At 46.0% G+C, this 72,089-nt stretch overlaps 1 protein-coding gene and 1 long non-coding RNA gene across 2 annotated transcripts in view; both read right to left on the reverse strand.

Moving 5' to 3' along the window:
• Positions 1-5,055: 5,055 nt before the first annotated feature.
• BARX2 (BARX homeobox 2) lies at positions 5,056-49,195 on the reverse strand. Its single transcript, XM_083479442.1, has 4 exons — positions 48,713-49,195; positions 18,020-18,317; positions 10,825-10,909; positions 5,056-9,950 (listed from the first exon to the last, which is right to left on the reverse strand). The coding sequence occupies exons 1-4, from the start codon at positions 48,900-48,902 to the stop codon at positions 9,702-9,704; spliced, it is 822 nt and encodes a 273-aa protein (XP_083335568.1). The 5' UTR covers positions 48,903-49,195; the 3' UTR covers positions 5,056-9,701.
• A 21,331-nt stretch (positions 49,196-70,526) lies between these two features.
• The window catches only part of LOC310695341, a 54,098-nt gene continuing 52,535 nt past the window's right edge, over positions 70,527-72,089 (reverse strand). The window contains exon 3 of the long non-coding RNA XR_014520018.1: positions 70,527-72,014. This is a non-coding gene — a long non-coding RNA (uncharacterized lncRNA). The remainder of the gene's footprint in view (positions 72,015-72,089) is intronic.

A 72,089-nucleotide genomic window follows, 5' to 3' on the forward strand; every position in this document is an offset into this window, starting at 1 on the left:
ATCTCCGCGGGGGCGCAGGCAGGCTGCGCGGGGTCTGCGCGGAAGAGCCCCTGCCCGCCCGGCCGCCGCCGCTGCGCTCATTCCATGGCCGGGAGAAGAGCACTTCAAACAAAACGCCCGGCCCGCCAGGCCACGCTGGGAAACGTAGTTTGCGCACCCCGCGCGGGCGCGGAGCCCAAGGGCAAGGGGACTACGGATCCCGGCAGCCCCCGCGCCGGGGACGGAGGGGGAGAGGCCGGGTGCAGGGATGGAGGGACGGGTGGGCGAGCGAGTGAGTGAGTGGCAGCTGCCAAGCCTTGGCCGAGAGCCAGGAAGGGCCTCCCTGGAGGAGGAGGAGGAGGAGGGAGGCGCAGAGCGGGAGGGAGGGAGGGAACCCCAGGGGTCATCTAGTGACGGCGCCCCAATCGAAAATTTGACTTAAAAAAAAAATCTTTCGAATTTTTTAATTTTTCCCGCGGCACACCAGGCAACATCTCACGGCACACTAGTGTGCCGCGGAACAGTGGTTGGGAAACACTGGACTAGCCTAAGGTCACCCAGCAGCTGCATGTGGAGGAGCGGGGAAGTGAACCCGGTTCCTCAGATTACAAGTCCACCACTCTGAACCACTGCACCACACTGGCTCTGTACTGGAAGACTCAGGACGAAGAAAAAGAAAGTGCTTACTCATGCAACACATAGTTAAACTGTGGAACTCACTCCCATAGGAGGGAGTGATGGTCACCAGCCTAGATGGCTTTGAAAGAGGATGAAATAAATTCATGGAGGAGAGGGCTATCGATGGCTGCGAGCCACAGTGGCTATGTTCTGCAGACATGATTGTTAGGTAGTTTGTTGTTGTTTAGTCATTTAGTCATGTCCGACTCTTCGTGACCCCGTGGACCAGAGCACGCCAGGCACTCCTGTCTTGCACTGCCTCCCGCAATTAGGTCAAATTCATGCTGGTAGCTTCGAGAACACTGTCCAACCATCTTGTCCTCTGTTGTCCCCTTCTTCTTGTGCCCTCAATCTTTCCCACCATCAGGGTCTTTTCCAGGGAGTCTTCTCTTCTCATGAGGTGGCCAAAGCCTCAGCTTCAGGATCTGTCCTTCCAGTGAGCACTCAGGGCTGATTTCCTTCAGAATGGATAGGTTGGATCTTCTTGCAGTCCATGGGACTCTCAAGAGTCTCCTCCAGCACCATAATTCAAAAGCATCAATTCTTCGGCGATCAGCCTTCTTTATGGTCCAGCTCTCACTTCCATACATCACTACTGAGAAAACCATAGCTTTAACTATATGGACCTTTGTCGGCAAGGTGATGCCTCTGCTTTTTAGGATGTTGTCTAGGTTTGTCATTCCTTTTCTCCCAAGAAGCAGGTGTCTTTTAATTTTGTGACTGCTGTCACCATCTTGTCCTCTGTTGTCCCCTTCTTCTTGTGCCCTCAAGGAGAGCCATAGTTAAAAGGAGAAGTCGGCAAATGTGTTAGGTAAGAATGCTTCTGAATACCAGTTGTTGGAAACCGCAGGAGGGGAGAGTTGTTCCTGTGCTTGAATCCTGCTTATGGGTTTACCATTCAGGCATATAGTTGGCAACTACAAAAACAGGATGCTGGACTAGATGGGTCGTCGGCCTGATCCAGCAGCGGGCTCTTCTTATGTTTGTATATTCTTAATGGACCAATGACTAGCAGGGAAAGCAAACCAGGGGCTGCAGCTGAGAAGGTGGGAAGCCAAGAAGCGCAACTGGAAGAAGGGAAGACTTGCGGAAGCCATTGGGTTGAGGCCAATAAATTCCTTCTTTTATTAACAATGTTTATATCCTACCTTTCTGCCTGGCAACAGGTCGCCATGGCAGCTGACAGTCAATGACAACTGAGATGTACAAAAATAAGATTATTTGAAAGGGGGTAATTTAAGGATGTGTGCTTGTGAAATATCACAATTCAGCAACCCAATTCAGACTATAATTACCAGCGGCATAAGAACTGTATCCTGAATCAGTCATTCCAAATCTCATGCGATGATGGGGCAATGGCGGTGGTAGGACTAGAATATCATTGGGGTCTCTTCCGATTCTACGATTCTGTGATTCTGTGAGAATGAGAGTGCCCACCATTGCAGGACCACCATGCTCCTTGAGTTGGAGGGCTAATCTCTGAAATGGGGAGTCTGTTCTACTTGTGTGAATGAGCGACTAAGCAAGACGCTAGCCTTTTACGGTGGGGGCACCCACTAGGAGATCTCTCTGGGTTCCCTCCTTCATGGAGTCCAGATGGCAACAAGACAGGATCACCCCAGAGGGTGTGTGGGGCTGTCCTGTGGCATTCTTGCATTTCTGTCTGCTTCAGACTTTGTGGCATTTTGGTTTCCTGGGCTGTGTTTTGACATGACACAAAAAGCATGGCTTAGTTCAGGGGTGGATAACATTTTTCAGGGTTCAAGGGTCACATTCCCTTCTGGGGGCCACATGACAGAGGTAAGCAGGACCAGAGGCATTATGAAGCATTACATGGAGGGCACCACATTTGTTTTCTGAGGGTTGCCATATTTTGAAGAGCAAAAAAGAGGACACATTTGCCGACTTATACTTTTAACTATGGCTCTCTAAGATGACTCTCATTTTAAATACCCTCACTATATGTAGGATATCGAAGCTGTGATATATTGCTTGTAGCAATGTTCTTAACTTTCAACAACATAATAATAATAATAATTGTTGTTGAAAGTTAATAATGTTGCTCCCTCGCTTGCCACATGGAAGTATTTGGGCTCCTGTTCACATCTTTGTGAAATTAAGTGTGCACAGAACAACTTATTAAACTGTTTAACATGCACATATGGACACTCCTTAAGGGCAGGCGGATGTTAACTCTTGTCCTCCCAGACTCCTTCTCCAAGATCTTATAGCTGAGCCAGCATCCTTTTAGTTCAGCCACAAGAGAAGGGATTTCTACAGTATGTAACTAGTTTCAGGTGCTGTTCTGTTGGGATCCTCTGCTGCAGACTAGCTTAGCTGGGTGCCTTAGATCTGAGTCTAATGCACCAGAAAACAATTATTGGGTTACTGTAAACAAAAACGAACAATAAATGAAATAAATGAAAGATGCTCAGTGGGCATAGAATGCTGACTGTTGCGGGGTGGAGAAAGAGAGAAATGCAAATCAGGGTGGGGGTGGAATGGTGTTCCCCCCAAAAAGGGCATGACTGTGCGAGCTGGAGCCCTGAGCAGGAACACTCTGTGCTGTAACATTTTGTTGCAGATCCAACATATAGAGACACTTAATTGGAGTCTTGGGCTTCCAGGAGTTGATAAGGCAGTTGTCTACCTGCCTTTCTCCTGCCAGATCTCCAGTGCCTTTAACAACCGCACCACAGATAAGCAAACCATCTTATGAAGCCTTTCATGGCAGGCAACATTTCCAACCTTTTTGTTAGCAGAGCTGATAAGGGCAACAGGCGCGCTGCCAGGAATAAAAATTGGCAGCCCCAGAGGGTAAAGAATGATAAAGGGATGCATTGCTTTCCCACACTTCCACATTCATGCTTTCAAGTCAATGGGGGTGGGGGTTTATTGACCCATAGAACTGTAGAGTCAGAGGGCACCCAAAGAGTGATCCGGTTCAATCCTCTGCAATGCAGGGATTCCAATCCACATTTGGGATTGATAGTACAGGAGAAGGGCATGCCCACATCCACCTTCCTTGCCCACATGGCAGCACTCAGAGGGCGCATATTGCCACATCTCAAGCAGAGCTGCACTTACACACACATTCGGTGTTTAGGATAATATTTTTGTTTGCTGTTCATTATGTCCGATTGAATGTTAATTCTATTTAAATGTATACTTTATATTTGACTTTCTTCAATAAGGTTTTATTCTGCATTGTTTTATATGCTGTTTTAATGTAGGTTGCAAACTGCTTTGAGATCCCCCCAAAAAATATAAAGCAGTATAGAAATGGAAATAATAATAATAATAATAATAATAATAATAATGATGATGATGATGATGATTCATGGCACTGTGAAAAGTCACACATACAGGTCGCTTGTGGGCATCTGGCTAGGAAACCTCAAGATGGCCAGTAGCTTGCAGGAAAATATCTAGGCTCCTGTAGTTCACATGGATTAAGGAACTCTGCCACCTTCGTGAAACAAACTGGCTTTTTTAAAGAAAAAAAAAGAAACCAACTTCTTGAGGTTAGGAAAGTGAAGGACAAAAGCACTGAAAGGTGTGTATTGAAGGAATGATTACTGGGAAGCAAATCATTTCACACACAAAAAAAAAGCAGAAGGATTCAATATACAGTGGTACCTCGGGTTAAGAACTTAATTCGTTCTGGAGGTCTGTTCTTAACCTGAAACTGTTCTTAACCTGAAGCACCACTTTAGCTAATGGGGCCTCCTGCTGCTGCTGCACAATTTCTGTTCTCATCCTGAAGCAAAGTTCTTAACCCGATGTACTATTTCTGGGTTAGCGGAGTCTGTAACCTGAAGCGTATGTAACCTGAAGCGTATGTAACTTGAGGTACTACTGTAATCTAACCCCTGTGCAGGTTTTGCCCAAGGAAATCAGAATGCTCAGTAAATAAGTTGTCCAGAGTAACCCCTGGCCACTGTGAGAACTGGATCGTAGATTCATAGAACGGTAAAGTTAGAATGGTCCCCCAAAGGTCATGGTCATCGTCCAACCCCCTGTGATGCAGGAATCACAGCTAAAGAATTCCTGAGGGAGGATGGGCATCTAGCTTCTCTTTAAAAGCTCAATGAAAGAGAGTCCACCACCTTGTGAGGATCTTTCATTCTCATCCCACAGAGCTCTTCTCATGTTCCCATGACCGAGCCAGGTCCTAAACCAGCCTAAATGCAAATTTTCTGGTTGAGGGACACATCTAAGAGCTGGTGTGCTCTCTCAGGGCTTTGTTGTCCCTGGGAAGTACAGGGTCTTCGATTCCCCCACCCCCAGGCTTTTTGGCCCCGTGACAGCAAAATGCAGAGGAAGAAACCCAGTTCTCAGAACCTTGGACGAGAGAGAGAGAGAGAGAGAGAGAGAGAGAGAGGAGGGAGAGAGAGATTCCACTCAATTCCTTTATTTATATATTTTATTTTTAATTAAAAAATAAAGGTTATCTTGATACATCTCTTTGCAGCCTTTGGGCAAAAATGCACCCTCGAACAAGACTATAGGAAACACGATGCTTATCTAATCTTGGCACACGGGGCTGGAAAATAAATGCAACACTCATCCTGCAAAGTTTTCTTCTGAATTCCGTGGCTCGCTCTCCTCCCCACCACCCCCAGATATTTCAGTGCTCCTACAGTAAGTGCCATATAAATCTGGAGACCAATGTATCCAAATCTGCAAAAGCTCTAAAAACACTGGTGTTGCTGTAGACATCAAAAATCTCCTTGGGTTGATATAGGCTTCACAAAGGGCTCGAGCTAAGAATCAGTTCACACCTTATTTCTGGGAACTTTAGTTGGGGGAAAAAGACTGGTCTTTAAATACTGATGCTGCAACATTTAGGTCCACAAGGAGGGATGAAGGATAAATTTGGTTCAGTCCACATTTAAAGGCAGCCCTTATCAAATGCACGCTTCTCAAAATGATACACGGATAAAAAGGCACTCATCCTCTGAATTCGACACTTCTCCGAATTTTGCAATCCAGTTCTCTAAATGTACATGTGTACACTAAGGTAAAGGTAAAGGGGACCCCTGACCATTAGGTCCAGTCGTGACCGACTATGGGCTTGTGGCGCTCATCTCACTTTATTGGCCAAGGGAGCCGGCGTACAGCTTCTGGGTCATGTGGCCAGCATGACTAAGCCATTTCTGGCGAACCAGAGCAGCACACGGAAACGCCGTTTACCTTCCTGCCGGAGCAGTTCCTATTTATCTACTTGCACTTTGACGTGCTTTCAAACTGCTAGGTTGGCAGGAGCAGGGACTGAGCAATGGGAGCTCACCCCATCGCCAGGATTCAAACTGCTGACCTTCTGTTCAGCAAGTCCTAGGCTCTGTGGTTTAACCCACAGCGCTACCCGCGTCCACACTAAGGTAAAGTGTGCATAAAAATGCATATGTTGGTGAAAACAGCATGCAAAGGTGCTTTCTAATAGCGGAAACTGCTGGTGTGTATTAGGCAAAACTGCATGCAGAAGCATGCATATATTAGAGAAATCTATGCTAAGGTGCTGATGAATTTTCATAAGGACTTTTTAAAAAATAAGATAAAATTGCAAACTGATGTGAAAATGTCGAGAACTGAACGTCAGATTGGACAAGTGAAGAAGTGACGTTGATTGATTTGCCTGTCTCAAGTTGCAACCCTTTCTCATCAGCAAGTGAATCCCATTGAACTCAATGTAATTTGCTGCTGACTAAACATGTTTAGATTTTTGTGGGTGAGTCAATCAACTGGCTAAATTAGTTAAATTTGGGTTGTATTCCTATACCCACCTACTGAAGAGTAAGTACCATTTACCTCAGTGGGGTTCTACTTCTAATGCAAAATCTATAGGATTGCACTTTTAAATCCTTTCTGAGCATGTCTGACCTGCCTCATTCTGCCACAGAAATAGACTGCAGATAACTAAGGAAAATGTTCTTTGCAAATTTCAATGCAAACTGATGCGTGGATCGGAACCCAGGCCCCACCTAAACTACATGGCTTCCCCCCAAAAAATCTTGGGGATGGTAGTTTCTCAAAGGTGCTGAGAGTTGTTAGGAGATTCCCCCTATCCCCCTTACAGAACTACAATTCCCAGAGTTCCCTGAGGAAAAAGGAGCAAATTGTTAAAACCACTCTGGGGAAGGGGCAGATCTCACCCACCTCCCACATGTAAAATCTTAACAGCCATGGGTTCCCCCCAAAGAATCCTGGGATCTGTAGTTTCTTAAGGGTGCTGGGAATTATAGCTCCGTGGGTGGTGAACTACAGTTCCCAGGATTCTTTGGGCAGGGGGAAAGTACTTTAATAGTATGGTGTGCACATAGCTTGATTCTCCATTCCTGATGTAGACCAGGCTCAATGATCAAGCGTGAAATAGTGTGAATCAACCCTCAGTTATGGCAACTTAAACTCAACTTATTGCCCCACTGTCTTTAGGAAGATGCAACAGTTGCCCCTACACTGAGCCCAAGACCTGCTCCAGATTCTTCCCCCAAACTTCCTGTCATCATCCTTCCAGCATTCTATCAAAGAACAGGTGGCCAGCAGACAGCCCTCCTGTAGTTCCCTGGTCACTTTCCCCTCTTTTCACTGCAGTCATATGAGTCTCAATGCACAAACTCCCAGCTCCATGGCTCAGCGGTAAAGCAGCTGCCTTGCATTCAGAAGGTGCTGGGTTTGATCCTTGGTAGGTCTAGGAGAGGTCCAGGTAGATCTAGAAGAGTCCTCTACCTGAAACCTTGGAGAGCCACAGCTGGCCAGCGTAAACAATACTGAGATCGACTTGCTGGTCCCCTCTCTTCTGGCCCAAACCAAGCCACTGCCAAGTAGAGGAAACAGACCCTGCTTCCCTCCCTCACTGCTTTTAAACTCAGAAGGCAGATGAACAGGCAGTTGAGAGCAGAAGGAACAGGCTAGGGTTTGGTTGTGGGCCTCCAGAAGAGGTCCAGGCCTTGGCAGGTGCCCCGAATTGCTGGCCTTTGGTAGTGGCCCTGATCTTGGTGCATGCATGCTTCCAGGGCACAGAAAACACCTCTTCACGCAGCACATAGTTAAACCACTCCCTCTGCTAGGTCTGGCGGCTGCAGGCCCAAGACGGAGAAGAACGTTCCTCAAAGACAATACAGTGGACTGGATCAGCAATGTACAGTGGTACCTCGGGTTAAGTACTTAATTCGTTCCGGAGGTCCGTTCTTAACCTGAAACTGTTCTTAACCTGAAGCACCACTTTAGCTAATGGGGCCTCCTGCTGTCGCCGCTCCGCCGGAGGACGATTTCTGTTCTCATCCTGAAGCAAAGTTCTTAACCCGAGGTACTATTTCTGGGTTAGCAGTGTCTGTAACCTGAAGCGTATGTAACCTGAGGTACCACTGTAATACAGAAACGTATCTGTGTAGGTCTCCATTTCAAGGTATATTTGTATAAATTGGTGGTCCCTGTATTTTAATGGTGTATCTCTGCATATTCTGTATACAGTAGTAGGCACAGAATACTTTTATTTCCTTTTGGGGGATAAAACGACCAAGATGGTCACAACAACAATTAAACTTTGACTTGACTACTCACTCCCACAGGAGGCAGTGATGGCCACCAACTTGGATGGCTTTAGAAGAGGGTTAACAAATTCATGGAGGAGGAGAGGGCTATTGATGGCTACTAGCCATAATGGCTCTGCTGTTGAGAGAGTGTTATTATGGTCTGCCCCAGGTTGGCCACTGTGAGTACAGGGTGCTGGGCTAGATGGCCTACGGGCCTGATCCAGCAAGGACTCTTCTGAAGTCCTTAGATTAGGGTTGCCCTACTTCTGGAATTTCCCGGACATAGCCGGGATCCGTCTGTCACAAATGGCATGCAGGCGGAATTTTCGAAAAAATGTCCAGGGAAAATCTGGGACAGCCCATATCAAGAGTGTTGGTTTTTTGGCGACGTTCCTAAAAAGTAGCTCAACAACTTTGGGCAAAAAGGAAAAAAGAAAAGAAAAGCGCAACAACTTTTCTGTCTGGATTTTCACTTTTGGAAACATGGCAAGCCGACCTTAGATATGCCTTCTCTTCTGACATCAACAAGGAACTCTTCTACCGAGAGTTCGAATATTGCTTCATTGAGATCAGGATTTCCTACGCTAACTGGCTGTGGCACTCCAGAGCTTCATGCATGGAACTTCCCAGCTCCACCTGGAGATCCTGTCAGGAACCGAACCCGGGGCCTTTTGTCTTTAAAGCAGATGCTCTACCACTGAGCTACCACTTTCCCTTCCATGTGCGCCAGAAGTTTGTATTGCCCCCACTGAGCTCTGGGTGGCTACAGGCAGGCCTACCCGCTTGCCCCTGCTGCAGCCAATGGAACTTCCACATCCACCATGAACCAAACCAATACATCCCACAACTCTTGCCTCTGCCCCAGCCTCTTGCCCACCTCCTGCCACCACTTCAGTCTTGCCCCTATGGGCCACTGGTGCTGCCAAGCCCTCCAAGTCAGAGAGCGACTTGAGGAAGTCGGGCATCTGCTCCTGCATTTCCCTCAAAGCCCCCCCCCCCACTTTGTGGTGCTGGAACGTAAACATCCCAAACACCCCTGTTAAAAACACCTTTGCTTTGGCCCGTTCCCAATTAAGCACTGGTTGCAGAAGAATGCTATGTTGGAACGACAACAAAGGACCTCTTGTTTTGTTTGGCAGTCACTGCTCGGAACCCATTTCACAGATGAGGATAATAAGGGGGAAGGTGAAAAGGGACAGTTTTTTTTCTGGCAGCCATTCGCTAAGGAGCCTCTTCCTCCCAGCTCCCTGTGCATTTCCAAAGTCTCAGATTTGCAAGCATGCAGTCTCTTTGGGAGGAGAGCTCAGGCCCCACTATCTGTGGGGAGGGTGTACACACTGCATTGGAAAGAAGGAAACTGTCGCTGCTGCCTACATGGGGTCTCTTTGCTCCACAGCGACCCACCCATACTGTTCGATTTCATAAGGCACCAAGTGTGCACGCCTCCAGTTTGTACATTGTCCTTTTGGGAAGTGTGGGGAGTTTTTTTCCTCTCTCTCTCCCTCTCTCTTAACTTGATGCAGTTTCTCCCAGAGGGGTTTCAGCTGTGTTTTTAGGAGATTCCTCTGTCTCTGAAGGGGCCTCCAATGGCTCTCCGGTCAACCCACACTCTTCCGTGGCCTGGCTTTCCTCCAAAGCCGGCTGGTGAGCTTGGCTGTTCATCTTCTCCTCCGCTTCGATCTCTTCGGAGCTGGGAATGGAGTTTTTCTTGGGGCGGCCTTTGGGTTTTGTGGGGGCCTCCTGTCCACCTTTCAGGACCTGGAGCAAAAAAACAACAACACGCTGAGTGTCTAATTGCTGCTTTCATGGGGTTTTTAAAGTGTTAAGTTGGACCAGCAACAAAACCTTACAGCATGGAGAGTTCCTGTGCCCTGTCCAGCCTGCCATGCCCTCTCCCAGGATATTCCACCCCATCCCCTAGTTTTCCATTCCTCCTCCCAAAAGTCAGTCAGCATTCCAAGCCCACTGAGCATGCTCAGTCCTCAATAGGGTGTTTTTAGAGTTTCCCACCATGCTGATTTCTTTCCTGTTGTTTTTAGGGGTTTCCTCCAGGCCTGAAGATACCTCACTTTTGTTTCCCCATTTTGTCTAGGATTCTATCAGCACTCTGCAACTGAATTCACTGTTAGAGGAACTGATTCATCTTTTGCTCTGCAGCACTCAACTAGAACAAAAAGCATCAAGAGATTTTTTTTTCTTGCCACTTAGAACTTTTTATTTATTAAAGTTAATTTTTGAAAAGGGGGCTAGAAATGTTCTTAAGTAAATAAATCTTAAGGCACTGATAGTGGAGGCAATCCACTCTGATGCTGAAAGGCATTAATAAAAGATTATTTTATTATCCCAAGTGTCAGAGAAGCAGGAGGATTCTTGGATGAAAATCACATTTAGGGATGTCACCCAACTAAGGAAGTCTTACACTTCAATCCTATGCGGGTTAACTTTGAACTGAGTCTCACTGCCTAAAGAAAATGCAAATTAACTAATTTTTTTTAAAAAGTAACAACTAAGTTTTACGTTAAAAATGTGATTTTAAAAAAATGAGACACAAACCTTTTGCCCCTTTTCATTTCATTTCATTTTTGCCTTGGGCATACCCTGTACTCATGCCTCTGTTTACCACAGTACCTACCATTTTCTTCCACTTCATCCTGCGATTCTGGTACCAAGTCTTCACCTGAAGTTGAGTTAGGCCCAGGGACTGAGCCAGATCCAGCCTGGAAAACAAGAGATCCAAATCAACGACAGAAAGGAAGACGCACCATCCACGGCCAAGATCTGATTAGCTCACATCCTGCGGAAAGCGAACAAGTTGTACAGACACTGGAGGGGAAAACCAAGGAACACTAACAGCCAGGGGAAGATAGTCATCATCTACTGACAACGTGCCCTGTCCAAATAAATCAACTAAAGGAAGCTAAAGAGAAGTTGTAATTCCCCCTTTGGTGTAATTAACTGCGGGGAGGTTTCTCCCCCCACCGCCACAAATAAATAATTTGTTGCAAATGACAATGCAAACATTTGAGAGGTGCAGAAACGAGCAATGACTTGTTTGTCTGATATCATACAGTCCACGACTTAAGAAAGAAAATGATGCAGAGGGGAAAAGCAGAGAGATATGTTATGAACAGGGGCGTAGAAAGGGGGTGCAGGAGTGCGGTCCGCCCTGGGTGTCATCTCTGAGGGGGTGACAAAATGGCACACCGTGGGGGGCGGCACTTACCGTGGGGCCTGGCCTGCAGTGCGCCCGAGGCACGCGTCTCTCCTGGGAGTGACACGGTAGCTCGGGGCCCCACGCTGCCCGAAACGGCAGTGTGGGGCTTGCGTCCGCCAGGCGGACTCTGTGGGCAGCTCGCCACAGCGCCCCCCCTAGGCGGATCGCCGTGGCGCCCCCCCTGTGGGTGACTCACCCCGCCCCCACCACTCTGGGTACTGGAGCAGCTAGCTACACCCCTGTTTATGAATAATAAGATCATGGTGCCACAGAAGCACAACAGAGCCATCAGTAATAAGTCCTGGAATGCAAACTTAACTGATTGTTTCAGGTTGAACAACATCACCTGCACAGTAATTTCTGTGGGGTATAAATACAACAGATAGACCTTCTTGTGCAAAGGTGGATTTGCTACTCTGGTTTTCCACAAAGGCTGGAAAGCCAGATGGAACTTGGCTTCCTAAGGATTCAGAACTCAATGGCACTCAGATCAAACTGGGTTTCACCTGAGATTTCCTTGATAAGATATGGGAAGGTCCCCTCTGCGGGCACACACAAACACACAGCCAAGCACCACTGTGTTTACGTAAGGCCCGTTGGTTAAGGACCAAGTGAAAGACTAATCTCCTCGGATGAAACTTGCTGAACAAAGAAATCTGAAAGAGACCTGCTGGCATGACATCTTCGCTGTGCCTCTGCCATGATTAGCATCAGTGAACCAGAAACACAAAAGGTGCGAGGGCAGTCTAAGCCAAGCTTGGTGCATTCGGTCACGTCTCATACACACCACCAGCTGCACGGTAGATGACTCTGAATCACCCTGAAATTTGCCACGTCGTTTTCTCTGCGGTGGGGTTCCAATAGCTGTGTTCACATGGCAATCATTTTACCAGTTGGTTGCAGCCCCAAAAGGCCCAGAGGACTTGGCTTAAAGAGGGACAACAGGTGACCTACTTCTTCCACTCGTTACCTGTTTCTCAATGGGCTGGAAACATAGGAGCAAACCTTATAGCAAGTTGGAACATGGGGCCACCTGGTTTGGTTGTTTGGGCAACCTCGTACCCTCCAACATTTCAATAATAATAATAATAATAATAATAATAATAATAATAATAATAATAATACATTATTTATACCCCACCCATCTGGCTGGGTTTACCCAGCCACTCTGGGGGGCTTCCAACATCAAACAATAAAAACTTCCCTAAACAGGGCTGCCTTCAGATGTCTTCCAAAAGTCAGATAGTTGTTTATTTCCTTGACATCTGATGGGAGGGCATTCCACAGGGCAGGCACCACTACCGAGAAGGCCCTCTGCCTAGTTCCCTGTAACCTCACTTCTTGCAAGGAGGGAACCGCCAGAAGGCCCTCGGCACTGGACCTCAGTTTCCAGGCAGAATGATGGGAGTGGAGACGCTCCTTCAGGTATACTGGGCTGAGGCCATTTAGGGCTTTAAAGGTCAGCACCAACACTTTGAATTGTGCTTGGAAATGTACTGGGGGCCAATGTAGGTTTTTCAAGACTGGTGTTACATGATATTGGCGGCTGCTCCCAGTCTATCTGCCGCATTCTGGATTAGTTGTAGTTTCTGGGTCACCTTTAAAGGTAGCCCCACGTAGAACGCATTGCAGTAGTCCAAGTGGGAGATAACCAGAGCATGCACCATTCTTGTGAGACAGTCCTCAGGTAGGTAGGCGTACCAGATGAAGCTGGTGGACAGCTGCCCTGGACACAGAAAAACCACTCACTTTGATGCTCCCTCTACAATCAGCAGCAGCGACTCATTCTAATGCTTACCTGCATTACAGGGCTGTTGTAATCGCTGAGATCAACTCTTTACGGAGTGTTTTGAACACTCGGCTTTGCTATAGCAACACCAAGTGTTATTATCGGCAGGGCAGAGCCCATCAAGGCTGCTGCTTATCAGGCCCATCTGCCCTCTGTTGCCATTAGCGAGCCTCATCATTCAACGGTTCTCTTCAAGCTTTCTTTAAGACCCACATCAAAGGCAAGGGCAAGGGCAAAGCCGTTGGCAAGACTCCTGAACAGTGTGCTGCTGGGCACACTGGTGTGAGGAATAGGGTGACCACATGCTCCACTTCATAGTGGGCGGCCCTATGTTTGAAGGGCTTTCTGGCCAAAGTCCAGTTTTAAAATAAAGAGCCCTAAGGAGGGAGTGCAAGGAGTCATGAAGTTGAACGGCCACCCGAGCAAGAACACTGCTCTCCTTGCCATATGGTCTTTCCGACAGTGGTGAGGTACATTGCATCTCCATTTCCATTAAGATATATAAATTAACTTTTTTGCAAGTTTCATGCTAATCTGTGTCTGCTTTTGTCGCCTTTTCTGATGCTGAATGACGACTTCTCTTTTTTGGCAACACATAAGCAAAGTGCAAGTAGATAACTAGGTACCACTCTGGCGGGAAGTTAAACGGTGTTTCCGTGCGCTGCTCTAGTTTGCTAGAAGCGGCTTAGTCATGCTGGCCACATGACCTGAAAGCTGTACGCCGGCTCCCTTGGCCAATAAAGAGAGATGAGCGCCGCAACCCTAGAGTCGGCCACAACTGGACCTAATGGTCAGGGGTCCCTTTACCTTTAAGTAACCACTAGTAATAGTTCCAGCATTGCACAGGGTTGGACTAAAGAACTGTTGGTGTTCCTCTTCCAGATCTACCGTTCTATGATTCTAGTTTCACAAGTAGGCCATGAAAACATCTAGCATCAAACGGGATGCATTGGGGTTGCCCCAAGACCTGTTGCTACCCGAGGTGATGCTCACGATGGCATCCTTCCTTATTCCTCATCCAGAAGGAGCGACCAGCCAGGCCATCCACCAGTTTTCAAGGAGGAGGAGAGACTCTTGAGAAAAAACATGCATGCGTGGCCATTTTTTGAAGCGTCAAGGGAAGGGCGTCTTGAATTTTCAACCAGGAAAGGAAAATATAGCAACGTCTGCTGCATCTTTGGGAGGTGATGCTGGGAGCCTGGCGGAGGTTTTGCCATTACTGAATCTCAATCTTCACACGGGAAAGGCGCCTGGTTGGCAGCAGGGGCCACATCGCGGCGAGATTACCTGTAACCCTTTGCAAACTGGTTGCTGCGCCTGTTTAGAAACAACAGGCACTGCCTAGGAAACCAAAGCAACAAACAAGAGGGAGGGAGGGAAGGGGCAGGAGAGCTGCGCTGGCTCATCGTGCTCAGTCACGTAGGATGCCAAGGCTTATTAGTGCCAAGAGAGTCGTGTGTGTGATTGATGGTGTTGCCCAACCAGTCATGTGAGGTTCTGAGCTGGCACCACACTAGCCACCCAAACCCTTGAATGGAATCAGGACCCCTTACGAGAGAGACAAAGAAGCCCTTGGTGCTGAGCACTGTGGGTAAGAGCCATTGGCCTACGCAGGATGGCAGTGGATCTACAGGCAGCGGTGGCTGATGCCCATGGAAGTGTCCAAAACCTCCCATTGTTCTAGGCGCATTTTGCGACAGGGAATTTCATTTGCACAAGCAGTTTCTGAGTTCTGGGCGCAGTACTGCACCTAAGATTTCAGATTAAAACTGCAGAGTGAAAGGAAAGGAGGACCTTTTTCTGTCTCCCCACTTCTAGCTACTCTCTGAAGACTGGAGAAGAGACCCTCTTAAGAATATCAGGGAGGTGGGCAGGGGAAGGAATAGAATCATGTGGGAAATGAACATAATATTTTAGCTGCCGTTCATTCATTTCAGCTTTGCACAGTGGTACCTTGGGTTAAGAACTTAACTCGTTCTGGAGGTCTGTTCTTAACATGAAACTGTTCTTAATCTGAGGTACCACTTTAGCTAATGGGGCCTCCCGCTGCTGCCATGCCGCCGGAGCACGATTTCTGTTCTCAACCTGAAGCAAAGTTCTTAACCCGAGGTACTATTTCTGGGTTAGCAGGGTCTGTAACCTGAAGCGTCTGCAGCCTGAAGTGTCTGTAACCCAAGGTACCACCGTATTCTTGTTATAAAAAAGTGCACCTATACATTCTGTTGTTGTGCCTATAACATAGCTGTCAACTTTTCCCTTTTCTTGTGAGGAATCCTATTCAGAATAAGGGAATTTCTCTTTAAAAAAGGGAAGCGTTGACAGCTATGGCCTATAACTTAGGTTTAAGGTGCCATTTAGCTCCTAGCTTTTACATTTCAGTTTCTAACACTGGCCCATGGGGGACTGGTAGGGCAGAAGCCAGGGAACCTGACAGCAGGGGGTGCCAGAACTAAGTAATTCACAGGAGTGTCCTAGAGTGGACGCACTGGGCGGGCCTTGTCCTCCAACCGAGGTGGAGAGCTTAAAAGCACTTTCGACATGGGGAAACCCCAAATGGAGGAGGGAGCTATCAATGGCTACTACCCATGATGGCTACCTCCACAGCTAGAGGCAGCCATGCTTCTGAAAAGACAGGAGGCTAGAGTGCTCTTGTGCTCATGTTCTTCTTGGTGGTTTCCCAGAGGCTTCTGGTTGGCCAGTGTGAGAACAGGATGCTGGACTAGATGGCCCATTCCCTTGGTCCAGCAGGCTCCTCTAATGTTCTTAAATGGACCTGGCGTTTGAAGAGCTTTTAAGCTCCCCACATCACTCGGATTTAACGTGCGCAATTACAACCAGAATTTTTGCCTAGCATTTCTGATCAGCAATGCAATCATTGAATACTTTTGCCGTATTTTTATGTGTATAAGACGCCCCTGTGTATAAGACACCCCCCTATTTTTGGGGACTCCAAAATAAGAAAATAGGGGGAAATTGCCCCATGTATAAGATGAACCCCCTTTTCTTAACATAATTTTAAAAGAAAAAACCTTGTCTTATACACAGAAAAGTACGAGTAGTAGATAGGTAGCCGTGTTGGTCTGCCATAGTCAAAATAAAAAAATTCCTTCCAGTAGCACCTTAAAGACCAACTAAGTTAGTTCTTGGTATGAGCTTTCGTGTGCATGCGTATCTGAAGAAGTGTGCATGCACACGAAAGCTCATACCAAGAACTAACTTAGTTGGTCTTTAAGGTGCTACTGGAAGGAATTTTTTTATTTTGACAGAAAAGTACGGTAATTAAAGTCTTCTTTACCCCAAATCTTGAATAATGTGATGAATTGGTGCAGAGGCTCCGATATTAGACTTTTCCCTACTGGCCTACAAAAACCAGCAACTTTTCCTTTCCCTACTGATTGAACCAGCATCCCTTCTCTTTCAGTGGAAACATAGGAATCAGCCTTTCAAAGGGGTACCAGGAAGGAAGGAAGGAAGGAAGAAGCCTTTTCTCTCTTCTTCATAAGTATCACTGCACATCAATTCATGATGGCATGTGTGCGTTTGAAGCATTCCCACAGCCCTGGTATGCATTTTCCACTGATACAATCTACTCATGTCTCCTTTGATTTTATCTTCTTCTTTATTTAAGGCAAGGGTGCTTTGAAATCTGACCCGACCATGTGACCAAGCACTCCACTGGGAGCAAGCTCATCTCCACGTGCCCAGGCACCATGGCTGTGCTCTCAGCTCCTGAACAGCTGAGAGGAACATCACAAGCCAGTATCCTGGTGAGGCTGGGAGGAGGACTCGGCCGCCAACTCCAGCTCAAGAAACACGTTTGTCCAGAAACGGAAGGCTGCAGAGAGTTTGCTTCTGCAAATGATGCGGCGAGGCTAAAGTGTGGAGGTTTGAAGTGGGGATATTTGCAAGAATTTGAAATGGCAAGGATCTGCCTGTTGGTCCCAGTACGTTTCCAAGCACAATTCAAAGTGTTGGTGCTGACCTTTAAAGCCCTAAACGGCCTCGGTCCAGTATACCTGAAAGAGCGTCTCCACCCCATCGTTCAGCCCGGACACTGAGATCCAGCGCCGAGGGCCTTCTGGCGGTTCCCTCACTGCGAGAAGTGAGGTTACAGGGAACCAGACAGAGGGCCTTCTCAGTAGTGGCGCCCACTCTCTGGGACACCCTTCCTTCAGATGTGAAGGAAATAAGCAGCTGTCTTATCTTTAAAAGACATCTGAAGGCAGCCCTGTTTAGGGAAGTTTTTAATATTTAATGCTGTATTGTTTTTTAACACTCGATTGGGAGCCGCCCAGAGTGGCTGGGGAAACTCAGCCAGATGGGCAGGGTATATATAATAAATTATTATTATTATTATTATTATTATTATTATTATTATTATTACTCTCTCCAGTTTGTGCAGCAGCAAATGGGTTCTTGTTTATTCATGTGTAAGTAGGAAGATGTAATTGAAAGGAGTGGCACCTTACATACAAGTTAGGCAGATTAAACACAGAACGTGTTTTGTTTTCAGATGGCAGTGTAGAAGATTTTTTTTTAGGTTTTACAAATTATCAGCAGGACAAAAGGGCACCTCCTTTCCATTTAACTTGCTCGTTGCTAAATAAATATGGGAAAATATTTAAGATTTTCAAGTGGTCAGGCTTCCCAGATGTGTGAATGCTTTTATGTGTCTCGTCCATGTTCAACAGGTCTCCTCTGAGTAATGGAGACAACCCACTGTCGGTTGCAGTTTTTTAAAAAAAAATCAGTGTTAGCTTCTGGAAATCAGAATATTACAGCACAATGAGAAGCAGTCCTGAGTTCAAAGCCCCCTTGACCAACCTGTCTGGAGTGGAGAGGTACTTCTGCTTCTGGAACTTCTTCTCCAGCCCCATGAGCTGCAGCTCCGTGAAGATGGTGCGGCTGCGGCGAGGCTTCTTCAAGCGGGGCGCAGACTGCTCCGCCTCCGACTCGCTGCTCCCGTGGGTCTCGCTGGCCTGGGTCTCTGAGCAAGTGCTCCCTGGTGTCGGGTGTGGCGAGAGGACGCGGGAAGTGCCGGCGGCAGGGATGAAGTGGGAGACGGCCGAGGGCTGCCTGGTGATGACAGAGATGAGAGGATAGGCCCTCAGAGAAGGGGAGCCTGGGGAACAAGCATCAGAGAAGGAGAGGGGTTACACCACAGGTTAGGGCCTCTGCAGGAGAGGTTGAATCGTCGTGGTTCAGAGCCGCCCAATCAGAGCAAGGGCGATTGGGCAGGAAGAGGGGACATCCTGAAGTTGCATGCATGAGCTTTGTGCCTCCCACCCTAAGCCAGGCAGAAGCTTCACGGGTTTCGGGATGGAGGCACCAGGCTGTAATACTGCAATGCTATAATTTACAGGGAACATTTAGGGGACTAGCCTAGTCTCCCATGTCCACTGGCTGACTACACGCCACTGCTGATTGCCTGTGATGGCTTGGGACTCTGGCTCAGACTCGGAACCAGAGGAGTCTCAGTCTTCACCGGATCCTTTGCCTCAGGCATCACCTGAACCAAGTCTGGGGCCTGACCCTGAAGAGTTCTAGTCTGCACAGGTTCCCCTGCAGCAAACACTAGCTGGGCCGAGTCAGGGGCCTGAGCCTGCCCTGGCTCCAGATGTAGGGATTACCTCGTTGCCTTCAGCTGGGCCATCACTTACAGCTGCTCCACTACCGGTTTGGTCAGGGGAGGCTGAGGCGGCCCCTGGGTCTAGTAACCCACCGATGTCTCCCGAGCTGCAGAGACTAAGGTCTGAGAGAAGGAGAGACCTCAGTATTCGCAGGAGGAGTGCTCGCCTTTGGGCGAAACAGGGAGATGAGTCGCTGGGGGATCAGGACCAGCCATTCCCCGACAAAGATAAAAGGCTGTTGGGCCCCAACCCAGATTGCGGGAGCAACATTGTTGTATGCCAGAGATCCTGTACCTGTCCTTGCCTGGTTTCCTGCCTTGTGTCCTGCCTTGGCCCTGTTGGACTGACTCCTAGCAGAACCCTTGGATTCTGGACCGGCCCTGGACCACGTTTCATGGGTTACCCCCAGGCCCAGCACATTGCCCTATGCCTGTTTGGTTGAAAATAACTATGTTCAGCGGGACTTGCTACCATATTGGCATGAACAGCCTTGAGACTATTTGGCCCGTCAGCCAGGCCAGCGTTTGACAGCCGCAAACGGAGCCCAAGGCTCGAAAGCTCAGCTTCTGTCCCAGATTTGCACAAACATCTTTAGCCCTCACCACTGTGTTTACTCATGGATTTGTGAGCTCCTTGCTTTGCTCAAATGTCCCCGAAAAGAAGTTCTATAAAAAGCGCCGCCACCAGAATGCGTGAAAATTGGACGCATTATGCCAAGTCTCTCGAGCCAAGACTGAAGTGGCTGTCGCTCTGCCACCCTTCTTTGTGTGAATAAGGAGACAGACATCTGCTCCTGACATGCTCCTGTGCTGCTTCCGAAATTGGTGGGAGATCGTGTCAAGGTAAAGGGCCAGCTGGCCATGTCCTCCTGACCAGCCTGAGAACATCCCATTTCAGTCAGCAATGGCTGCGGTTCAACAGCAATGGAGACCCACAACAAGTCTCCTTCCACTTCTCTTGAAATCCCTGATGCACCCATGAATGGAAATCAGAAAGAAATATCAATATATCTGCACCAATTCTGGTTATGTTCCTAAATGTGTACTGAATCTTTTAAAAAGACCCACATTCCCAAGCTCTAAGGCTAGGACAACATTTCTGTGCTGGAGTCTCCTGCTTAGTTTGCTTGTGTGTTAATTAAGACACTTTGCCATACCTTATCTTTCATATTGCACTGCTATTTAAATTCTAATAATTATTTCTGAATTCACATCGCTACATATAAACCAGCATATGCAAATGTTATATGTCCCTTCATTTGTCCTATTTTGGGGCCAAGCATTTTCTTTTTTAAGCTGTGCTTAAACTGGCCATCCTATTCCAAAGAGGCTAAGAAAGCTGCTTCCATGTTAGGTTTTCAAAAGGGTTGCAAAGACTTTCTGTTTTTATTTTATTTATTCCATTGCATTTCTATCCCACCTTATTCTCCCAGGAGCTCAAGGCAGAATACATAGTTCTCACGCTCCTCACTTAATCCCCACAACAACCCTGTGAGGTAGGTTAGGCTGAGAGGTGGCAACTGGCCCAAGGCATCTCCAGACAGGACTTGGAAAGAGACCCTAACCTTGGAGGTCCACTGGTCAGGGAAGACTGACCCAGGTGGACCACTGGTCTGACTCTGCGCAGAGCAGCTTCCTATTACTGTAAGCAGTTTGAATGGATAAATAGAAAATGAAACCGTTCCACCCCTGAACGCTGCAAGCTCACACAAGCTTCCCACATTAAAAACAATCTTAAAAACGAAGACAAAACTCAAAAACTAAACAATCAGCAGAGCCCAGCAAATAAGAGGTTGGCCGCAAACTCAAATGACACAAGTTCTATTCTGGGTTCTGACTCACTCCATGACCTTTCACAAGTCACTTTACGTCTCCATCTCCATTTCATTTACTGACACCCCAATCTCTAAGAACAGTTACTTAGAAGGGAGCCCCATTGACTCTGAAAGCACTTTCCCTATGTGTCCCAGATATGGCGTTCTCAGCAGTGGCAACAACAACAACAACAACCCTTTAAGGTCGGCTTGCTCTACACTTCAGGGGGGAGAGGATGTCTTGCCAAAGGCTGCCTAGTGAGTCCATGGCTGGGTGAGATTTAAACTGAGGGGTTCTTGACTTGCAAATTGTTTATTTAATGCTGTTGGTGGTTGGAGCACTGGGCTGGGACATGATTTAGACCCCCACCCAACCCTGAAGCACACTGGGTGATCCTGGGCCAGTCATGAGCTTTAAGAGAATGGGGCCCAGTTTAGCCCAGCATCTTGTTTCCGTGGGAAGCCTTTGAGAAGCCCACAAGCAGAACAACACTCTCCTCTCTTGTGCTCCCCAACAACTGATATGTCAGAGGCATACTGTGTCCGACAGAGGATGCAATACCTAGCCAACATGGCTAGTAGCCATTGATGGCCTTCCATGAATTTCTCTAATCCCCTTTTAAAGCCATTCAAGATGTTGGCCATTGCTACAAGTTGTGGCAATGACTCCAAGTGTTTAAGTATGGGCCCCATGGAAGAAGAAAAAAAGGTCCTCCTGTGTGAAAAAGCCTGTCCAGACATCTTTATGATCTAAAGAATTCCTTACCTGGATGCAGCAAGGATCTCTAAAGCTCAGAAATGGAAGACAAGACAAGACCTGGACATTTTTTAGCGATACAAAACTATGCGGACTCTGGCTAGGGCAGGGAAAATAACTTGCAAATTCTGTGTTTCTAAAGGCAAAGAAGAGGCAAAACTTTTCCACTGTTTGGCGGGACTTTATTTCTTACACGTCAAACTCGGACATGCAAAACTCTCCCCATGCCAAATCGCAATGTGCTTTTCTTTTTTAATATGTTATTTATTTATGTATAAAATTATACGCCGCTTATTGGTTAAAAAAGAAAGAAAACCCTCAAAGTGGTTTGCAAAAAAGAAAAAAGAGAACAATAAAATTATGAGTGAGGTGAATTACCAGTAATTTAAGACTTTCCAAAAGTTAAAATAACAATAAACTAAAAACAGATGAAAACTCATATCCTATACCACCTGATCTCTACTAATTTGCATGAACAATCTCTGCATTGCTCCTGCATTTTGTGGTTTTGTTTATGTTCTTTCACATCTGTATCTTTGACCCTACATTAATTTAAAAGAATTCTTGCAAAACAAGAGAAAAAGCCTGTCCTGAAACTTCCGATACTCCGTTTCATTGGATGACCCTGGTCTCCTAGGTTAATAAGCGAATGAGAAAAACATCTTTCTATCCACTTTCTCCATGGCATGCATAATATTATATACTTCTATTGCATATGCACACTTCTTTTCTAAACTAAAAGACCCTGTGATCATTTTGACTGCCCTTTGCGGAACCTTTTCAGATTCCAAAGCAGGGGTCAGCAATCTTTTTCAGCCATGGGCCAATCCAGACCATGTGGTGGGCTGGACTATATTTTGAAAAAAATAAAATAAACGAATTTCCATGCCCCACAAATAACCCAGAGATGCATTTTAAATAAAAGGACACATTCTACTCATGTAAAAATGTGCTGATTTCCGGACTGTCCGTGGGCCAGATTGAGAAGGCAATTGGGCTGCATCTGGTCCCTGGGCGTTAGGTTGCCTACCCCTGCTCTACTGTATCCTTGTGATAGCCCTAACCCACCAAAATGAGGTGGGTGGGTAGCCATGCAAAGCCCCTTGAGTCCCTTTGAAGATGGCCCAGTCCAGAATTTCAGAGAGAGACTCTCGTTTTCTAGGCAGAAATGGTAAAAAAAGACTTTCAAGTCTTTTGGAAAGCTCCCAAACCCCGCATGCTTCCCATCACAGGAGGCTAAAGTCAGCCAAAAACATCTGTTGGGAAGCTCTGACTGAACTCCTCAAGCCCGTTGGACGTGACACAATTATCTATACGTGGCCTTCAAACAAGATCCCATTTCAAAAGTTTCAATTAAGATCCAATGCCTCAAAGGAATCCCTTTTTCTCCACGCCTGCCCGATCCCCGCGACATGGATCCACACGGCAGATGTTGTAATGGGGAGACAGAGACGAGCAGGAAAATGAAGCTTTAATTAATTGCGCTGTCTGAACCCCCGCAATGGCAAGACACTTTTTCCTCCCAGGCAAAAACAAAGACAAAAAACACACCACACCTCCCTCCAAAACCTCAGCTAAATCTCTTAATGGAATAAAAGGGGGAAGGAAGGAAAGATTTATGGATCAGCTCCTTCTTGGCATGCCAGGCTCTGCTCCGAGGCAGAAATGTGATCTTTGCTGAAAACACCGTGTGGCACAGAAAGGTAAATAAGAGGAGAAAATGAATGAACTTGAGACAGGAGGACTGTAAATCTGCCGGCTGGGGAGCGTCAAAACAGTGGGGGAAACTGAAGAGAGCTCCGTCTGCTTCTGGCTTGGCCTATGGCAGTGCTGGAGAGCAAAGGCCTGCGGAACTGACTGCCACTGACCATTCGGAACACATCCTGCTGCTGCTGCTACCTTTGGCGCATGTGCATTCCTGGGCCCCCAACTAGTCCAAGGAAGGAACTGATAAAGGAAAGGGTTTGTGGGGAGAAAATACGTTTTGATTAAGGATAGGGAAGCTTGTGCAATCCGAGGGCCACATACCCTTAAGGGTAATGTTATGGGGGCCACATGGCAGTGGTGGGCAGGGCCACGGGCAAAAGTGGGCAGGGCAACAAATGCATCAATTACCTTGGTACAGTAGCCTAGTTTCTGCGCGCGCACATCCATGCACAACCATCTCCATCCACAGCTCAAGAAGACATTCCAGCCAGGGAAAACACTCAAGAAAGGAATAGAATCATAGAATCTTAGAGTTGGAAGGGACCCGAGGGTCATCTAGTCCAACCCCCTGTATTGCAGGAATCTTTTTGCCCAGTCTTTTTTTCCTATCTCAGCAAAAGCATCCATGGCAGATGGCCATCCAACCTCTGCTTAGAAACCTCCAAGGAAGGAGAGTCCGTCACCTCCTGAGGGCGTCCGTTTCACTGTCAAAGGGCTCAAAATGTCAGAAAGTTTTTCTGAATATTCAGTCGCAGTCTCCTTTCTTGTAACTTAAAGCCGTTCGTTCTACCCTCCAGAGCATGAGAAAACAAGCTTGCTCCCTTCTCCACATGACAGCCCTTAAGGCAGGGGTAGGCAACCTAAGGCCCGTGGGCTGGATGCAGCCCAATCGCCTTATTAATCCGGCCCATGGGCGGTCCAGGAATCAGCGTGTTTTTCCATGAGTAGAATGTGTCCTTTTATTTAAAATGCATCTCTGGGTTATAGGAATTCGTTCATTTCTGTTTTCAAAATACAGTCATACCTCATGTTACATTTCCTTCGTGTTACGTTCTTTCAGGTTACGTCCTGTGGCGACCCAGAAGTACCGGAAAGGGTTACTTCTGGGTTTCGCCGCTCGCACGTGTGCAGAAGCACAAAATGATGTCATGCGCAGAAGCAGCGAATCGCAACCCGGGCGTGTACAGACGCACCACTGCAGGTTGCACTCTTTTCATGTTGCGAACGGGCCTCTGGAATGGATCCCATTCGCAGCCAGAGGTACCATTGTATAGTCCAGCCCACCACATGGTCTGAGGGATGGTGGACTGGCCCCCGGGCTGAAAAAGGTTGCTGACCCCTCCCTTAAGATATTTGAAGATGGCTATCATATCTCCTCTCAGTCCCCACTTTTCCAGGGTAAACATACTCAGCTCCTTCAACTGTCCGTTTGTGACACACTGAGCCTGTGGACAAGCTGAACAAATGGAGCCCTGGCTTACCCCAGAAGATGCCTTTGCACCCATCCTTGGAAGAGAAACTGCAAATCAGAGGAGAGGGCAGAAACTACCGTATTTTTCGCTCTATAGGACGCACCTGACCATAGGATGCACCTTGTTTTAGAGGGGGAGAACAAGAAAAAAAATTCTCCCCCTCTCTGCGCAGCGCCCCTTCAGCGAAGCGGCAGGAGAAACGGAGCCCCTTCCATTTCTCCTCCTGTTTAGCTGAAGGGGCGCTGCGCCTTAGCTGAAGGGGCACCTACCCTTCAGCGAAAGGAACCCGAAGCCTCCGGAGTGCGGCAGGAGCTCCCATCACGCTCCGGAGGCTTCAGACGGCTATCTGGAGAGTCTTATGGAGCGAATGCAGGCTCCTTGGCTTCAGTGAAGGCAACCCGAAGCCTCCGGAACGCGGCGGGAGCGCTCCCACTGGGCTTCGGAGGCTTCGCGTTGCTATCACTGAAGCCAAGGAGCCTGCATTCGCTCCATAAGACGCACACACATTTCCCCTTAATTTTTGGAGGTGAAAAATGTGCGTCTTAAAGAGCGAAAAATACAGTATTTTGGGCCACTCCTTTGTGCTTCCAGCCTGCTGACGGCACAACTTTAAATTGCTCAGCTAAGCTGTCCGAATTATCATAATTTCACTTGACAATTATAGAGCCCCTTTAAAATAAATCAGAATAATTGATTGAATGCTAACAATTAAGGGTGGGAGAAGCTAGTTCTGAGTGCATTTTCCCCCCTCCAAGGTGCATTTTCAGCTTCTAGATATGGAACTGAACTTCTGGTCACTGTGGCTTCTAAGTCAGCTATCCAAGGGAAGAAGTGCAAGGCAAGAGTTGCCCTGTTTGTCTAGCCTACAAATTGTCACCAGGATCTGCTCTTAGATCTGTTCAGTGTGAAGAATGCTTTCTCTTCATCAGCAGAAAACCTCCGTGGCATCGGTGAGGAGCTCCTCCTCCTCCTCCTCCTAACTGCATCGTAAGAACTGTAACTAAGAACTTATTAATTTTATTTACTTCACAAAATTTATAAGCTGCTTGACCATAAAAAAATCCCCCAAACGAACCTAAAAGCTGTTTACAAAAAAAGATAAAACAATAAAGCTATCACTAAGAAAAATTAACAATCATAATGTAAAGCCTTTGAAAAATTAAAATAACAATAGACCAAAAATAATAAAAAACAGATTAAAACTTTCATCAACTTTCTAAATGTCTGGGTAGACTTGTCTAAACAATGATGTTTTCAGTAAGTGCCAAAATGAGTAGTACAGGCTGAGATTGAGCTTGCTATGTCTTCCTTTTCCTCCTTCCTTTTCCCCTGCGTGTCTTTTTGGGTTGCAAGTCTTTTGTAAACAGCTTGGAGAGCCTTTTTGGCTAAAGGGTGAAACAGAAATGCCCTCCATGTTCCCTGTTCTTCTAATTCTATGATTCCCATTAATCTAAAACTTTCTCCCTCTGTTTCGTTCCTCTGCGATGAGTGGTATTGGAGCCCTCTCTTATTAGCCACCTCTCAACGCGGCAGTATAATTCAGACATAATCACAGTAATTAATAAATTTGACGGAATTCAAAGCTCCCATGCCCGAAGGCCCTGGGAAGTTTTAGTAAAAACTAATCAGGGGGATAATTAACACTTTATGATGATGACACTTCTCCGCACTGCTGTTTACAACTTCAAGATAAATGCCCTGACAGTAACTAATTAGCTCCAAAAATATGTGACGACCTGCAAGCTTTGGAAATGCAAAAGGGTTTAATAAAGGCAACCCTGGAGACCTGCCCATAATCCTTTATGCAAAAGCAATTTATAACCCCGGTTTAACAAGTCCCCATCCAAACTCCACCCACAGCATGTAGGGTTCCTGCATCAGCCCTGGTCAGGGGCTCATCCTGCACAGATCCAAAGGCTCAGTGCAGCCCTCCAGGACTGCATCCCTGTTGCAATGCTCAGCTGGCTTAATGTGCCTCCACCATTAGACCCTCACCAGCTTTGGTGACAAGCAAACTGGAACCATCAACAGCAAAGGCAGGCAGGTTGGTATTTGGATTCAATTTTGAGATGTAAAATAGGGACCCAGGAAGCTTCGTTATCACACAATCACACCATCCTCCCATCTAGCTCAGTACTGTCTACTCAGACTGGCAGCAGCTCTCCTGGGTGTGGGGTAAGAGTCTAACAGCCCTATGCAGAGATGCAGGGCATTGAACCTGGGACCTCCTGCACAAAAGTAGATGTTCTGTCGATGAGCTTCTCGGCAGCAACTCCACAAACTCTCCAGGAAAAAGGAGGCACCGGCTACGAGTTCAAATTCTACTCACACTTAATGAATTTCCAAGTAAACATGTGTGAGATCAGACTCTCCAACCCATCTCTGCATTCCAAGAGGCGCTTTATTAACGCTGTGTGTTTGTGTGAACGCACACCTAAATATAAATCAATCAATCATTCCTTGGCTTCCTGCTCTGTTAATTATCGCAACATCCATAAGCAAACATGAATTCCGGGCGGCTGACTCAGAGCTTACACAAAGGGCGCTTCAGGTTTCACAAGCCCACCCTTGTGGCCGGTGCCAAGAAAACGTTCGCTGCAAATGCCACTGCCTTTTTCCTGCTTCCAACGTGTAAAAACCATTTGATGAGTGACACAGAAGGATGGAGAGTGAAATTAATTGTTTGCAAACCAAGAACTGCTGTCCCTCTGAGATCGCCGACTTTCAGGAAATGCATTTGTCTTACAAGGAGATACACTTTCTCAGAGAAGTGCCACGCAGGAAGCAAGCATGGATTGGGAGAGCGGGGAGAAGACTGATTCAGTTCACAGCTGAAGGCAAACCTGCTCAATTCACACTTAAAAAAAAAGTGGATTGAAACAATTCAGACTTCTCTGAATTTTGCAATGCGGTTCTCCAGAAAACCAGGGTGTGCAAAATTGCACAGACTAGGACAAAGGCTGTATTAGTGACAATAACAAGCAAAACGCATTGCATTGGTGGAAATGCTTTGCAAAATTGTGTATATTAGACAACAATTCCATAGAAAAATGTCAGGGATTGAACCTGGGACCTTCTGCGTGCAAAGCAGTTGTTCTACCACTGAGGTACCTTCCCAAAGTACTATAAAAGAAAGGAAATGGGGTATGAGGGGAGAACTGAAAACAAACTGTTAAATATAGTGGCCATGTGTCCTGCTTTACAGAGGACAGTTCTCTGCTTGAAGGACTGCCCAGTCCAGGTCCAGTTTAAAGACTAATAATAATAATTTATTATTTATACCCCGCCCATCTGGCTGGGTTTCCCCAGCCACTCTGGGCGGCTTCCAACAAAATATTAAAATACAGTGGTCTGTTAAACATTAAAAGCTTCCCTAAACAGGGCTGCCTTCAGATGTCTTCTAAAAGTCTGGTAGTTGTTCTTCTCTTTGACATCTGGTGGGAGGGTGTTCCACAGGGTGGGTGCCACAACCAAGAAGGCCCTCTGCCTGGTTCCCTGTAACTTGACTTCTCGCAGTGAGGGAACCACCAGAAGGCCCTCGACGCTGGACCCCAGTGTCCGGGCAGAATGATGGGGATGGAAACGCTCCTTCAGGTATACTGGACCAAGGCCATCTAGGGCTTTGTAGGTCAGCACCAACACTTTGAATTGTGCTCGGAAATGTACTGGGAGCCAATGTAGATCTTTCAAGACTGGTGTTACGTGGTCTCGGTGGCCGCACCCAGTCACCAGTCTAGCTGCCGCATCATAAAAGAACATAAGCAGGAAAGCAGTTTACTATCCAATCCCTCCTCCCAGGGAACTCTGGACATTGCAACTCTGCAAGTTGGAATAAGGAGGTCTTCCGACAACTCTCAGCACCTTTGACAAACTAGGGTTCCCAGGATTCTTTGGTGAAGCCATGGCCCAGTCCTGGGATGGCTCATTTGGTAGAGCATGAGACTCTTACACTCAGAGTCATGGGTTTGAACCCTATGTGGGGCAAAAGATTCCTGCATTGCAGGGAGTTGGACTAAAAGACCCTCACAGACCCTTCCAACTCTGCAATACTATTATACTGCTTATCTGTATAGTGAAGATGGGAGCATTAAGAGAATTCATAGCAAGTAACACTTTCCCCCAGTCGTGTTCATTTCTCTTACGTTTGATTTAAAACATTTTGTTTAGGAATCTAGAATTAGAAAGCATTCAAACACAAGCTTTCCAAGCAGAGTAAGGAAACTCTGCAGAGAATTCCAATTTTGTTGGGACATTAAACCAGCTCATCCATGAGAGCCACAGTTAGAAGCCTTGAAAAGTCAGCCATTAAATTAGTTCACTTAGGAAGTTCAGGAGCCTAAAAATGCTACCCTACCCACTGCAAGGTTGCCATCAAAATGTCAGCCTGTATTCCCACTCCTATTTAATTCAGATTCACCCTTTCCGGGGCAAACCCACTAAGTAAAAAGATCTTGATGCCCATGATCTGCTGGTGATACCTCCACAGCCCAATGCAAAGTGATTCCCCACCTCGAAGCACCCTTGAATGTCCCGAGCTGTGTTATTTTAATTCTTTGATCTCAGACCTGCCACAATAGGAAGAAGACCCTTCTCTTCCCTCCGCACCCAGCTCTGGGGGACAAAAATAAACCCAGTGGCCCGTTTTGCAGAACAGCTGCGCAAACAATGCAATTTAGAAGGATGCATAATGACACATGATGGAATTTTGGCCGGCCGGCCAAACCTTTGTTTTTGTCAATTAGCTCAGTCAAATCTCTCACGGCTGGGTAATGAGGAGGGAACGGTACACACACCGCCCCAATAAAATAAAAAGCATTGCTAACTGCTGAGCTTGCCAAGGCAGCCGGGACAGGGACCCGGAGATGGCATCAAAGGGGCACACACCCTGCTCCTAACTAAGCCACAAGTTGGAGAGCTTGACCTCCTGCCAAACTGTTTGCCTCTCGCTTCGGCACTTATCCTACCGCTCCTCTCGCAGTGGGACTTAAATTAGAGTCAATAATTTTTGGCTTGATTAACCAGTCGATTTTTAGCTTGATTCATCTGTAGCTTAAGGCAGGGGTGCAGGAGCCTCAGGCCAGTATGGCAATGCGGCCCTCTAAACCCCTAAATCTGGCCCCCAGTACTCTCCCCAGACCATACCCCCTCGCTGGTTTAGCTTCACACCCCAACCAGTTTTGCCGAGACAGGATACGCCCTTGAACTCTGATCGCGACTCTTGTTTCCTAGAATGGAGGGTCAGGAAGGCGGTGTGAGTGAGATTAGAACCTAGCCTGCTGTACAAGGGTAAAATCTGCATTTATTGCTCCTCCCACTTTTGCCTCTGGACCCACACACTGCTGGCATATGGCCCTCAGAAGGTTGCCCAGGAGGGAATCGGCCCTTGAGAAGATTCCTTGCCCCACCTAGCTTTTGAAGACATTCCCATGATCCCTTGACCCGAGTCTCTTGTTTTAATTACTGTACTACTTTAACAGGGCTGTTTTGTTACTACAGCATTTTAATTGTGTGTGTGTGTAATAATCTTATTTATTGATTTTCACAATAAAAACTTAACAAATTTTAACACAGACCGTAAATTATTTTATTGACTTCCCATCCTCCCCTTCCATGGTTTCCATATTTACCTTTAAATGCTGCGTATTTCACCATTCAATACATCCATTTAAACCCATTCATCTTGATAATTAATGCAGTGGCTCATATTTCAAGTCTTGCTGGTGTTTTCATCTTGCTACAGTATTTCTTTAAATATTCAATAAAAGGCCTCCAGTCCTCAAAGAATCTTTTTGTCATTTTGGTCTCTAATATTTGCTGTTTATCTTGCCAGTTCAGGATCATTTTCAAAAGCCATTCTTCCTTTGTTGGAATCTCACCTTTTTTCCATGGATGTTTATATTTTATTCTTTGCGCCATTCGTTTTTTATGACTGTAACCCACTTAGAAGCCTATCCTGGCATGAAGAGGACTATAAACCAAATAATAGAAACTTATAATAAATAAATAAGAATCCTGGCTAGAGAGGGTGCTCTGGGTTAACAGAGGTGGGCGTTGAATGTTTGGATCTCCCCAGTCAAGCACCAGACTGGTTTCAGAATGGCCCAGTGCATAGCTGACAATTTCTGGCTCTTCCACCTGCTAAAATAATATAAAGTCCTCAAGAGATCTAGGGCACGACGTGACTCAGTCGCAGAGGCAGCTGCCTCGAATCCCTTTCTGACTGGAGGAAGATTCAGAAATGCCAGCCAGCAAGTCCTAGAGAAGGTGTTATTCCAGGAAATATATTCCTCCTTCCCGTCAGTGCTCTGCTTTCATTTCAGGTTTGGCTGGACACTTCCCATGCACACCTCCCTAGTTTATTTATTTATTGAGTTTGTATATCCAGAGATAAGGGTGGAGATCAGGCCCAGTCAGGTCAGGGGTAGTGGAGCACAGTGGTTCAAGCAATGCTTTAAATCTCTGTACAGTGGTACCTTGGGTTAAGTACTTAATTCGTTCCGGAGGTCCGTTCTTAACCTGAAACTGTTCTTAACCCGAAGGACCACTTTAGCTAATGGGGCCTCCTGCTGACGCCGCACCGCTGGAGCACAATTTCTGTTCTCATCCTGAAGCAAAGTTCTTAACCCGAGGTACTATTTCTGGGTTAGCGGAGTCTGTAACCTGAAGCGTATGTAACCTGAAGCATGTGTAACCTGAGGTACCACTGTACTTATACCGCTTGCCAGCTAAAATCTTGTTGGCAGGCATTGGTGTTGGCCTTTAAAACCCTACGTCCAGGTGAGGTGAGCATCCCAGGCACTGGCAGTCAAGACATCTAATGGGCCTTGCTCCAAGAGTCATCATTTCCAGGAACTAAGTGGCCCTCGACCTGACACCAGGCTTTAACTGTAATAACCCCAGTGCTCTCCTATGCTTTCTCACCTGAGGCCCACTTGGTCCTTATCTATTGCCACCTGTTTAGAAGTCTATCTTGGCCTTAGCTGAACTGCATTAATAATTGAATCCAATGGCACTTACTTTTGAGTAGGCATGGCTATGACAGCTCCTCCAAGTGTCCCTATTTTCCAGGGACAGTCCCAGATTTACAGAAACCATCCCGGTTTCTGATTTGATCCCAGAACATCCCGCTGTTCCTTAGGAGAAATGTTGGAGGGTATGGAGTTATGCAACCCCTCCAAGCCCAGGAGATAAATAACTATATAACCTTTAGATGACATCAGAAGGCAGCCCTGTACAGTGGTACCTCGGGTTACATACACTTCAGGTTACATACGCTTCAGGTTACACACTCCACTAAGCCAGAAATAGTGCTTCAGGTTAAGAACTTTGCTTCAGGATGAGAACAGAAATCGTGTTCCGGCAGCGTGGCGGCAGCAGGAGGCCCCATTAGCTACAGTGGTGCTTCAGGTTAAGAACAGTTTCAAGTTAAGTACGGACCTCCAGAACGAATTAAGTACTTAACCCGAGGTACCACTGTATAGGGATTTTTTTTTAATGTTTAATGTGTTATTATGGTTTTATATATGTTGGAAGCCATCCAGAGTGGCTGGGGCAACCCAGTTATATGGGCTGGTATAAATAATTATAATTATAATGGAACAGGAAGTCGCTATTTTCATTGGAGAAATGTTGGAGGGTATGCCATGATAGCAGCCAACTGAATAACTGATACAGGCCTACAGCCTACAGCATGCCTCAGAGTCATTCCCAGTGAGCTCAGTGGGGTTTACTTGTAAGTAGGCATGCACAGAATCACACTGTAATAAGTTTTTTGCTGGCTGACAATCCTAATGATTATATCTTATGAACTGCCAGGCGGGCAAGGCATCCTTGATCCAAAAGATATGATAGAAGTGGGTTAGGTAAATCATCACCAAGGTATTTCTTGCAACAGAGGAGAGTCAGTTCCACCCACTGTGGTGCAGTGGTTAGGAAGTCAGGCTAGGACCTGGGAGAGAACAAGGTTCAAATCTCCCACTCGGCCATAAAACAGCTCACTGGGTGGTAGGGGGACAGTCCCTGCCTCTCAGCCTAACCCACCTCTCAGGGTTGTCATGGGGATTAAATGAGACGTAAATGTGAATACTGCCCTTTAGCCACATATCTCAGGGCAGTTCATAGCATAAACATACAATACAGAAGGAATGCATTGAATTCATGTTTATAAATATCATATTAGACTAAGGTCTGCTTAATGACAATAACAAGTCCCCCCTTTTTTTTGGTAATGCACCCAGTTTTTTCTGATTTGTTTTCTACATGAGTACTATTTCTTGTTTCTTCATCTTTCTTGTGTCTTATCTTACCCTGTGCACTTGTAATTTTGAACTTCTTTATTTTTCAACAAAGGTTATAAAATAGAAAAAGAAACCATACAATATACGTAGAAGCAACATAATATACACTGCTTTGAACCAGTATAGGTTTGTTTGTTTTTTCCTTTTTGGAAACACTTGCCCTCCCAGCTGTGTTTATCCTTTCCAGGGTGTGCTCTACCATTAGGCAGGGTGAGGCAACTGCCTCAGATGGCAGGTGCTGCGTTGGCCGACAGCAGCGAGGGGTTGAAGGGCAGGGCTGTGGGATACCTGTCCTGCCCTGCGGCTCTAACTCGCCTGCTGCCCTCAGGTGTGGTGGAGAATGCTGTCCTGCCACCAGTGCTGAAGCAAGAGTCAACAGCCAAGTAGACCAATTGGCTCCAGTGCATGGAACAAGGAGTGTGTGTTTGTGTGTTTGTATAATAATAATTTATAATAATAATTTATTATTTATACCCCGCCCATCGGGCTAAGTTTCCCCAGCCACTCTGGGCGGCTCCCAATCAAGTGTTAAAAACAGTACAGCGTTAAATATTGTACGTGTGTGTGTCTGTGTGTGGAGGGGTGGGGTGGGGTGACTTGCCTACCTCAAGCAACAATGTGATCTTGGGTTTTTAATGCTCATAAAAGCAGACATCCTTAAAGTGCTGTGATAAGTGTGTGTGGAGAAGGGGACTGAGAAGCGCAGCAGCAAGCCCTGCCTCTGAAACCCGTGCATTAGATTCCTCTTTCTGAACATAGACATGGGCTTTCCTGAGAGAATGCAATGGAAGTCATGCATCCATGTTGCAAGGAACATCAATGTAGCATGCAAAGCAACATCAGTGCCTACTAGAGATGTTCCCATTTCAGCAAGCCTTCTCAATGGAGATCTTTGTCCTGGGTGCTTTAGACTGTTTTTGCATTAGTAGTAGTAGAATTGCCTTTAGATATGCAACTGCACTAACTTTTTATATATGCAACTGTTTTATATTTGTTTTTATTATACTGAAAATCACTTTGGAATGCCTCATCAAAAATGATTCATAGATGAAATAATAATATTAATAGTGATGGTGCATGACTTGCAACTGTAATTCCAGCTGTGTCTTCATGAATGTGTTGCCGTGTCCTAAGAATGTCTGAAACTGAATACAGCTCTCATGACCACAAAGAGGCAGGAGGGGTTTTTTTTTGGGGGGGTCTAGTATTTTGAGTTTTTCAAAGTCTTATTCCCCATTCTGTGCTTTTGAAACGAGTGAACAGACTGGTGCTCCTTCCCGCCTGCCTCCACATATTGATTTACGTACTTTACGGGTGCTTGAACAAAAGAGTTTGCAGTTGCTTCAGCCCCTGTGCAGATCCTCTTCAGCTAAATAATTTAATCAGGAGCTAAACAGCTTGTGGAGACAACAGCATGTCATTTCTAGGACTGCCCTGATGAGTTACTGAAATAGAAATGGTTTCTACACCGATCGATTACATCATCCTATGTGCACATGTCAAATGCTTTCATTAATCATAAGCACAACCTTCTTTATTACAGGTTTTCAAACAGAGGATTTGGAGGCACTTATAACACAGAGGCCCTTTTCTTAATCCCCCCCCCCCACACCTCCTTGTCTCTCCTATTGCTCCAAGGATGCAATAGGTACAGCAAAACGGGTTTTTCCTAATTCTTGGTCAATTTCACAAGTTCAAAAGTTTTACATGAAATCAGCCATCGCTTAGTAAGTATCGGAGGAGGAAGGTGGGAATTAAGGCACCAGAGGAAGAGAAACATAATTACTTGTACATCTATTAATACTGCAGTTTTGAGATCTCACTGTTGAGGGCAGTCGGTGTTATTTTTCCACATTCGGTAACAATATTGCTTGACTGTTGGCATGTAGTGGTAATTAGTATTTGGGAGCTGGCAAGATGCAGTAATTGCTATTTGATGCTTTTGATACCTGACGTTGAGTGCCGTTCAGTATTTAATGAAACGTCGGCATCAGGTTATGCCGGCACTCAGAAAGCACCTGAAATTCAGGCTTTGGGCAGTAACAATTTCACGAAGGAAAGTTTTCATTATGCATGCAAAACAGGTGCTCTACCACTGAGCGATGACCCTTCCCCGATACAAATTGTGAACATTCTTACTGTGGACTTCACATGCCTCCTACATACAGCTCCTGCACTTCAGGTGAAGACCCTATAAAGATGAATTCTAAACATACGCTTGTCATACCAAGCTAAGAATGGGTCATCGTAGACAAACAATTGATCTCCCTCGCTCTCACATACTGATTCCTCTAGAACAGTGATGGCCAAACTTGGCCCTCCAGCTGTTTTGGGACAACAATTCCCATCATCCCTGACCACTAGTCCTGTTAGCTAAGGAAGATGGGAGTTGTAGTCCCAAAACAGCTGGAGGTCCAAGTTTGGCCATCACTGCTCTAGACTGCCTAACCACACAGCCCATATCCAAACTCAGCCATATGATACAAAAACTGGTTACTCTTCTCCAGATGCTACATGGGATCTTGGCAGTTTAAACATTTTGTCATGATTTTAAGAAAAATTCCATAGACAACACGGCCATCCATGTACTGAGTTGTGGAGCATTTCAAGAGAGTTTAGAAGGTTCATTAACCAAACACCCTTCCTCAAAGACCTCTTCCACAGTATTCTGAGCATAATGTGCAGCGCTGGCATGCCCAGGATGTAACCACAGTTTGTTTCTATAGATATTGTACAGCCTCCCCTTTAATAATCTAAAACACCAATAAAACTTTGAAGGAGATTGTCAGCAAAAAATGAAGCCTAACATTACTGAGCATCCACCTTGATTTGCTTGCACAAAGCTTTTGTGGAGATGAGATTGTATCTGGTCTTTGCTGTGCATGTATTCTGATTTATTTGCAGGATATACAACAAAATGCACCCATCCCTAGTTGCTTGCAGGATGTTTCGACGTCTTCCCAGTAACATCCCTTCATTCCACACTTTCCCTGTCACTTTCCAAACCACAAAAGCACATTTCTTTTTTAAAAGTGGATTTGTTGCTGAAGGGTGGCAGAGTGTTAACTGCACAAACCTAAATTTCCTGTATGCCCTTGAATCTCTCCATCAAAATACTGAGGGTCTGCAGGCACCCTTATTTGAAAGCTGTTTTTTTTAAAAAAAATAAATCAGTACAAACTGGCCACATTAATCACTACACAAACCCACAGGGAGAGCGAGAGCGAGAGCGAGCGAGAGAGAGAGAGAGAGAGAGAGAGAGAGAGAGAGAGAGAGATTGAATCCTAACTTGGGTGATGTTAACTTCTAGACATGCATCCGATAATCCCATCCCAACCATGTTATTCTTAATAAGGTGCACACCTTATTAAATTGGGATACACCTGCAAATTCTGTCCCAACTGGTTATATGTCCTTGGAAGATTAAGGGGAACGTCTTTCATGGACCCTTTTCCTGAACCAGCAGCTTTCATGCCCCAAGTGGTACAGTACCACTCTGAACAAAAGGGAGTCAAGAGTACAGTACAGATTTTTGTTAAGGCCTATAGGTATGATCCCCACTGAACACTCCCAAGTCCCACTAATTGCCATAGACAAGATAAATCTCTCATTGAGTAAGTTTGTTTGCTGGGAGATTAGACAATGTTGACTACGTATTGAACATTCATTCTGACATGTTTAGATGATGTTGTGTCAAGCATGTATAAGCCCACACGTTCAAGCACATTTTCCTTATCGCAAGATGTGCAATCTTTTGGGGAAGCAGGTTTGCTGCACAATCAGCTATCACTGAGTTTGCTGGCGTGTGATTCAATCCCACCGCAAAATAATGACCACCTGGGAGCACCCCTCACCAAAGAAACGACAGGAAAGAAATGCTGGCAAACTTTCAAGAGGAGATGTTGAAGAAATAATCAACTACAAACCGATGCAGGCAGGTGTCAAAGTGAACTCGAGAGGGGAGAAACGAGGGACAGAGAAAGTGAAATTAACAGATCTCGGCATCCTTCCTCACCTTTGCTAAAGAAGGAAGTCCAGGTGAGCTATGTGGATTTCCAAGTAAACAAGCATAGGGCAGGATTTGGTTGAAACATCATTTAGGATCCGAGGGTGGGGAAATTATTTCTAATACTGCATGGGATGGGATCTGACAGCACCAAGTTATCAGCACCTTTTAAAATAGACTTTTAAATGACTCACTCGTACGGTTTTTCTTTCACTACAATTGTTCTAGTGTTTTCTGAAAGGGAAGAACCTAGTCACACTTAACATCTGCTTGCGAGATTCCCTTACTCTCTATGAGCCCATTCAACAGCTTTGATCAGTGGAACAGGCAACGGTAACAGATGCCACTCAACACTCACTCCATATCTGTAAAAAATCTTTTTTTTAGAAGCACAACAACTTTGGAACTCCCTGCCACTTGACATCAGGCAGACATCTTCACTACACTCTTTTTTTGGTGTCTGCTTTAAACATTTTTGTTTAGGCAAAGCCCATCCAGACATGTATTTCAATCTGGTATTTTAAGCTTATTGTTATTTTTCTGAACATTTTAAAGGGTTGTTTTAAAGTGTTGGGTTTTTTTACTGAAAATTTTATTGTTTTGTTATTTTTGTAAACCACCTTGAGGTCATATGACATTTAATTGAAATAAAATAAATCTGTGCTTGTTCCCCTGCCACAGTATAAATAAGGAAATGGTTGCATGGCTCCCACACAATGCTTAATCATCCTAAACCGCAGCTGTATACATTTTTATCCTTCTCTTGATTCCTTTGTGCTGAAAACCCATAATCCTCATAACTGATGAGTCTTTTACCTTTGTGAAGAATGGTAAATAATAGGCAGGCATGTGCAAGATCAGATTAGCAACAAAACTGGAGAAGATTATAAGCCCTGATAAAAGGTGGAGGAGGAAGACGGGACAATTGCAGGGAGGGGACGAGATGCAAAACACCCATTCAGGCAACTTCGGGGAGTTATCTATTCAGGGTCACTGCACTGAGACTGGTGCATACTTATTAAGGTGCTAAATTTAGCACCAGAAAACCAGGAACGGGAGTGGAAAATAGGACAGGGTGTACAACAGCGAGCTGAGCTGCAGAAGCCGCTCCGTTGCATTTGTCAGAGGAGACGGCGAGAAAAACCAAGCAGTCCTGTCAGGATATAGAAACAGAATATCATTCCCAGTCCATGCCTGGATGGCAAGACTTTTGGCTTTAAGGATCATGGTGTCTTGGAGGACTGCTGTGCCCCTCCTGTTGCAAAGCAGAAATTTCTTGATGTGCTCCTCTGCCTGGGGTCACAACCACGCCACATGTTCAGAGCACATTTAAAACTTCCCCTAAAGAATCCAAGAAATGGAGTTCACTAAGGGTGACAGGAATTCCCTATGTGGGGGAGGAAAACTATAGATAATAATAATAATAATAATAATAATAATAATAATAATAATAATAATAATACCCCGCCTTTCCCCTTACAAAAAGATTAAGAAATGCAAAAGGTAATTGTTCAAAAATAATTTAATAGAATTAAAACCGCATGAAAAAGAAATCTATTAAAATTCAGGTCATGAAAAAGCACAGAACTATTAAAAAAACAAAAAAGCCACCTATTGTTTCCCAAAGGCCTGATGGAATGAGAGTCTTCACCTGCCGACAGAAGCTTCTCTAGGGAGGAAGTTCCAAAACCTGGGAGCAGCTACTGAGGAGGTCCAGAATTCTTTGAGGAAAGCCATGTCAATTTAAATGTGCATTAAATGTATGGCATGGGTAGGACCAGCATCTTATTTTGCAGGTGAGCAGCAACTTAGGGTGGAAAGGCAAATGACGCAGGGTTGTTAAGGAAAATGGCAGCCTCATGTCTCCTTTGGCTTCTCTCCCCTTAATGCCTGGTATAATAATCCATATGGTGTGCAAGTTATCTCACTGGGAACTTCTTCTTCCCATATGTGGCAATCAGTTGGGTGAGGGAGAGGCAGTATGATGGCATCACATCATAAACTGAGTCTTCCCCCCCCCCTCATATGGACATCCAATGAGGTTTTCAAACAGAGGTTGGATGGCCATTTGTTGGGGAGTCTTCAGCTGTGATTGCAGGGGGTTGGATTAGATTACCCTTTGGGTCCCTTCCTCTATGATCCTATGAATCCCCACACCTGAATATTCACCACAGCAGACATTGAATTGGGTCAAAATATGCCTGAGAACGCTCATGGGTGCTCAGTTTCATCTGTTCCGATGACATCAATATATTACATCTGCTTGAATGTAAGGTAGCCTTTCAGATGTTTAACCTGGATGGGGATAAGATGGAGATAGTAGCCAGGTTCTTCAACACACAATGGGGATCCGTGAATGTTATACAGCAGTATTTCAATTGTTAGATGTATATTTTGCAGAGTGATTTTATTGTACAGAACCTTTAGGAATTTTGTCTGCATGACAATAAAGGTTTGGGATTGAACTGCTATTATTACATCTGCCAAAGTTGCAATCCACGGAAAGAGAAATCTGATTTGTCCTTCTAGCTGTTTGTTATCGGACACATGATGCAGCTCCGGGGAGTAAATGTCTCTGTACTTGGCCACCCAATCCTGGCTGAATGCATGACTGACAGGATGCGACCTCGCTGGACTCAGGTGTAAATGAGCCTGATAAAAGGTATTAGCCACAACATTGTGTTTGCTTTATTTAACAGGATTAATACAGCTGTTACGCTTCAGATAATAGTAAGCTCTAGGTGGAAGGGGATCTCATGCTCCTCCACACTCTGATACAAGCACACTGTATCCATTCCTCTCTCCCTCCTTTCCCACAGTTCCGCACAGTCCCTCAGGAATGCCGTAACAGTATCTGTTCAATTAAAAGGGGAAAGGGGTCCGGCTAAATATTTCCCAGCAGAAACGGTTTCCACCCAGATTCTGAAGAGCGTCCCAGATCAAATTTAAAACCCAGCCAGATCTACCACGCTGGGACTCGGTTGACCTTGTCCACATGGAATCCCACATGGTGCTTGTGGGGTCATCCGTATAGCAACTGGGTGGTTTTATAATGCACCATAAATCTGCTTCCTCTCTGCATTTGACCCAGAGGTGACAAGCCTGGATGAGGCTCAGAAAAAAGCACCACTCGTGCTGTTATTGTACAACCTAAGAACCTTTTCTAGGTTTCTACATTCTCCCACCTCTCGTAGATGATGCTGCCTGATACACAGAACATTAACTATGTTGACTACCCCTGGGGCCTCTTTAAATTAGAGGCATAAAAAAGAGCCATCTACCTGCAGGACTGAACCTGACCTACTTAGCAACTGATTCTATGGGGCGCTCACTCGGAAGCAAGGCCAAGCTGAATATAAATAAGATTCCAGACTGATAGTCCATAAACCCCAAGAGGCATGACTTCTGCCAAATGCAGTAATTCCATGGAGACGCACCTTGTCATCCAGATCTAGGAAAGCATAGACATTTGCAGCCAACAGCAAGGTGGACAGTGGTACGCCTGATGGTCCTGCTACTTAGATTCTGCAGACAGTCACAGCTCTGAGGCAACTGGTCAACAATTTGCTTGCTTGCTGATTCTGAGCTAGCACACACGGTGGCCAAGGGGGGCTCTAGAGCAGAGATGAGGAACCTGTGGTCCCCCAGATGTGAATGGTGTGCAGTTTCCATCATCCCTGCTTATTGACCATGATGGCTGGAGCTGATGGAAGACGGAGTATGACAACATTCAGAATAGCTATGGGGCTCCCTTTGGGCAACCTCATTGTATTGCTTAATTATATTCACAAAACCAAAACAAATCATCTCATACTTCAGATATCCCTAATAACCATCCTACCAGTGTTCTTTTGATTTCAATACAAGATAAATGGCAACCAGTTATTTTGAAAGATCTGTGTTGCCTGAGTTGTTCTTCTTCATAATTATAAGTTATGATTCGATACAATGCCACAATGTCCTAGGCCTTCCTTAGCCAATAGTCAATAGACAGGGCCTTTGTGTTTCTCCAAGGTTTTGCAATCATGTTCTGATCACTTATTAAAATTTCTCTCCTCCTAACCTGTTGCTTCACATGTCATAGGAGCAGCCGTTTAGATCATTTGAACTCACACCCAGTCCTAAACCACAGGCAATCAGGCTGAATAAATTTGATTGATCTGAAGGGCATAAATCCATGGATTTTGCCATCACAAGCTAATGAATCTGGTGCCCTCCAGGTGTTTTGGTCTAAAACAAATGAAAGCAGCCTTATACCAAGCCAGACCTTTGTTCCATCTTGCTCAATAATGTCTCTGCCGATTGGCAATAGCTCTGTAGGATTTCAAACCAGGCTCCCTCCCAGTCCTACCTGGAGATGCTGCTGGGACCTTCTGCATGCAGACCACTGAGCTATAGCCCTTCCCCTTCTCCAGGTGCTAGAGTGCTACCAGCCATGACCACAAACGCCCACTTCACACCAGGTTGTGGCACATTTGGTACACATAAGGGCAAGACTTTGAGGGCAAGTGCCCAAGGCCCCATTCCACAAAATGAGCTAGATGACCCCCCCCCCATATTCAAGGCTGGCTGGCTGACCACATCTTGAAGGATACACATTATCATCTAAAGAGCCACCACACCATACCATTGAATAGAATTACTGAACAGCGTAAGTGATTACGCAAAGGATGTGTTGGAAACATTTGGACTCTTTGCACACAGGGTAAGAGAATGGTGTTTACTCTCTGATGGTGAAGTTACTCCACTGCCGCTCCTACCACACGCCCTTGAAAGTCAGCCCCAATAGACACAATGGGACTTAGTGCTCAGGGTAAACCTGCCTAAGGTTGCTCTCTTGGAAGACTATGTTGCTTGCTGTTGATCAAGGGCTGTGGAAAGAATTTCTGCAAAACACAGAAGTTTTCATCAGGCATCAGACCCATTCAAGAAGTTCGAGATCAAACTCTTCCTCTTTTATTGTTGTCGTTCAATTTGAACCAGATACAGTACATTGAAATTGCAGTGTGCGTTCCCATAAATACCAAAAACAAACAACAAACTCCCCACCTGTCTCCTAATAAAACTGAATCATCGTCAGTCAATTTGCTCATTGCTGCAGTTTCTAAGGCTTTGATCAGCTATTCTATCGTGGCTGTAACTCTTGGAAATTTCCCCTGCCTAGGGAAAACAACGCTTGCCACTAATAAGAGATTCGAAAGCAGGCTTCAAAGAAAGGTTATTAGCATTACTAAGTGAAATGGCCATAGGATCCATCAGGAGATTGACCCCTGAGGTCTGACCAATGACCTCTAGAGTTTGTTCCTAGTGTTGCTGAATCATATTACAACTTCACCAAAGATACATAGAATCTGTGTTGACATTTTTCTCATATAATTTGATAAGAATATGGTGGTGGTGGTTGTTTTTATATAAAAAAACAAACTCTCAGATTATTAGATTCAGTGGGATTACTTCAACCCAGGCCCCCCCAAATCAAGTGCTTTTCTTTGATTTCTGACCCTTTTGGAAATGCAAGAGACATCCTCTCATATTCTCCTATGCAGCCTAGGCTTGCTTTGGCATGTTTTGCTATTCCATGGGTCCAGAAACTTGACTGCGTTTGTGTAAATCAAGGTCAAGACACCACAGTTTAAAATTAATGTTGAAATGCCTTTGCGTTCATACCAATCTCCTGTGCGAGATCCGAGTTGGAATTGAGAGAATTGGCCGTCCAGGATCCCAGGGCTTTTAAGATTTCTACTCTTTCATAAAGGGGCTTGTGTTAGATTGCTCTGCTTCTTAGGCTTAAGTCTGCAGACATCTTATCTCATTCCAGTCTCAGTGGGACCGCCAAGAGGATTGAAGAAGACGTCTCTGACCCTCCCAACCAAGTGGCTCCGAGATGAAAAGGAGAGATGGTCGCCATGCCGGCCAACACAAATACTCGGAGATTTGACTCCCGATGTGAGAAAGGTCTGCCATGCTGCACAGCTGCAAAGATGAAGTGATTAATTATGAAGATTATTATTCCAAGCATTTTAGAAGCAGCCTTTGCTGTAATATCTGGGCAAACTTTACACGGTTTCAATTAAGGGCGGTCACGCCTGGGCAGAGTTACATGATGCCTTCTTCCTTCATCTTCTAGCTTTCAGAGACGGGAGGATATCTGAGTAAGCAGTTTAAACGCTGGAGCTGGGGAAATTATGCAGCTTTCTTTTTCTTCCCGTTGTTCTTAAATGGGAATATAAATTTTTAATTAAATAAGTCTTGCACTGCGCTAATTTTTACACTGCCATTTGGACTCTTCTCCTGCTTACAAAAACACTGGGAGCAGTGACTCAGGCCAAGGTTTAAATCAGCAACTGAGCTCTGGTTACAAAAAGTCTTATTAACATCACCCATATCTATATATCAGCCTCATCTGCAGATCAGTTTAAGGATCTTTTATCTTCGCTTTCCATGAACAGTGGTGCGACTCAAGCATCCACTGGAAAGTTTAGTCGTGGGAAGTTTCTAATTTGACATACTGTGGTTTAGAAAAATTGATACTCGTGTGTGTGTGTGTGTGTGTGTGTGTGTGTGTGTGTGTAGAAATCTATCCTGAAAAGCTATATGGGTTCATTTCTATCTTCTGTAAAATTCACCTTTTAGCAAAATCTTAAATCACCTTCTCCCCACTTTTATTTTCCACTGCAACGACAGCCTTCTCTTCCCCTGGTTTCCCCACCATTCTCGGCCATTAAATTGCAGCCCCCTTGCTGCAGAGACCTCTCTATTGTTTATGCTGTGAAGTGCCAAGTAGCATACACATTAGTGGCACAGTACGAAATAATAACACTGCTCCTAATCATAGTAGAGTTTTGGTTTTGGTTTTAACCAGCCTGGCAAAAAAAACCCCCAACAACCCAAATTCTTAACACCACTCAAAGAATTATATACTATGGCATTCAAACAAATTGCAGGAAACAACTGAGGCTACTGGAACAATTTCTAGACTACTGATTCACTGCTTTTCAAACATGCAAAGATTTAGAATTCAGGTAAATAAGGCGTGTAAATGTTTGTAACAGAGTCATCTGTGAGCAGCCACTGAGTCACCAAAGTTTACTACATGCTCAGAAAACTACAGTGAGTAGCCCCACACCACTCCCCAAGGCAGGATGATCATAAAAAAGTTTCATGGTAGCCCACGCAACTAATTAAAAATATGAAAATGCATCTTTTCAAATTAAGTTCAACCCCAGGGGAAAGTGATAGCATTAAGCATGGATATAGTTTCCGTGGGTCTGGTTTCATACTGCTCCTGTAGAAAGTTTGTGGGAAGGATAGTTTACACAGAGTTAAATCTAGTGGCAGAAATTATTCCCCTTTTTCTAATCTCCTCTGCACAGAATGATCTTTCACATGATACAGAATTGCTCATTTAAAAATGGTGCCTGAAGTCTAAGGATGCTTTCACAAGTTGATTTGGGATTTTTGCCTGGAAATGTAATTTCAGCAGCTTTTCTTTCTTTTTCTTTTCTTTTTTAAAAAAGGAATTTCAGTTTTGCAATGATTCCCTTTCTCTCCGGGCTTTTCTATAGGAAAAAAAAAACTTGAGCCAAAACCGTAAAGGGGAAATCTTGCCTTCAGGTCTTTAATAAGTACCTATTTAATCCAAAATTCTTGGCTCGCTGCTTGTGAAAAAGGGAAAGTTCAGAGGAAATTGATATGAAAATTCGAATGACAAGATAATGCTGTACCCAGATAATCTCCAAGTATGGGTTGCTCTGGAAAGTCGGGGGAGGGAGAGATTCGGCCTCTGGGCACTTTTCTAACGATTTAATTAATGACACAATCTGCTTATAGTATGCACTCTCTTACTCCAGACTGAGATATAAATACGTTCAAACATCTGGGCAAATGAAACTGGTTATTCCCAAATGGTGGGGATGCCATGGAAAGACAGTCTAACCCTAAACTCATTGACTCAGAAGTCCATCTCACTAGGTTCAGCATGATTTAAGGCTGTGTACACATTACTGTCTTAAAGCACAGCTAGAGCCTTATTTTTCTCAATTCAGACAGAAGCTGGTTTGTGGGGGGAAAGCATCAAAATGCAGTATTTCACAAGGAACAACGGGAGAGATGCAGGATGCTGAGTACACAGTGGTTTATACACAGCCTAAGTCTTCTCTGTTTGTATCCCTAGGACTGAAGTCTAGGAGGCTGTCAGCACCGAACAGAGGGACACAGAGATGGATTTAAAGTAAAGCCAGAATAGACACCATCTCATAGTACCCCTGAAACAAAACAAAAGTTAATTCCACTGAACTAAATAACCCCCTTCTTCGCTTTCACAGACATGTGTTGTTGAAGTGATCCATGGTTTCTAATACAATTATTGTGCCGTTTCTCTGCATTTATACCACTAATAACAGCTGTGGCACTACGGATGTGCATGACAGCTTATAGGGCACTTGTTTCTTATGTTATTGGATTTCAATGTGAATTTCTTAATTATTTCAGTTGTAAAAAGAAAAGAAAGCATAATATGACTATCAAATATGAAACGGTGATATAGCTGCCCACTGACTTGCCTCCTTTTAACTGTTATAAAAATGATTTGTTGGACATCAAAAATCCAGTTGTTTTATCCCAAGCAGGGCAGGGGAAGTCTATGACCCTGGGAGAAAATACACCAGCCCATTAAATTTCATCAAATGGAGCATTGCCACAGGTGAAGCTAAGTGCCCAATACCTATGGGAGAATCCAATGAACAACGGCTTATCTCACATCACACGTTCATTGGGCAACTGTGCTTAACTTCAGCGGAAACCCTAGGTGAGTCGCAGAGGAATGGCTGTAGGTTGTGCGATAGGTATGTTTTGCTCCAAGTAAAATCTCTTCCTTCCTTCCTTTCTTTATCAAAAAATGACACAGGTGACTCAGCCAAATTAAACTTCTCAGTGCACATTTATATTTATATTTTGTGGCGAAAAAAGGGTCTGAAAGATTTTTGATCAACTCTTCTCCAGTTCCTTATGTCATATAATTCACAAATCCTGAGTGACTGAAGCATTTTCATACTTGTGCATCACCAGCATGGATTTGGGTTCTGATGCCCACTGTCAACCCAGAACCGCCTGCAAGTGCAATTTTACCGTTCACTGCTTGCGCAGATAATTGATGAATTCCTATGGGGCAATCTTTAATCCAAGGAGTGCCCATTCTACTTACAAGATATTGCAAGTGGAAGCTTCCAAACTACAAGAACAGAACACGTACAGACACTTTGCAACGAACCTTCTCTACCGAAAGTCAGTGCCCAGGGGTCTCATCTGAGCCTGTTTCCTAACAAGGAAACAGACTGAAGCAATTGTCTTGTAATTAGATTACACCATGGAGGACAATGGGACTCCTCACCTCGTACATGCTTTCCCATCCTTCCTCCAAAGCTCCAGTTGAGCGTTACTTATTTGAGCAACTTGCCCAAGGTTATCAGACGAGGTCCAGAATTTGAACTCAGGGCACCCTGATCTAACGCCACTCATTGCACCGTAACATATCTGCCAAGCAAGGAGAAGCAAGTGGAAAGAAATGCTTGAACTTCAATTGGAAGGCGAGGAGTATATGCAGTCCCACAGAACAGAAGTAAGCGCCTTTCTGGGCCAATACAACCCAGCAAGAGTCCTTTTCTCCAAATCACACACAAATAAAGAGTTTGGCAGGGAGAGAGATCCAGTTTCTACCAAAGAGTGTTTAAAAACCAGAAAAGAAACTGTTTAGTGGCGGGGGAGAAACACATCTTGCCTACGCCAGAGCAAAGCCATTGGATTCTTCTGATAAACTCATCAGCTCCTCCTAGTTTAGAGTTTATCTACACTCTTATTCAGCTCCAACGGAAAGCTCCATCCGACATACACATACACAGGCATCCAGACCACCATCGTTTTACAGAATCACGGCCAGCATTCCATTTCCACACTCACAATCATCAGCATGGCTTAAAATCAACCTCATGTCACCTTTCAGCTTTAAATGAAGAAACTGGGGGGGGGGGGAATCCATCTCTCTCCCACTTTTTTCTTTGTAATTAAAAAAAACAACCCAAAAAACAACAACAACCAAACAACTAACTAATGCATTTCAACCAATCCTGACAGTTACAAAGGACCTTAGTGCAAAAGTAGAACACCTGTTCCGGATGCAGAAGGTACTAGGCTCAAACACTGACATTTCCAGGAAGGACTTTGGGGTTAAATTCCTGCCTGAAAAACTGGAGAGCCATTGCCTGTCAGTGTAGACAATACTGATCTAGATGGAGCAGTGATCTGGCTGGGTCTAAGGTAGCTCTCTGCATGTTCCTACGAGCGCTGGAGCAGATTCTCACTCTCTTTTTTCATGCTTGCAAAGCCCACCTGCTCCCCAAAATTAATACCATCATTTCTGACATTGCTAGACCAAGAGGATAGCTGTGTGCTAAGGGGAGGCAGAACGGGAGGTTTAGACCCTTATTGTTGGTGGTGACAGTGGCACCACCACACACACTGTAACGAAACCCTTTTTTTCAAGGGCACCGCTGGAATGAGCAGGAGGTGTCAACAGAGCAGCTCTCTGCTTTGAGGACAGAAGCTCAAACTGGAATTGAATGTTTGCCCACTCAGAAATCGCCTTCTCCAAAATAATTGGATTGTCATATGGCCCTGTTCTGGAAAGAATTCTATGGGACTGCATGGCTCAGTTGGTTAGAGCGTGGCGCTGATAACGCCAAGGTTGCAGGTTCGAACCCCGTATGGGACACCTGCGTATTCCTGCGTTGCAGGGGGGTTGGACTAAATGATCTTCAAGGTCCCTTCCAACTCTACAATTCTGTGATTCTATGAAACTTTGGAGATGGTGGTGGGGCCTCGATCCTCATCTTCCACCATGAACCGCCGGTAAATCTTATTGCCCACCAGCCACTGGGCCCTCCACACACCTGGGTCACCAACAGCTTGTTGGGTCAGGGAAGTGATTGGCACTTTTTTTATAGAGGGCCAGATTCAGCCTGGGGTCTCCAGTTGCCAGTCCCTAACCGGTGGAATTATCCTAACTGCAATCTGACTGATTGTGCTGATTTTTCAAGGGTGGGGGTTGCTCATGCTTGGAAAAGTTGTGGACACAACATGTTGTTTCTTCCTCACCAGCAGGACATATCCATAGCTGTCAACGTTTCCCTTTTTTAAAGGGAAATTCCCTTATTCCGAATAGGATTCCTCGCAAGAAAAGGGAAAAGTTGACAGCTATGGACATATCAAAGCAGGTTTCACTGACTTTGAACATGAATTTAATTTATTTTATTCCAAGTGTTCTTTATTCCACCTTTCCAAGGGCTTTGCATTGCTCAAAGTAGCTTCCAATTATTTATTTTCTGGCACACAGTGCTGTCCTCACCAGCACAATCCTAGCTATTGAATGCAGCGAGGCTTACTCCCAGGTGAGAAGGGGGTAGGTCAACTTTAATTCTTAGTTATTGTTATTTATTAACTTTATATACCACTCTTTCATCCAGAGATCACGGGGCTGTTTACAACATATATCTATCACTTCATGTCTTGATAAGTTTGTTTCTCCTTTTAAATACTTTTTTTTAAAAAAAAATGTAATTTATATGTAAAAATACATATAAATATAATTTATAATATGCTAATTATATGTTGTAAAAATGGTGTAAACCCCAACGGCAACAGGAGTGATAAATGTGAGGCTCCCCAAAGAAGGCTTCCCTTTCCTCCTCAAACTTTTCTACCACTTCCTTCGCCTGGAGAGGGCAAAGCAGCAAAGGGTCCCCTTGGCGGGCGGCGAGGGCGAATCCCGGCAGCGGTTCTTACCGGAGCAGGAGTGGAGGGGTTTTGGCCGGACGATGAGCGACGCCGGGCAGACGGAGTAGAGCGAGAGCTTCTCGAAGTAATCACACGTCTCCTTGGACAGGATCTCGTCGATCATGAAAGTCTTGTAGCGCCGCCTGGCTGCTTTCAGCGGCCCCGGGGGAGCCAGCCGGGCTTCGGCTTGGCAGTGCATGGCTGGAGCGCCGAGCGAGGAGTCCCCGAGGAAAGCGCGGCGAGGAGGGCGGAGGAAAACGAAGCGCGCCGGGGAAGGGGAACAGAGTTTGGCCGGAACTGGGGGGGGGGGGTAGGCGGAGGCTGGCAGCTCTAGCCAAAAAGAGAGAGAGGAGGCTGTCCGGAGGAGATCGCCTGGCCAGGAGATCCAGCGATCCGCCTTCCCGCTGCGCCTGGCTCTGTGACTCCCTCTCACCCGCACCCAGCCAGCCTCCCTCCCGGCTTGTCTCCGTCTCTCTAGCTCTGCCTTCCCCACCTCCAGCCTCTATATAAGCCGCCGCGCCTTCGGAGGACAAGCCGGCTGTCAATCAAGTGCGCACCCCCACCCCCTTCGCAGCGCCCCATTGTTCGGGCCTGGGACGCCCGGGCAGGCAGAGCTTGCTATTTTAAGGACTGCTTCCCTCCCTTCTCCAGCTGGAAGGGCGCCAAGGCCTTGGGTTAGCTTAGGCTGGCTGGCTGGCTGGAGGGGACGGGACGGGACGGACGGACGTGAATGCCTTCCTCCTCCTCCTCTTCCTCAAATCTGAACATCCCCAACCCTTTCAGGCGAGAAGGAGCGCTCCGTCTGCGAAGTTCGGGAAACTTTCGCAAAGCGCGTTTAGACGGGGCCAGCAGCACGATCCGAAATGTCCTCGAGGTTATTCCGCACCGGTTCCTGCCTTGCGGGGGTTGGGTGGACTAGATGACCCTTGGTGTCCCTTCGAACTCTTATAATTTGTTTACACACACACACACACACACACCACACAGGGGCCCAGCGATCCCCAAGCAAGCTCAGTCACCCGTCTGAAAATATCTGGGCTCTTCCCAGCTGCAAACCCTGGTCTTCCCTTCCGCGCGTTCGCTCCGATGTCAGCGGCGCTTGACTCGCTTTGCGCGGCCCCGGAGCGGGTGCTGGAGGCTGCAGACACTGATTTGAGGGGTGGGGGTGGGAACCTCTATTGCGCACACTGAGGTCTACTTTGGAGTAAGCGTGCCAGGGCTTGCTCTGTCCATCCCTCCCTCGTTAAGCCCCGGGACTTCCAACCACGGCTGCGATCCGATCGCTCCCTGCTTTGGAAAGTCGACGCAGCGTCCGGAGTTTGCGCGCGGGCTCGGGACAGGAAAACACTTCCTCGTGGCCTGGAGCGGGGTCGCTTGCAGGGTCTTCCGGAGCCCGTCGAATTGTACTTGCGGTGCTGACACATGATTTTGCCAAGATATAATATATCCTTTTGAGAACATTCTTAGTATATTCACGTCGGTTTTGTTAGATCTGAGTTGATACACCCAACGCTAAAAACATCACAGAGAGCCAGCAGCTGGATCTGAGGTGAATCTGAGGTTCTGCTGCCCTCACCTTTGCCGTGGTGTCTGAGGGATTCAGTCTCTAAAGGAGATTTCCGCCCTCTAAGAGCAGGGAAGAACTAAGGAGCCAGTCAAGGGAGATCCAGCTTGCCGCAAGATCCGTTTCTCCCTGAATCTGCCCCCGGTCAATGAGGCTCGCTAAGGCGCAATTTATTTGGGATGGGGAGTAACCAATACCGGCAGCAAACCCGAGACGTGGCGACCCTTTCATTTTCTCCTCTCTTTCAGTTCTGCTCGCCGGTTGGCAAGAAAGAAAAAGGAAAAAAAGGCTGTTGATTTTCATCTTCGGAATTATTGTTCTTCTTGTTATTTAAACTCCTTGGCCTCTTCTCTCCCCCCGCCCCCAGGGATTTTGTTCCTCGGGGCCTTTGATGCCTCAGTTTGATTTTTTTTTAATCCATCCACCCACCTCTGCAGATGCCACTAAAAAGAAGAAGAGTGTAGGAAAACAAAAAATAATTTTTTATGCGCGCTGTAAAGGGTGCTGCTGTAAGTTATCTTTGCACTTCCCGCTAATTATAAAAAATAAGATAAAATTGCAGACGTCGCTAGGCTTCCTTGCAACTATCCGCGGCGTAAAATAGAAAAGCAAAAAATCACAGCCGCGGAGCCTCTGCCTTTTCCTTCTCTCTGGGTGTCCGCTTGATGTTTAGGACTTGTCATTTCTTCTTTGCCGGGGATCGCGGCCCTTGCAGCTCTTCGAGTTGCTTTCACCATCGTGCCACGCCTCGTTCTGTGCCAAGGCGAACTGTCATTAATTACTGAATATATCATTATTATTAATTATATTTCTTTGCGTAGTGTGACACTATTTCAAAGAGATTTAACAATATAAAACACAACCAGATAAACTCAGTTCAAAATTAGAAGGGGGAAAAACCATTAAAAAGCCAAAGATTATTAATGGCTGAAGGCCTGATCGCGGAGGAATGTTTTCTCCTGGCGCCTTATATATGTGTAGTTTTTGGTTTTTAAAACACACACACACACACACACACACACACACACACACCCTTCTTTGGAAGAGCTATTTCTGTGAGCCAAGGTACTTTCCCTCAGGCTGCGCGTTTTCAACGCAGACTTCTCCAATAGTAACGAAATAAAACCTTTCAAAAACTCGTATGCAAAGTGTCCCCCAGGAAGTGCGCATTATTCCAGCAACCTCGGCCCGGATCCGCCTTCCCCGCCGGGCTCGGACAGGGCCAGGGGCGCTTCGCCCGAGTTTTTCGCAGTCTTTCGGACCCGCGAAGCTCTTCGTCTCTTTTGCGAACCTTCCTTTGGAGCTGCGGTCTGCGCTGCGTCAGGCCCTTCAGTGCTGGCGGGAGTGTGTGTGCTCGATCTTCGCCTGCAGCCGCAGACACACCTACTCGCGAGTAAACTGCGCTGAAAACAGCGAGGCCGGCTCCTCCCGAACGGATACGCTCAGGATACCTGCCCTGTACAATTTAGGCATTTGACAATATTTGGATCCTGCCTTCCTGTGTAAAACTTTCCAAGGCAAGGAGCGAATAAAACGGCTTAAGCAAAGTGAACAAGCAAAGAAACAAATAGCACCCAAATAAAATATCGGGGATGTTATCGCTCGTCTCTGTTTTGTTGGTGCGGAAGGAATGGGATCGACTGAGCCCCCAGATCACTTTTCACTTGGATGCCTCAGAAAGGGACTTTTTGACTCATTTGGTCTTCCCCCCCTCCCCCAAGTCCTTTAGGCTGCAATCCCAGACGCAGTTCCCTGGGACACAGCTGTCAACGTTCCCCTTTTTTTAAAAGGGAAATTCCCTTATTCCGAACAGGATTCCTCGCAAGAAAAGGGGAAAGTTGACAGCTATGCCCTGGGAGGAAGCTCCACTGAATCCAGAGGGACTTACTTCGGAGTAGACACGTTTAGGATTGCAGCACTGCTTCTTAAGATATGTTAATGTGCAACTGGAAGTGAGCCCCCTTATATCCGGGGGGCGGGGATTAGACCCAGGAAAGCGAGCAGAGTCTTCGGCTACGAATGTAAAGGGAGTTGGGGGCATAGATATAGGTTGGGGGGGCTGCTTTAAAGCTCTCTGAGCCCCCGGGAGACAGGAAGTTATTCATGTTCGCCTAAATGCAATGAATATATCCCAGAGGACTACGTTGCTAATTTTTAAATTTCCTTTCTCCTAAAGTTATGCTGACCGCACAATAGCAACCCAAACATTTCAGTGTCTGCAAAAGTGAGGAATAACGTGGTTCGTAATATATCCGCTGTAATATCACCATCGATCTATAGATCTATGCCTCCATCGCAATTTTTCTTTTGCAGGCGAATCAAATTCTCTTTATACTGGGGGAGTTCCCATTGTCTTCCGTGGGTTTCCATGCGTAAAATAGTACTCAGAGACCTATAAATTCACAGCAACAATTTCGAGCTCTTCTCATAAATAGGTAGCTTTGGGTCCTCTACTATAATATAACAAATTTCCTAACGCTATGGATTATTTTTTCCTATAAATCAATAATGTCCTCTTCGACTGTGAAGTTTTGCGCTCATATATTTTTTTCTCTGTGAATTCCGCTCCCCTTTTCTGAATCTACCTTCATATTTTTTAATGGCCCCACTGGGCTCTCCAGGAGCGTCAAAACGACATGCTCCGCGACAAATGCAAAACTATCACATGGAAATCAGCAAAGTCCCATTCTGTTGCATCGAAACAGCTCGGGACAGGGCTGGGATTCAGCGACATGGAACTGGAAAAGGAACCATAGTCACCACTGCTGGTTTATAATGGCTCCTTGCAATGGAAAAAATGGGGGGTAATAATAATAATAATAATAATAATAATAATAATAATAATAATAATAATAATAATAATAGATGCATATGGATTTAAAATGCACCACATCCAAATTATTTTTAAAAGCAAAACAAAAGCTTTATTTAAAAAAATCAAACCCTGTCGTGTAATAAAGCGAGATCCCGTGATATGCTGATGATCCCTGTTGCGAGGACTGGCAAGGACCTGGGCGGGTTGGGGGTCACCCAGCAGAAGCCAACCACCACCTCCGGTAGGAAGGGAAGGGGACAGGTGAAACCCAACTCTTACTTCTGAGAAAAGTACCACTGTCTTCAGTGGGCTTACTCCCAGGGAGGTGTGTGCCATGCATAGCTGGCATCCCCAGGACACAGAACGCCCCACTGGATCCCAATGGGATCTGGTCCTGACTCCCTTGTCTTGCGCCCGCACAAACCAAAGCCAGCGGGTGACAGACAGCCAAGGAAGTTTTTACTCAGAGAGCGGACCCGTTGAGATTGAGTGGAACCTTAATGTTAAATTACTGCCCAGTCATTTCCATGGGTCTCCTCTGAGTCGGACTGACGTTGGCTAGTAGCACCCGACGTGTCGCATCTAACATCACAGAGCACAACAACCACAAAAGGCCACCGAGATCACAGGGAAAGTACATGAGGAGAGGCGAATTTACGCGCCCAGATCGTACTGGCCCGAAAAGTTCCTTCTTCTCATCCCAAGCGTGTTCCCTGAGAAGCTTTACTTAGGTGCAGACCCATTGAGAATTGCTTTGTTCTCTCCCCAAACGTGCTTCCTTGGAGGGCTGCTTTCTGGACATCCGTGTCACTTTGTAAGTCGAGGATCGGGGCCCGGGGCTGAAAAGCATCCTCTCCTGCAACTCTCCCTCCCCAGAGTCCAGACTTGTTCGTTAGTCTTCTATTTTTTCCTTTGCTCACCAAAAACTTTCATTAAAGAAGAGGGAAAATAGCACTTCGGTTCCGCGCAGCCTCCCCGTCCCCCGCCGAATTAAGCCGGATGAGATCCTGACACGGAGCCTGCCTTTATATTAGTTAATCTATTCTTTATTTCTTTTGTTCTTTTAAATGAGGGTGACCTTCATAAAACCGGTTTTGGCGTTCAACCAAAGAGAACCGCGAAGGTAGGATTGCATCTAAGGGCAAGTTAGTCGTCCTAGATGGAAAACTTCTGCAAATATTAATTAGTGTTCGCGCAAAAAATGTTCATTGAAATACTTTGGAGCTCTGACCAGGTTTTTAAACATGAACAAACCCGGGCTGCAGTCCTCCCACAAGCTTGATTTCCAGGAATAAAAAATTGGGACCGGAAATGTCCTAGCATCCAGACAAAACCTGAAATTTGGACCAAGTAGGAGAAATGAGGAATTCATTCCAGAGGTGCTTGCGCAAGAGAAGTTCCCTTTCCTGGGTCTGCTGCCCAAGGACACTCGCCTGTCTGGGCAATGCGAATCCAGCGTAGTGAAAACACAGGCGCGCGCATATTCCCATTTACACTGGCGTAGTCCTATTGACTCCCAGGGCGCAAAGGGAGCCATCAGCAAATACAAGGAATTTTAGGGAAGTAGGGACCTAATAAAAGGCCAAGCGATACCTCCACGTGTCTCCCCAGATGTTTAGGAAGTCGATGCGAGTTTTAATCTATTGTTAACCTATTGTTCTTTTAACTTTCCGAAAGTTTTAAATTGTTGTTAATTTTTCCTTAGTTATTTTATTGCTTTATCTCTCTCTCGCTCTCTCTTTGTAAAGCACTTGGAAGTTGTTGTTGTTGGTTTACAATCAAGCGGTGTGTAAAATGAATAATAATGAATAAAATAAACCGGACAGTTTTCGAGAGATGATTTAGACTTTTGTTTTTAATTTCGCGACGGGGGAGGGGCGTTCGCACGCCCAGCGACAAGTTTATTTTTAAAAAAATGTTGTTGTTGTAGTAAAATATTAATAGCTGTTGTTGCTGCTCTGATTTTAAGAATGAAACAGAAACAGCTGAGCTGGGAGAAGACGAAGCGTTTTTGGCGCTTCTCAACGGAGACGGAATAACAAGAGTTGTGGAAACATTTCTGCGCGCGTTCCCGCTGTGCGCGGGGATCCCCCTCTGAGTTTCTTGCGCGTGAAATCGACAAGCCGCGACTCCAGTCTCGGCCGGCCGTTTGTCAGGTTACAAGCGAAGGGCCAATTCAGAAGAGGATTTCAGCCCTGCCTGCACATCCGTTTTAGCAAAGGCGGCGGCAGCTGGCGAAGAGTCCGGTGGAGTCTTAAGGCTGGAGGATTTTAGGCTGACGCGTCGAAGGAGCGGAGGTTGCTGCTCCCTCAGAGGCTTAAGGGGCGAAGCCCGGCTGGTCCTCAAGCTGATAGCTGGACACTGGCGCAGCCCATGAGAGGCTGGGCACAGGGTTCCTATTCAATTTTATTCTTAAGGGTCCTTTCGGGTCTTCAAAGTGCCTTTTGTTTCAAGGCAGGGATGGGGGGTCTGTGACATGCGCTTGCAAAAGTATGACTGACCAGAATGCTCAGCGGCAATAGAAATGCCCCAATAACTGATGTCGAGGACCCGGGTTCAAATGTCGCCTCTAAGGTGAATAAAATAGAACTTAGGGAGTCTTAGGCAAGGCACCTCATTCGGCCTTTCTCAGCTGAAAGGAGCAGAGGGGGGTTGGGGGAGGGATTTGGCATGGAGTGGGGTTAAGAGGGTTTGGTGAGCCACAGAAGCAGGGGTGGCAGGCCCTAGTAGTAGTGGTGCTAAACCCATTTACATTAATTAACCCAAGGGAATCATGGCCATTAATTTCAAATGGACTGCTCTGAGCTTTGGAGGCAACCCTAAATGCTCATATGTGCAAGTTGGGTTGCCATGTTTTGAAGAGCAAAATAGAGGACGCATTCACCAACTTCTGCTTTTAACTATGGATGACGACTCTACCCATGAGAAAGAGGACATGTCCTGGAAAAAGAGGACATATGGCAAGCTTTCGACTTTAGCTTTCACACTGGAGACTTCAGCTGGACTTTGAACAGAATGGCAAAACTTGCTCTGAATGAGAGATGTGCCTTCAGTTGTTTTCCCCCTACATTCACTTCAGCCTTAGCAGGGGGGCCAACTTGAATAAAATATTGGGGAGGGGCAGGTAAGCCCCGCCCCACATAATCGATCACAATATGTGGCATACACGCACCATTTGAATGGCTATGCTCATCAACTTTGGGGGAGGCACCCCCTCAAATATTTTATTGGGGGCGAAGGGACCTCGGCCTCTAGGAATTGGCTCCTAGGAGCCTTGGCAACACCTAAACACCACACCCAAAGCAAGAGGGAATCTGAGGTGAGCAAGGGCTGGAATTACGGAGGAGGAGGGTTACCTTCTGTGGTATCCCTGAGCTGCTGTTTTGAGAAGGATAAAGAGCAGGGCACAAATTTCCTAGAAATGAAAAGCCTTGGGGAATGAGGACTGTGAATTGCATTAAGTGCCTCACCACCACCTCCCCACTTCCAATACTTTGAGCACTGAAACGTGCTTCTTGGTGGAGCATGGTCCTTAATCTCAAGATCATGGGTTCAAGTCTAACCTTGGGCAAATGATTCCTTCATCGCAAGGGGCTGGACTAAATGACCCTTGTGGTCCCTTCCAGCTCTGCAATTTGATGATGTCTTGTGGGGAAACGCTGGCATGAGCTAGGAGTCAGGTGATCCCTGGGTCACGGCTCACCTTGGCCACAAAATCCCTAGCTAGCAAGCCCTTGGGATGTTGTTAGACTGCAGCTCTTTTAGCACCAGCCGGCATGGTCAGTGGTCAGGGTGGTTGGGAGCTGAAATCCAACAACATCTGGAGGGCATCGCATTGGCAACTGCTGCACTATGCTCTCAGTTTCACATCTGCAGGAACTGCACTGCCTTATCTTACAGACCTTCTGCAATATTGTGTTTGTGAAGTGATTTGAACCCTTTGTGCCATTATTTACTTCTGGGGTTTAGGTCTGAACCCTGCCATTAATGCTGTTGCCAAGCCATGGGATCTGAGAAGGAACAATAAAGGAGAGAGGTGCTTGCCCGGCGTTACTGCAGCAGGCTCTTGCGCATCTGGCATAAGGAGACCTTGGCTTCAACAAAGCATTGAGACATTCTTTGTGAAAGTGCCCTGGGTCCAGGTCTGGAGCAAACATTTATTTTAATATTCAGTCCCAGAGCTTCCTACCATCAGCTTGGAGTCTGCTTTGGCTGCCCAGAACTGGGAGAATAAACTGGTCAAGAACACACCACAGCCTCATGCAAAACTCACAGACGTGATCAGAGTTCTCTGAAAGGGTCCAGGAAAATGTTTCAATAATGATATATATTTTTAAGAAGCCTGTGTAATAATATGGTTTATGTCGCATGAAACACACGCCGGCTGTCATTCAAGAACAGCCAGGAAGAATTGGGGGGGGGGATGAAGCAGCTTGAATGGCAAACATCTGCCATGTGGGCTCAGTCCCCCTTACAGCTGTTGGAATCACCCAAAGGCCTCCTTGTCTGGCGAAAAGCAGCCCCAGCATTTAATCAGGAACGCAATATGTGGAGAGAGGGAAGGGGGTAGAGAAGTCTGCTCTGAAAGAAGGAAGGAAGGAAGGAAGGAAGGAAGGGGAGGTGAATATCCCAATGAGGTTGTCAGTCCTGGTTCAGTCACATGCTACCAATAAATCAATAATCCCTGCACTTAGTAAACTAGCAAGTCTGTTATCCTAGCCATTTCCCTGACCTGCTAGTTGCTATATATGCACATCTCATGTGTGTGTTTTGAAGCATTTGCTCATCCTGTCCTGCACACTAAAGTGGTACAGTCCTGGCATACGTTGACTCCTTCAAAGAATCATGGAGGACACTATGTTGTTATTTGAATGCCTCAGTAAACAGAGGTGCCTCAGCCAAAATGCAAACAGAATCACAGAATGGTAGAGTTGAAAGGGACCCTGAGGGCAGTGCCAGATTTAGGGCAGTTCAGCTGGTGCCCACACCCAGGGCACTAAGCCGAAAGGGTGCAGAATTAAGAAGATCCACCATTGAGAAGATTCATTTGGGGTGCCAAATTTTGGCCTCACTCAGGGTGCCATACCAGTGCTTCCCCCCCCCTAAAAAATGTTTAGGGGCACTCTCATTTTCCTACTCATATTGAAATACTGCCCCTCAATGAGGCCAAACTTATATTCACAAAATGTTTAGGGGTATGCGTACCTCTGCATCCCCCCAGAAAAAAATCACTGCCAAAGATTATCCATCAAGGGTCATCTAGTTCAACCTCCCACAATGCTGGAATCTCAACCATCCAATTTGAAACTATACTCGACTCCGCTTAGCTTAGCATATGCTAGCAGTTTTATTGTTATATTCCAACTCATAGAATGTTTGTGAACTACCGGCCTGCTGGACTAGTTGATCTTATTGCATATGAACTTGCAAGGCCAAATGGATTCTGAGCCATGAAAGTCAGGGATGTTGTTGTCCAACAACGTCTGGAGGACCACAGTTTCCCTCCCCCAGCTATAAAGCAATGTCCATGAGGCTAAGCCTGTCCAGGTCAGGTTGCCAGGATGGAAAGCTGCAGGAGAACCCTACACACACTATCCATGATGGACACAAGATGGGGGAGAGACAAAGAAGTGGGTAGTGTGCATGAAACAGAGAAGAGCATGACCAATGGGTGATTCAGTAACCAGCTTAGCAAAATCTTCTCGTAAGTACGTTTCCGAGCACAATTCAAAGTGTTGGTGCTGACCTTTAAAGCCCTAAACGGTCTCAGTCCTGTATACCTGAAGGAGCATCTCCACCCCCATCGTTCTGCCCGGACACTGAGGTCCAGTGCCGAGGGCCTTCTCTCAGTTCCCTCGCTGCGAGAAGTGAGGTTACAGGGAACCAGGCAGAGGGCCTTCTCGGTAGTGGCGTTTGCCCTGTGGAACGCCCTCCCAGCAGATGTCAAGGCAATAAACAACTATTTTACTTTTAAAAGACAACTGAAGGTGGCCCTGTTTAGGGAAGTTTTTAATGTCTGATGCTGTATTGTTTTTAATATTCAGTTGGAAGCTGCCCAGAGTGGCTGGGGTATAAATTATTATTATTATTATTATTATTATTATTATTATTATTAAATACAAGCAGCAAAGTCAGGTGAATACCTTGGCCTGCTGTGGCTGCTGTCACCAATGTCCTCACCCTATGTCTTGATTTGTGTATTCCCCTATGGAGGTCTAAAGGTCAAAGGTAGCGATGGCTGACCTGCGGCCCTCCAGATTTTCTTGGGCTATAGCTCCCTTCATCCCTGCTGGCTGGGCTTGATGGAAGCTGGAGCTCAACAACCCCACTCCTGGCCAAAGACTGTGGACATGGCTGGGCTTGGTAGCCTCCAGGGTTCTGATTGTTGCAGAATCAACAGCTCTATTTGCTCCACACCTTAAGCAAGATGTTGAGAGCCAGTGGGAAAGGGAAACAAAGAGCAATCTGTGCTATCTTACGTTAAGTTGTTCATGAAAATACCTTTCTTAGCCAATACTGTTCACACTTAGGACTGATGTGGCAGTCACGTTTATCCTTGACAACAGATCCTCTTTGTACAGCCTAATTTCCAAATCTCTATGAAAGCATTTGCGTTCTTGTTTGTTTTTCTTGCTGTAACTCCTTACCTCTTTCACGGTGCGAGGGGGGAAAAAAATCTAATTTGCACCTGCCAAAAAGGAAACTGCCCTTTCTTGGCGCCTAGTCAGGAATATGCAGCAGCTCCCCTGCAACACCCTTTGGAAAATGTGCACCACCCTGTAAACATCTCTCTAAATAGGTCCAGGTTTGTCAGTGTTTACAGTTCTAGCACGTCCAGTTTCGTGCAGTTTTTTGGCACCCTAAGTAATATCTGGGCAGGATTCAGAGGTGGAAGCCCACAGTGGCCAACAAAATGCCTTTGGGAAGCCCACAAGCAGGATAGGAGTGCAGGATCTCTCTCCAGCTGTTGTGTCCCAGCAACCCATGGTGGCTGGTGCTCATGAGGAATGGTGGGGTGTAATGCAGGAGGTCAGCAGTAGGTGGCAGAAGAACAAATGGCAGGCAGAGCCAACTAATTCTAGGTTTGTCCCCTGCTGAGTTCTACAAGGGGCCACACTGAAATTGCAAAGGAGAAAAAAGCTTGCAAAGGGGATTAGGTCACATTCACACCACACCTTCAAAGCATGAAAGAATCCTGGGAACTGTAGTTTGCTAAGGATGCTGGGAATCATACATAGTTTTGACCAATGTGCACATTTTTGCAAGGATTTCCCCCTAATATAATGGATTCTTACATATTGTTTCCACCCATATATTCCTTTGAATGCATATTTCACCCTAATATTATATGCATTTTCACAAACAGTGCTAAGCTGGAGAACTCCATTGCAAAGTTCAGGTAAGTGCAAATACTGAAGGACGGCTCAGCTCTCATGCTGTTACTGAAAGTGTGAATTTGATGGATTCAGCTTTTAATGTGAATGGAATTGAATTCCTCCCCCATCCCTACCTCAGAGTAAGTCCTGCAGGGTTCAGATAGGATGAATTCTGAGTAGACACTGCGTTGCTCACACATTAATATTGAGCCACCCTGAGAGTGTGGCCAGCAAGTGGCATGCAAATGCCAAGCATTAATTGATTGACTAATTAAATATAATGACGTAGTGCTAATGATCTGGTAGGGCAGGGTGATGTCTTGGATTCTAGAAAGGCCTCAGTAGCAGAACACAGGTTGTTAATGCAGAAATTTCCAGGGAGAGTCACTGATATCCCCAGACATGCCTGGGAAAGTTTCATAGGTTTCCATACAGGCCATTATTTCAAGAGCAGGAGAGTTACCCTTTCAAAATGTATTTATGTTTATGTTTGCAGTAGGTTGTGGATGTTGGTAAAAGGTAAAGCGACCCCTGACCATTAGGTCCAGTCGCGGACGACTATGGGGTTACGGCGCTCATCTCGCTTTATTGGCCGAGGAAGCCAGCGTTTGTCTGCAGACAGCTTCTGGGTCATGTGGCCAGCATGACTAAGCCACTTCTGGTGAACCAGAGCGGCGCACAGAAATGCCGTTTACCTTCCCGCCGGAGTGGTACATATTTAGCTACTTGCACATTGATGTGCTTTTGAACTGCTAGGTTGGCAGGAGCAGGGACCGAGCAACGGGAGCTCACCCTGTCGCAGGGATTCAAACCGCCGACCTAGCCCTAGGCTCTGTGGTTTAACCCACAGCACCACCCGTGTCCCTCCTGTGGATGTTGGTAACAAACATATTATTATTATTATTATTATTATTATTATTATTATTATTACGCATCTCAGGTAAGAGCAAAGCTTGATTCTACCAAACAAAAAACTTCCAGAGTCTCCCATAATGAACCTGATCTTGCACCAGAAACAGGACTCCCAACCCCACCTGTTCTGAAGACAGAGGATGAGGATCAGTTTATATGAGTAGCAGAATGAGTACACAGAGAGAAGAGCAATAGCTTTGCATGTAAAAGGTCTGTGGTTCAATCCCTTGCATCTTCAGGCTTGTTTATTGTTAGGTAGCAGATCTTGAAGGGACGCGGGTGGCACTGTGGGTTAAACCACAGAGCCTAGGGCTTGCTGATCAGAAGGTAGAGGAAGGATGGGAAACTATAGACTCACAGGGTTGAAAAAGACCCCAAGGACCCCAAGGATCATGAAGTATAACCCTCTACAATGCAAGAATCTCAGCTCAAGAACCCCTGACAGGTGGCCATCCAACGTCTGTTTAAAAACCTTCAACGAAGGAGAGTCCACCATCTTCCAAGAGTCCACCATCTTCACACTGCACCTTCCATGCATTGAATCAAAATGATGTGTGTTAACTTCAATAGGATGACTTCAACTACTTCCTTAACTTTCTCCTTGCCATCAATGGATGGGCCTTGAAGGAGCTTCCACTGGGCTGGGCTCTGCAGTAGAAAACTGGCAACCCATTCTGAAAGCACCTCATTGACACGGCTTGGATTTTGCCCGCTCTGCCTGCGTAATAGGACTAAGTCTGACTTCTTGTGGTTTTTAAACTTGAGGTGAGTGAGATCCAAATCGGGCCACCTGCTTGCTATGCAGGTTTTTAGTCCTTATCGCATCAGAAAATGGAAAACTGAGCAGCACATCCCATAAATCAGCATTCATTAGGGAAATCTAATTACACTAATTGACACCTTGAAAAACTGCATGACTGACGGTGAGTCAGAAAGAACGTAACTCTTGCTCTGGAGTCAGGGAATTAATTAAGCCTTTCATTGGAAGACGTGGAGATTGGCATTATCAGGCTCAGTTTGTGGCTCACTAAACGGAGTCATGATGAGATCATGAAACACACTGCCCCAAATTAATGGTGTAGAAGGGAAACCAAACTGGAGTTTGTTTCTCCAAACTGGAGACTGCACTTGACTTATAGACTCAACACCCTGATGCAGAAGTGGGAAACTTCTTGCTTGGTGTCATCAAATGGGCAGTAGGCAGGCTTAAATCCTGTGCTGGTTGTGGGTTTCCTCTTTCCAAGGAATTCTGGGAATTGCAGCTCTGGGAAATGAATGGTGTCTCAAAACAACTCTCAGCACCCTTGAGAAACTACAGCTCCCAGAATTCTTTGGGAGAAGCTGTGACTGTTTAAAGTGGTATTGCAGTGCTTTAAATGTGTGGTGTCAATGTAGCCCTAGTCCAGGCATGGCCAAGCTTGGCTCTCCAGCTGTTTTGGGACTACAATTCCCATCATCCCTCACCATTGCTCCTGTTAGCTAGGGATGATGGGAGTTGTAGTCCCAAAACAGCTGGAGAGCCAAGTTTGGCCATGCCTGTGCCTGCCTAGTCAGTTTCTTTTTTACAATGGATTTGTTGTCCTGGGGTGGCAGGGCATTTTAATCCACTTGGGTTGTGCAAACCTATGTTTCCTGGTACGGGCTGGAGGCGCCCTCGAAGGGAAAGGCAGACCCTTTTCTTCCCACAAAGGCTGGGTTGCTCATAATGGTGAAGCTAGGCATGTGCGCAGTCACTAGAAAGTTTGTGGGAACGTGTACTGCACCCAGCATTGCACCCAGCACAGGGTATCTAGATCTCCCAGAGCAAGACATGGGGGGCTGCTGTTCTCATTGCACTATCAGCCCAAAGACTCCATTTGCTTTGTAATGGCTCATTCTGCAGGCTCCAGGGATCAGCGTCTAGGTCTCTAATATCCGCCGAGACACCTGCCCGGCACTAGCTTTCCACAAGGCGTCTATTCATAGAGTGTGAGCAGGTGTCATCCCAGGAGCTTAAGCAGCTTTGACAGTCTGCCACCACTTCTGTCGGTGAGAGGCTCACCAAAACCATCGGACATCAGTCTTCATAACTGGTTCCTAGACAGGCATCTTAATTTGCAAATCAATTTGTACCAGAGACAGGCTGGATGGGCTCTGCTGTTGCAAGAGGGAGTTGAAGCAAGAGAAACCCTCCAAGGCAACCTCTGAGCGCATGGGTGGACTCCCAGATCCCAACACCTGTGAGCGTCTCTTCTCTAGCTCTCGCACTCCCCACAAAGTCTCCCGCTTTCTTAAGAGGATCTGGTGTAGAGTTGAAACTATGGAATTGGCCGTTACAGAATGTGGTGATAGCTACCATTTTAGAAAGGGACATTAGGCATGGAGGATGAGACTATCAGTGGCTACCAGCTACAATGGCGATCTACCACCTCCTGGATGAGGCACCAGGCCTCTAAGCACCAGCCATTGGAGAACAGCAGCAGAACAGCAGCCGTGCTCATGTCCTTCTTCTGGGCTTTTCCTTGGGGGCATCTAGTGGGACACTGTGAGGAACAAGATGTGGGATGAGATGGACCTGACCCAGGAAGGCTCTTCTATGTTCCTACAGTAGTGATAGTGAACCTGTGGACCTTCAGATGGGTGGGGCTAGAGGCAAAAGTAGGAGGAGCAATGAATATTGATTTGGCCTTTAACAGTGGGCTAATCTCTACATGCGGGTGGTGCTGTGGGTTAAACCACAGAGCCTAGGACTTGCCGATCGAAAGGTCAGTGGTTTGAATCCCCATGGCGGGGTGAGCTCCCGTCGTTCAGTCCCAGCTCCTGCCTACCTAGCAGTTCAAAAGCACCCCTAAGTGCAAGTAGATAAATAGGGACCGCTTTCTAGCGGGAAGGTAAACGGCGTTTCCGTGTGCGGCACTGGTGCTTGCTCGCCAGATGCAGCTTAGTCATGCTGGCCACATGACCCGGAAGTATCTTCGGACAGCGCCAGCTCCCAGCCTCTTGAGCGAAATGAGCACGCAACCCTAGAGTCGGTCACGACTGGCCCTGATGGGCAGGGGTAAACCACAAAGCCTAGGACTTGCTGATCAGAAGGTCGGCGGTTCAAATCCCCGTGACGGGGTGAGCTCCCGTTGCTCAGTCCCTGCTCCTGCCAACCTAGCAGTTCGAAAGCACATCAGAGTGCAAGTAGATAAATAGGTAAACGGTGGGAAGGTAAACGGCGTTTCTGTGCGCTGCTCTGGTTCGCCAGAAGCGGCTTAGTCATGCTGGCCACATGACCCGGAAGCTGTACGCCGGCTCCCTTGGCCAGTAAAGCGAGATGAGCACCGCAACCCCAGAGTCGTCCGTGACTGGACCTAATGGTCAGGGGTCCCTTTACCTTTTAATCTACACACACACACACACACACACACACACACACACACACATCTCAAGGCAAGCAAGAAGCATTATTGGAGTTCAAGGCTGCATTCCAGCCAGGAGAAAGCACACAAGGGCCAGTAAGGGGTGGATAGCTCAGCCGGTAGAACAGGAGATAGTGGGTTTGAGCCCCACATTGGGCAAAATATTCTTGCATTGTAGGTGGGTGGACCCAATGGCCCTCGTGGTCCCTTCCAACTCTACAATTAAATTATTCTAAGTGTGGGGAAAGTGTATGCAGGAGAGATATTTTTTTTAGTGAGGAGAACAAGGATCTGTCCCCCGGCTCTGAGGTTCCCCATCCCTGAAGATTCGGGGCAGAGAAAAGAACACCCTTCTTCACACAGCCCATAGTTAAACTATGGAACTCGCTCCCAGAGGAGCCACTGATGGCCACCAACTTTAAAAGAGGACTGGCAATTCTTCATGGAGCAGGAGAGGGCTATCCATGGCCACAAGCCACAATGGCTGTGCTCTGCCCCCACAGCTGGAGACAGCAGTGCAGAATTCTAGAAACCACAGCAGGGGGGAGGGCTCTTGGGCTTGGGTCTTGCTTAGGGGTTTCCCCAGCCATCTGGTTGGCCACTGTGAGAACAGGACGTTGGGCAAGAGAGACCATTGGCCTGACCCAGCAGCCATGCTCCCCTTATGTTCTTATGAATTAGTATAGCCCACGCTGATAATATCCTCAGGTTGTTTTTTTAAAACCTTTCCATCCAAAATCAATCCTTCCCCGTGAACCAGAGCATTGCCAGGTACTTAAAGGACAAAGGATATAGGCGCATGACTAATGTAGAGAGAGAGATGCCTATGGGAAGATTAAGATGTCAGGTGACTGGCGATTTGCAGTGCACTTATCACCCATCTTGTTAGCAAAACTACTGCCGCCTCCCAAGAAAAATTAAGGGAGGGCAAAGGGGGAGGAGATCCAGTGCCCCAGCAGAGCCTCCCACCAAGCCCTGGGTCTTGGGTTCCCTGTGCCACCCCCTAACACTGCCCCTGCCGTGACCCATTCTCTCCCTTCCATGCTCTTTCAGAGAAAGAATGTTCATTATCAGCGAGAAGACAAGTAATCCAATTGTCACTGAGAATAATTAGGAAATTAAAGCACATGTAGATGTAAAGTCTCTGATTTGAGCTCTGGTGCCATTGGTTAAGCCCCGGAGCTTTGGGGGCATTACGTTGAGCTAACCCTTGGAGAATTGCACTCAACAACTGCCTAAGCCCCCCTGCGTGGAAGGAGCAACCTCCAGCATTTCACGTTTGCACCCCCTTCCTTCTCCGTTCAACTCTGGTCTCTGTAACCTTGACATTCTCCTTGGCCCAAAGCTTTTTCTCCATAGAACAGCGCGAAAAATATACCAGTATAGCCATGTTTTCCGAGATGGTAAAAGGCGAGTTTCAAATATTTTTTTAATATATATATATATATATATATATATATATATATATATATATATTATTGGTTTTTATCATATAAAATTATAAAACATATCACAGAGTTTATCACAAATACAATCTTATTGGACTTCCATCAGCACCTCTGATAATCCTCCGTCTTAATCACTTCTTATGCATTTCCTAACTTAATATTGCCTTTACATCTTTTAACATATCATCTCTCCTTCTACATTTTTACAATATTTCTTATCTTATTCCTCACAGAACTTCTTGTAAACCTACAAACGTCTTCAATCGTAATAATCCGTAAATTTCAAATAATAATCCGTAAATTTACGGATTATTTCAAATAATCCGTAAATTTACTCCAGTCTTCGGTGAATTTCTGGTCCTGTCGGTTTCGAATCCTTCCTGTTAGTTTGTCTCAAATAAATAAATAAATAAATAAATAAAGCAAGCAAGCAAGCCCTGGGTCGTTTTCAAGCTACCTGTCCTCATGAAACCCAAACCTTCTTTGTCATCCTTTCATGGCATACAAAGGGTGCTTCTGAACTGCCGCTATTTTCAGGGTGGGTGGGTGGGATTAAATTGCATACTGGCAAATTCGAGCAGCATGGTTATTTATTTTATTACGAATATTTATATGGTTTTCCTGGACCTATTGGAATACTGCAGTCTGAAGCAGTGTCCCAGCAGAAATTGCTTACAATGTCGCTTAAAATGTCTGGGGAAGATCCAGACTTATGGCAACCCATGTCAACAGTGTCGTTTTTGATGAGTTGCCTTAAAAATAACTCAAAAACTTCAATTTCTATTATTTGTATTGCATATTTGCAAAAAAAAAAAAAAAAAAAAGCTGAACAAATTTGGGCAATAAAAACTCAACAACTTTTCCATCCGGATTTTCACTGTTTGAAATATGGCATCCCTAATATCCCATTATTCATGAAACCATACAAGAAAAACCATATAAAAAACTAACAGTGGATCTGGAGATCTGGTGGGCTTCTTTGTGATAAGGAAAGTGGTGGGGAGTAGGCAAGATAACACTGGCTTGGATGCATGATCCCCTAACCTCCCAGCAGGCAAGAGGGAATGAATGTTCATTAAATAATCAGTGTCATCTGCTCTCCCTGCAAATGGATCACGATGAATCCTTAATAAACATGTCATTTGGAAGCCTCCAAATCTGCTACCCAAAGTGGCAGCTCCTTGAGAAAAGACTATTAAAAAAAAAATCCCCATCCCCATTTTGTAGAGTTGGAAGGGACTGCCAAGGTCATCTAGCAAAGTGGGAACCACAGCTAATCACACCTGAGTGTCCTCAGTGTTGTGGCTCCGGCTCTGTGGAACAGTCTGCCTCTTGAAATAAGTCAGGTGCCAACCACTGGGTGTTTTTGATGCCAGACTGCTGATGCCAACTACAGTTGCCACTGATCTCTGTGTACTGTATGCTGTTGGGTTGATGTTATCGTATCTGCCTTTTTCTTTTGTGTGTGGCGCATCCAAGGTGCCTTTCTGAACAGGAGTCTGCTTGTCAATAGCATCCTAAACAAATAAAACTGGCATGCCCTTCAGCCTTAGCTGATCAAGAGTCACCTCCATTTTTACAAGTCCTGCATCTCCAGGCCTGCTTCAGCCCCTGGCAGCATCTCCAGCCAGGCCTGGGAGAGAGTGCCTCTGCCAGTCAGAGCAGATGGATTTGAGCTAGATGGACCAAAGGCCAGACTCAGCTCGTGGCAGCTCCCTGTGTTTGCACGTTCACACATATGTGCACACACTTACTTGGAAATAATTCCCTCCTCCCAACATACACACACCTTGAGCTCAGCAGAACTTATTCCAGATGAGACTTCTGTAAGATTGGCCTGCACAGCTTTACTTAATTGATCTCCCAAGCAAACCAATTATCACCCGCGGTCCCAGAAAATAGGCAGCTATAAGAGGAAAAGCAAGGGAAATGGTGGCAAACCATACTTAACTGCGAGGTGGAACTCTGCATTTGACGGTGAGCTGGGAAGTAAAAAGGATGCAAATGAATTGCAGTGGGTGATAAAGAGAAGGAGGGAAGAGTGCTCAGCAACCTCCTGCTCTTGAAACATTACTTTCTTGGCTGCCCTTCAGAGCTCTGGGTTGCTATGCGACTAGATCACAACCTATTTTGCCTTGAGTTGGTGCAGTGAGGGCTACGTTTTAAATGTTCTATTCACAATACAATATAGCGCGCAATTGGAATGCTTGCTGCCAGTCGTTCCTGGTAACAGTTAGGGCTTCCAAGGATCATTCTCATAGATTTGGGGTGGCTGTCTTTTAAGTGTGTGTCACTATACTTTTTTTACGTGGGATGGTTTCTTCTCTACATATTCAGCAGTGATGATAGTTCTGCAAAAAAGAAAAAAGACAGCAGGAGACTCAAAGCAGCGAGCAGGTGATCTTTGTACTTTTACACAGCACACCTTTGTCACGAACGTAGGTGTGCAGTTTTCTGGAATATGGAGCGTCGAGATCTGATGAGCCTTTTGTTAACAGGCAACAACACAACAAACTGCTTTGATCTTCAGGCAATGGATGCTGCTGGTGTCTAATTCATTAACCAAGCAAGAAAAGAATCACCATCTCATGCAAGTCGCCATCTATTACCATGCAGTAAACATGGCATTGAACTAATAAATGAAAACAAAAATCTCTCCCTTTACATACTCAACTCTGCAGGAGAGGGCCTCCTGCTGATCCCATTTCGAAAGCACCAATAAAGTAGAAGGTACCTATAAGATATTAGAGACACCTGGGGGGTGGGATGCCTCTTGACTGTCCCTACCAGAACTTTAGGCTTACACAGTTAAAGTGGACTAAAGGCCTCTGTAGCACTGAGTCAATAAATCCCCCTTTAAAGAGAAATGGACCAACTGCAGTTAGGAAAGTGTCAGGGAAAGGCATCAAAAAGTGAGAGATGAATGAATGGTTAACAGGAACGGGTATAAACACCCTGCAAACAAATCAGAACAAATGCTCCATGAAAACTGGATATAACTTAACCTCTGAGCAAGCTTTGCGCAAGGAAATCAGGATGCATGCTTAATAAATAGGTCATCCGGATGAGCTTTTAGTAAAATTGCAGGGAATCTGACCTTCCCATGCCTAGAACCCATGCAGCCTAAATTCAAACATCCCAAAGGACATCCTGTGTTTTCGTAACCAATTGCCCTCCTCTCTCCCCACCCCCCACCCCCCCATTTGCAAGTGATGGGACCGGGAGCAGCGCACTTTTTCATGTTTAAAAGCAGGCGGCCAAATTCTTCCATAGAAGACCAGCAGACAGTTGCATTAACTCCTGTAATCCCTTCCTGCGGTTTAGGAGACGCCACCCAGATTTATTAATTAAACCCAGTTATCTGGTGGCTACCGCGAATTAAGCATTTCCTCGTAATGGCTGCAATGAGGACTAATTCATTAGTAAATGTTTCCATTACATTTAAGGTGAGGGGCGACTTGGTGGAGGCAGCGAGGCTTCTGAAAGCCAGTTGTTGGAAACCGCAGGAGGGGAGAGGGCGCTGGGGCTCAAATCCTGCTCTTGCGGGTTTCCCACAGGCATCTGGTTGGCCACTGCGGGAACAGGATGCTGGAATAAGTGGGCCATTGGCCTGATCCAGAAGGCTCTTCGGATGTTCTTATGGATCAGCTCTGTTGGCCAACTGATGCAGAGAGAGAGAGAAAATGAAGAAAAGAGGGAGGGAGAGAGGGAGGGAGAAAGACAGAAAAAGGACCCTGTGTAGATAACAACAACAACAGCAGCAGCAACAACAACAACAATAATAATATTTATTTATATCCCGCCCTCCCCAGCCGAAGCCGGGCTCAGAGATAAACTGGTTATAGAGTTGGTGGAGCATTTCTGGCCAAGTTCACAGAATAAACAATCCATGGGGACCACTCAGTTTGGGTCACTTCTCCCCCTTCCCACCAACCTGCAAATTCTAGCCTTCAGGGGGACCCCATGACCTCCCGAGGGGCTTGTTGAGAGGCACTGGTGGTTGCAGATGGAGAGAGGGACAGGAAAGCTCCCTTCCAAAACCGGAAGCTTTTCATTTGGGAATTATAGGGACAGAACTACCTGAAATGTATAGAAACTTATTCATGTATGCTACTACAGCAGCAAGAATGCTACTTGCCCCAAAATGGAAAGAAGCAGAGGCAAAGGAAGAATGGATACAAAAACTTGTGGAATATGCAGAAATGGCGAAACTTACCAGAAGAATAAGAAATCAAGATAACTTTTTTTAAAACAACAACAAAAGAATGGAAATGGTTTATTGAGTATTTACAGATAAATTATAAACAGATAAAAACACTGGCAAGATGATTGTAATAACCTGCAGTTTTATAAGAGTATGTATTTAAAGAAGACAAATAAATGAGGAAATTAAGTTAATTTGGATATGCAGAAGACATTAAAAATAAATGTAAGGAACCGCAGAGAGGCGGGGAAGGAAGTCAAGTTTTGAAATGTCAAAATGATTGTAAAATTAGTGAAATGTATAAAATTAGTGAAATGTATAAACTTGAAAAGTATAATTAAATAAAATTTTAAAAAGGAAAGCTTCCTTCCATAAACATCGCTGGTTCTATTGTTATGTCACTAGAGCCCTGCAAGACTGTTGAACGGCAAGATCCCTGTTTCTAAGCTTGAGTGAATGCCAACATCACTTTAAACGCCACTTTGCCACCCATCCCATGTTGACCCTTTCCACCCTCTCCCAGCTCACGACCCTATGCCTGTCTGCTCACTGATACTAATAAAATGGGCAATATGTACTGCTACTTTTGGGGGGACAGGTAGGTAGACAGACAGATTCAACACTGCTGCATGCATTTTTGGATTCTCTCCCCCCTCCTTTACTAATTATTATATGATGCATTTTGTGTTTTATGCTAATTAACAATAATAAGCTTCCTTGGGGTTATGGCTATGGTGGCTGCCGTGAGTTTCTGGGCTTCAGAATTTATTGTCATGCCACCACCTGTTAATGGAGAAAACTGGGCACTGGGGGAGTTTGTGGATCACTTGCTTTGTAAGCAGAAGGTTCTGGGCTCAATCCAGATTGGGAAAGACTCCCGTCCAAAGCCCTGGAAATCTGATGCCATTCAAAGTAAGCAATAGATAAAGGTAAAGGTAAAGGTCCCCTGGATGGTTAAGTCCAGCCAAAGGCGACTATGGGGTTGCTTTCAGACTGAGGGAGCCGGCCTTTGTCCACAGACAGCTTTCTGGGTCATGTGGCCAGCAGGACTAAAACCACTTTTGGCCCAACGGAATACCATGATGGAAACCAGAACGCAGGGAAACGCCGTTTACCTTCCCGCTGCAGCGGTACCTTTTTATCTACTTGTACTGGTGTGCTTTCAAACTGCTAGGTTGGCAGGAGCTGGGACAGAGCAACGGGAGCTCACCCCGTCGTGGGGATACGAACCGCCGACCTTCCTATTGGCAAGCCCAAGAGGCTCAGTGGTTTAGACCACAGAGCCACCCACATCCCTGGGTAAGTAAAACTGAGCTAGGGACTGCTGTGTATCCCTGGTACTGCAGGGGGTTGGTCCTCAGGGTCCCTTCCAACTCTATGATTCTATTCTGTGAGATGGGCCTGTGGTCTGGCTTGGTACAAGGTAGCTTCCTTTGTTCCCAGGCATTTCTTCTTCTTCTTCTTCTTCTTCACCTGGATTTCCAGAACAGGGTGCCATTTCAGTGAGCCGTCAGCAGTGATTCCAGCGGTGCTTGCCAATTGCTTCTGCAGCGGAGGATAGAGCCACAGCTCCCTCTGCTGGTTTAAGGGTCAAACAGCAATGCAGTTTCTAAAAATAAAAAACAACAACGTTGCGTTCATAACAGCAGTCCCAAAAAAAACAAAAAACAAAACAAGCAGCCAT

The sequence above is a fragment of the Podarcis liolepis genome (assembly GCF_965112155.1).
Source record: "Podarcis liolepis genome assembly, chromosome: 16".
Taxonomy (NCBI): domain Eukaryota; kingdom Metazoa; phylum Chordata; class Lepidosauria; order Squamata; family Lacertidae; genus Podarcis; species Podarcis liolepis.

Coding starts and splice junctions, on each gene's coding strand:
- BARX2 (XM_083479442.1), bottom strand. CDS start 48,902: ATGCACTGCCAAGCCGAAGCCCGGCTGGCTCCCCCGGGGCCGCTGAAA. Junction 10,910..18,019: donor TACCTCTCCACTCCAGACAG/GTTGGTCAAGGG, acceptor CTTGTTTTCCAG/GCTGGATCTGGCTCAGTCCC. Junction 9,951..10,824: donor GGATGAAGTGGAAGAAAATG/GTAGGTACTGTG, acceptor TTTTTGCTCCAG/GTCCTGAAAGGTGGACAGGA.